General features: G+C 39.5%; 3 protein-coding genes across 3 annotated transcripts; all 3 read left to right on the top strand.

Moving 5' to 3' along the window:
* The first annotated feature begins 15076 nt into the window (after nucleotides 1-15076).
* On the top strand, nucleotides 15077-50261 carry LOC139733626 (leucine-rich repeat-containing protein 58-like). The gene is made up of 3 exons (XM_071644437.1): nucleotides 15077-15539; nucleotides 17429-17835; nucleotides 49973-50261. The coding sequence occupies exons 1-3, from the start codon at nucleotides 15127-15129 to the stop codon at nucleotides 50185-50187; spliced, it is 1035 nt and encodes a 344-aa protein (XP_071500538.1). The 5' UTR covers nucleotides 15077-15126; the 3' UTR covers nucleotides 50188-50261.
* On the top strand, nucleotides 31465-35174 carry LOC139733645 (uncharacterized). The gene is made up of 2 exons (XM_071644459.1): nucleotides 31465-33076; nucleotides 35050-35174. The coding sequence occupies exon 1, from the start codon at nucleotides 31710-31712 to the stop codon at nucleotides 33057-33059; it is 1350 nt and encodes a 449-aa protein (XP_071500560.1). The 5' UTR covers nucleotides 31465-31709; the 3' UTR covers nucleotides 33060-33076; nucleotides 35050-35174.
* Nucleotides 33088-36428, top strand: LOC139733646 (uncharacterized). The gene has a single exon (XM_071644460.1). It carries the CDS (start codon nucleotides 35041-35043, stop codon nucleotides 36022-36024), a length of 984 nt encoding a protein of 327 aa, XP_071500561.1. The 5' UTR covers nucleotides 33088-35040; the 3' UTR covers nucleotides 36025-36428.
* Nucleotides 50262-72089: the final 21828 nt, after the last annotated feature.

Genomic DNA, 72089 nt, shown 5'->3' with positions numbered 1-72089 from the left:
GTGTCGGTCTTGTGGGATGACCCCGTGTGAAGATGTTATAGCACTGCTTTCAGAATGAGGCAGCACTGTACATATCTCAGAGTCTCCGTTGACATCATATTATACGCAAACACATTCACTCCGAAAAAAAAACTGGTGGTAAAATTCATCTACCATACATAATTCATATGGGTTAACATGAAAAACTTTGGGCCATTGTTTTCACTTCAGAGATTTGACGACAGGAAGTGAGGTGGTCCCTTTTTTCCAATTTCCCCTGCCTCATGTTCTTTCTCGGATGAGGGGACTGAAAAGTTTGTATAATATCGCTTTTATAGAAAAGAACAGGACAGTTAATTGGGAATTTCATTTGTGTCATCATCTAGGATTTAGCCTTTTCATTAAGTAAAGTAGAGTGAATATTATGATGTTGAACATCTCAAGGCAAGTAAGTGTCAAATGTTCATATCTAATAATTCCTGATAAACGATCTTGACGTTGGCATCAATTCAAGTTTTGGTGGATTTTTCCAAATTCCTCGGGGAAAATTGAGATTGAGGGAGTAAATTTGGGTGTTTGCATCAAAAAACAAAACAGCTTTTGTTAGGAACAACCTTCTGATTTATAATCAGCACACAAATTGATAAACAGTGTACCTGAGTGACAGAAAAAAAAGAAGAAAATTTGTTCATTTCCATGCACACTTTGCCGTCCATAATTGTGATGGGGTATATGAGTGGCACCCATTTTGAAGTTTTGTATTAAGAACGATAATAATAAGCCTAAAAACAATAAATTTTCTGTTTGTTTGCTTGTTTGTTTGCTTGTTTTGCTAGTGGCACTCATCAGATTTGCATTGCACATGCAAAACTTGATAAAAGCGTAGGTATGTGACTGAAAATTCGTCTTCTATTTCTATGCACGTGTTTTGCCATTCATATAGTACATGAGTATAGGAGTGGCGGCCATTTTGAATTGAAAATAAGCTTAAAATACTAAATGCACCTCTTCAAAAGAAAAATTTCTTGCATGTGTATGTAGAATTACTCAAGGAACAAAAATTTAAACAACTTTGATGGAATGATTGGTCATAAAATTGACATAACTGGGATTAAGATGGCCAAATTAGCATATCTGGCGGCCATTTTGGATTTTTGCATTTTGCCGAAAATGCTCAAGGTTACGCGAGTGGCATCAATCGGATTTGGAATCAGCACCCTCGAATTGACAAGAAACCATCAAAAAACATTGTATATATAAAAAAACAAGGTTAGGTGCACTTTCTATGGAGCCTAGCCTGGACTACATGGGTAGAGCAACTCATACTCTACATGACAGTACATTTGAATTTTCACAAGGTCACCCATGGAGGGCGCTATTTACAAAAATATAAAGAAATACATAGGAAATATGCTAAAAACATGATTTTTCGGTATTTCTTTATCCCCTTTATATATGTCTTGTTATAGACCAATCATATTCATATTTGCCACAAATGATAAGCAAGTAGAATTTTATTATTTGTTATGTTTGAAATTTCTCAAGGTCACCATATGGGGGCGCTATTTATATCAACATATTGATACATTATGAGACCTGAGATGAAATGTTTGGGATGGGTACATGTATAGATATGACATTTCATATTTGCATAATAGTGGAATTTTGAGATTGCAAATTGATAATATGATAAACTAATGATATTAGGGGCATAACTTGGGTGAAGGAATCAAAATAACTCAAAATATAAGGGCAATCTGTCGAAAATATTATTGTTTTCAATTATCTCTATTATATCTATTGTTTTATGCCTTTGTCACATAAAAACAAAGGAAATAATAAGAAAAACTTTCCAGGACCATAATTACTTCAAATTTTGCTTATTCAACAAATTTCAGCCAAGAAACACCCATTTCATACACTGTAATGCTGTTAAATGAAATGGGAACAGAAAAAAGATGCAAAATCTGACTGACATGGTTGTCAGTTTATGGTTGCCATGGCAACCAGCAACATCAAATATAGCTAAATTATATATCAAAATGTTCGCAATAAGATTTTAGGAAAAGTCACCAAATTTGGTTGAAATCGGATTAAGGACGAAGGAGTGGCAAAGGAAAATCTGGTAGGGGGGGGGGGCACAATGTGCCCCACCTTGGGCTTTATAGGGTTAAACAAGCGGGACTGTTTCACGTCGATAAAACGCGCAGAAACATGCATCAAACTGCACCATTTGCAATATAAAAATGCAAAAAGTTCTTATCGTGGGAGGGGGGGGGGGGAGACACCCCCCTCCCACACCCTCCCCTCCCCCCTTAGCTCGCTCCGCTCGCTCGGGTTCAGTCGCGTTAATGATATTCAGTGAAAAGAATTAATACAAGAAATGTGTTTAAATTATACCATTTTATAGGCAAATTGTTCAATAATAATCTACATCAAAATAAACTGCTACCATAAACAAGTGGGACTGTTTCACGTCGATAAAACGCTCAAAAACATGCATCAAATTGCACCATTTACAACATCAAAATGCAAAAAGTTCTTACCGTGGGAGGGGGGACACCCCCCTCCCACACCCTCCCCCCCCCCCCCCTCGCTCGCTCCGCTCACTCGGGTTCAGTCGCGTTCATGATATTCAGTGAAAAGAATTAATACAAGAAGTGTATCTAAATTATACCCTTTTATAGGCAAATTGTTCAATAATAATCTACATCAAAATAAACTGCTACCATAAACAAGTGGGACTGTTTCACGTCGATAAAACGCGCAAAAACATGCATCAAATTGCACCATTTACAACATCAAAATGCAAAAAGTTCTTACCGTGGGAGGGGGGACATCCCCCTCCCACACCCTCCCCCCCCCTCGCTCGCTCCGCTCGCTTGGGCTCGGTCGCTTCGCTCCCTCGCAGACTAACCGCCCCCCCTAAGATGAAATCCTGGCTACGCCGTTGCATGGTTATGAGAATTTGGTTGATACAGAATAAAAGTTGCGTCATAACTCTGGGATAGATTAGACGAGCATAATTATACACACACAAACACAAACTCACACACAAATATAATGTTTTTTCAATCATGCAAGGGTCCGGGAAAGCGTTTGCTTGTTTGTTTGTTTGTTTGTTTACTTATTTGTTTGTTTGGTGATTTATTTGTTTGTTTGTTTTAAGGGGGAAAGGGAGTACAATAGGCCTATAGCTCAGGTCCCTTTATGACCATTGATCAGTGATTAATTTAGGACTGTAGAGAGATAAGGATCAATGCCGCCCCCTTTCGACGGAAAAAGTCTCCGAACCTGTCCTATATTACGTTAGCTAAGCTCCGAGCTGAACTTTTGGAGAATCATAGGTTTTATGATGATTTTCAAGTACATTTTTTTGTGCACTGTTTGTTTGATAACTTGTCTTCAAGAACCAGAAGTGTGTGTGTGTGTGTGTGTGTGTGTGTGTATGGTTATGCGTGTATAGAAGTTTGTGTGTATAATGTGTGTATGTGTGTGTGTGTGTGTTTGTTTGTTTGTTTGTTGTTTTTTTTTGAACGAACGCCTTTTTTCCCACTATACCAAACCGGCCCAATTATCGCCCCAATCTAAGGCAAGGATATAATAGCGGATAACAGATCAGCCTGCACCGCACCAGCGTCGTTCAGAACTTACATAAAATACCGTTCTGACCTCTTCTTTTCTGACATAACTCTCAGTGTCCGACTCGCTCTGTGTCAACACTGATGCCTATACTTTGCTGTACAAATTATAGGTCTGTACAGTGATTTGTAGAAACCTATAACTTTAATTTAAATTTGCATGCGATCCTTATGAACCTGCTAATAAAAGGGGGATCCATCTTGTATATAAGAATCTCTTTTTGTATTACTTTGATTTTTAGATATGCATTTCAAAACCGATTTTCATCAAATAAACTTTGAATTCCTCCTAGAATGGTAGGCCTATTATTTTATGCTCTGCAACATTCTTTATAAGTGCAGCGTTCTCGTTATCTTGGTGACTGTATGACTGAAAAAAGTTAAAAGCTCGAGTACAGCATTACACAAACGTGTGGCCTACTCTGAGGTGCAGAGGGACATCACCTATAAAAAGGAAAACATAGTGACCACATTTGTACATAAATTGGTTGAAGAATAAAAAGAAGAAGAAAAATATAGAAATAATTTATCACGATATACCAGATGAGCAATTATTCAATGAATATACTACCGAAACAAGATGCGAAAATTATATGACTTCAGAAGCTTTTTAAATGTTTCAATAGTTTCTGCTGATCGGATCCTCAGTGGAAAAGCATTCCAGAGAGATGGGGATGCAGAAACACTTGAGGATTTTTCTCCTAGAGTCGAGATTGTTCTTTTAAATGTTGTAATTATTTACTATTACATGAACGGAGATTTCTACCAGGGACGTATATATTCTGAAACAAAGTTTTGCAAATATTGGGGAGCAGGAATGTACTGCTTTTCATGTATGGTGAAGAAACTATCTTCTTGGATACTGGTAGCTATAGTGAAGATTAGAACTGGGGTATTAATGCTGGAGAAGTGAGATGTTCCACTGAGGACCCGAGCAGCATCCAGCTCATGAATGCACATCAATGGGCCTGAGGCTTATAATCCCTCCTATAAAGCCGCACTAAATTTCGTGGATTTTTCGGGGGCTTTTTATTGAAACTAACCTTATATGGGACCCTACATCAGGATTTTTGGGGAAAGATGTGAAAACCATACCTGATTAAAGATATTTCGGAAAATATATGTAAACTAGAGAAGCACTCTGAGAACGCAGACCTCCGCCAAGCAAGTACTTTCTACCGATGATCTTGCTCTTCCATAATTATAATAGAATCTTCCGATTACTGAAGGAGGCAGACTAACCAGTTACCTGAAGAATAGATCAGTGATTTCCACCCATACGTATCGTATGCATGCTGAAAAATCGCCCGATTTCCCAATATCGAAGTCTTTTTTACGTCATAAACCCTCAGATGCGCGGCGCGCCTCGCCCAAGCAGAAACTAGAGCAGGCACAATAGCCGGGTTCACACGTACACCAATTAGCGGGATACAAATCTCGAGATTTGCATCGCGATCGTCATCCCGAGTTTTTTGCACGTGTGGACAGAAAAAACCCGAAAATTAGCGGGATAAGCATCGCGATGCTAATCCCAAGAAATCTTGCGCTGGTTCGTCAATTAGCGGGATAATTGGCCGCGCGCTGGTACGTGTGAACGGTCGGGATTACAATCTCGAGTTTTTACATCCCATCATGCAATGCGCACATCACAACGGCGAGGCCTCTGCGAAGAGGTCCTTCACCTCTTTGGAGCACAACAACAACAGCGCGCGAACCACACCACTGACGCGTAAAAGACAATAGACAAAGGTAAGTGCGCGCAAGCAGTGATAGAGAAGGGCGCTGTGTGACCCAGTTTGCAGGCTTTGTTGTTGTCTCTATCGGCAATTAGCGGGATAATTCGGTACGTGTGGACGCTCGCCAAATTAGCGGGATACCGATCGCGATCGCCATCCCGCTAATTTGGTACGTGTGGACGCTCGCCAAAAAACTCGGGATGAGCATCGCGATCGTCATCCCGCTAATTTGTACGTGTGAACTCGGCTATTGAGATTTTCCCCAGTAAGGGGAGGAGAAAGGGAAAATCTCTTTGAGCAGGCACGTAATAATGCGCGTATGACAACCTCAAAAATGCGCAGCTTGAACTCTCAAGTTCATTGACCTTATAGCGCTAGCAGTATACGGTAAAACATGATATATTCGCGGCATGAATTTTTCGCGAATTGGAGCCGACGGCCTTTTTTGCGGCACGAAATTTTCGCGAACTGCCACTGGCATTCAATGCATAGGCCTATAGTGTAGACAAGAACTTTCGCGTGCATCTTAATTTCGCGAATCTTGGCGCTCGCGAAATTCGCGAAATTAAAATGCACGCGAAAATTTCTCGTTTTACAGTACCTGCCAAAATATCAAAAATCCTTCATAAATTTCCCCAAAATTCTCGGATCACTACCAAAAATGTAATCATCTGTTACTTGTGTCATATACTCAACCTTTCCTGTAATAATAGTAGGGCAGATAATGTAGCAAAAATTGGTCGAGATGCTCTCATCCGGCGGAAAGTACGAACTTTTGCATAATGAGGGGTATTTTGGGGTGCTGATTTCAAAAATTGCCGGATCCAAGATATCTGACCACGGGGTCGGCCGCCATTTTGAATTCCAATATGGCCGCCATCACAAAACAAATTTAAATGTCCCTATCTTCAGTTCTGAATGACCTGTGGCACCAAAATTTGGTACACAAGAACGTTTTGACATATTGAATTTGATGACAGATTAATTTGAAGTGTCTGACAAACATCAAATGGCCGCCATTTTGAATTCCAATATGGCCGCCTCGACGAAATGTTCAAAATCCCTATCTCGAGTTCTAAGTGGTGAGTGACGCTGAAATTAGGTGCAAACAAGTATTTTAACATGCTGAGTTAAAAAATTGACTAATGTGATGTGTCTGACAAACGCAATGCCCGCTATTTTGAATTCCAATATGGCTGCGAAGACAAACATCACGGTTAACATTCACGGGCATGCCAAAAAGTGTAGCAAAAATGAAGCATAATGCACCTTTCACTGACGTCACAATGTGAATACAGCAGTGCGCACTCAATCAGTTACAAACGCGCGCTTAATCAGGTAGCCTTATTTACAAACCTGAGATAGAGATTTTCAACACTCCAACACGGCAGCTATGTAGGAAAATTCAAATTGGCTGCCGTGCAGCTTGTCAGACATATCAATAAGTCTGTTATTGAAGTCATCAGATCACCATGCTTTTATGTATCAAATTTCAATGGCTTATGTCATTCAGAACTGAAGATAGGGATCTTTGACGTCGGTCATATTGGAATTCAAAATGGCGGCCGACCCTGTGGCCAGATTTCTTGGATCCGGCAATTTTTTAAATCAGCGCCCCAAAATACCCCTATATGCAAAATTTCATACTTTCCGCCGGATGTGAGCATCTTTTTCACATATCTGCCCCACTATAAGTTTCATCCAAATCCGTTAACCACTTTTTTAGTTATTTTGCACACGGACAAACCAACGATAACGAAAACATAACCTTCCCCTTGGCGGAGGTAATTAAAGGGGATGGCTAGTAACTGATCAGTGGGAATAAATGGGAATGCTGGGGGAGAATGGTCTCATATTCAAGTAATGTGCAGTTTAATGCCCCGTCACTGTACAGGCATGCTAATCTGGAAACATGCACATTACTTGAATATGAGACCATTCTGAAGCAAATAATTTTCACACAACAATAGATATGTAATGTACTCTTAAATGAATCCCACAAAGATTGGAACAATCATCCCACAGCATTCCCACCGATTCCCACAGATCAGTTACTAGCCATCCTCTTTAAGACCCCTATTTCATCGTTGTTCGGGATCTTTTCCCGGGCCGAATCCGCTTGAATTGTTTCCCGAAAATCGGGAACGCGCATGTGTTACAGATGACCGGGATCGCAACGTCGCCACCGATCCCCCCCCCCCCCACCCCTCCTACATTAGCACGCGCACGGAGTGAAAAACTGATGCATGGTTATTTTAGCCAATAGGCGTCTCGTACTGAGTGCGCGAACACGCACAAGTGCGCGTACTCCTGCTGATAAGGATAAATAATATTTAACAACTTAGGTCTAACTGCAATTTGGAACAGCCAAGCATCACATCTCACTTTAGCTGGCTTCAAAAGTTTATTTAGTACCAGATTAAATGATATTTATAAACAAGAGTGGCATAGTATAGACAAAAATTCTCAATGTTTAAATTATTGAATTTTTAAGCAGGATCTTCATTTTGAGAAGTATTTTCGACACCTTAATGATTCACAGGCCAAAATTTTATGTAAATTCCGTTGTTCTAATCATAAACTGCCAATTATTTCTGGAAGATACAATCAGATTCCAAGAAACGAAAGATTTTGTATTTCACCGTTGTTCGGGATCTTTTCCCGGGCCGAATCCGCTTGAATTGTTTCCCGAAAATCGGGAACGCGCATGTGTTACAGATGACCGGGATCGCAACGTCGCCACCGATCCCCCCCCCCCCCCCCACCCCTCCCTACATTAGCACGCGCACGGAGTGAAAAAACTGATGCATGGTTATTTTAGCCAATAGGCGTCTCGTACTGAGTGCGCGAACACGCACAAGTGCGCGTAATCCTGCTGATTAGGATAAATAATATTTAACAACTTAGGTCTAACTGCAATTTGGAACAGCCAAGCATCACATCTCACTTTAGCTGGCTTCAAAAGTTTATTTAGTACCAGATTAAATGATATTTATAAACAAGAGTGTCATAGTATAGACAAAAATTCTCAATGTTTAAATTATTGAATTTTTACGCAGGATCTTCATTTTGAGAAGTATTTTCGACACCTTAATGATTCACAGGCCAAAATTTTATGTAAATTCCGTTGTTCTAATCATAAACTGCCAATTATTTCTGGAAGATACAATCAGATTCCAAGAAACGAAAGATTTTGTACCCATTGTAATGAAGAGAAAATTGGTGATGAATTTCATTACCTTTTTCAGTGTATAGACTCTGTAATGAACAACGAAAGAAATACTTACAAAATATTACTGGAAATACCCAAACACTATGAAGATGAATCAATTATTTAATTGTCAAAAGAAAACAGTTCTTTCCAATTGAACCAAGTTTTGTAATTACATAATGACACGTGTTTAGATTATTAGTATTTTTATCTTTTTTTTTTTTGCAAATACTACAAGCCTTTTATACAGGCTGTGCCTTCTTTACAATTGATATAATAACTTATTTGTTTTTTCACTCTCTCCTCCTTTTTTCTTCCATCACTCTACTTCTTCTTCTTCTCGTTCCCGTCTCCATGTTTCCTTCATTCTTGTTCACTTAGCGTATGAATTCACTTCCGTATGTCTTTGCGTTTTTCTTTTAGCTCTTTCTATTTTTTTCTTTTTTTTTCCTGCACCAAAAGTCACTCGTATATCTTTTGTTAATTCACCGGTCTTGCGTCCTTCTCACTCTCCCTCTTCACCTCCATATCCCTTCTCTCTCTCTCTCCTCTCTCTCTCTCGTCTTATTTCCCTTTCTTTGTTTTGTTTTGTTTTGTTTTTTTCACCATAGTATCGTGTATATATTGTATATTTCTGTACATTTTTTTCTTTTCATCAATCGCATTTCATTCTTATTTTTTTGTTATAGTTGTTTTGTACACTTTTCAGAGTTATTTGCAATCATTATTATGATAATTGATATCATAATGTGCTATATGTTTTTCATTGGACTCCGATTCCCAGAGTTTGGGTTGTGAGTAAATAAACTTTCAAACTTTCAAACTTTGCTACAAGTGCGAGGTAAACATGTTGCCCGGAGGCAGTGGCGTATCTAGGGGGGGGGGGGGCAAGGGGGGCACGTGTCCCGGGCGCCACTCCTTGGGGGCGCAAAAAACGAAAAAAAAAAGAAGAAAAAGAAAAAAAAACGAAAAAGAAGAAAAAAGAAAAGAAGAAGAAGAAGAAAAAAAAAACAACTCGCCCGGAAAGGGGGGGGGGGGAGGGAGAATGGTGGGGGGAGGCAGAAAACCAAATCAAACAAGATAAAAACAAAACATGATGATGACTCGGACAAAATGACAATGTTTATTGTGTTCACACAAGAATTCCATGTTCTGTCAGCTGAAATACAAAAATTTTCTGCTCGCTCGCTGCGTTCGCTCGCCAAAATTCATATAAATAAAGAAGGTAAGAACAAAACGTGATGATGACGAGGACAAAATGACCATGTCTATTGTGTTCACACATGTCATTTTATATTTAGCAAGCAAAATGTTTCACGGAGCAGCGGCTGCAATTTCTTTCGTTCTGAAGCGATTGCCGATTGGATCAAAAGAATGCGCCAACGGTTTCGAACATACGGGGGGGGGGGGGAAGGGGGCGCAAAAAAAATCAAGCAAGATTAGAACAAAACGTAATGATGACGAGGAAATATGCAAATTTCGGCTCACTCGCTCGTACAATTTAGAGTATCTTTTTCAAGTCCACAGTTTGTTGGTATAAATGTTTATCTATAAGGCCGTCACTATTATCTTGATTAGGATTGTAAGATTAAATAAGCAAAAGAATGACAAGAATTCCATGTTTTGTAAGCTGAAATACCAAAATTTTCGGCTCGCTCGCTGCGCTCGCTCGCCAAAATTTATCAAAAAAAAAAAGAAAAGAAAAGAGGAAGATAAGAACAAAATGTGACGATGACGCGCACAAAATGACAATATCTATTGTGTTCACACATGTCATTTCATATTAAGCAGGAAAATGTTACACGGAGCAGCGGCTGCAATTTCATTCGTTCTGAAGCGATCGCCAATTGGATCAAGAGAGGACGCCAACGGTTTCGAACATAAATAAGGGGGGGGGGGGGGCAAAAAAAAAAACAAATCAAAAAAGATAAGAACAAAACGTAATGATGACGCGGAAATATGCAAATTTCGGCTCACTCGCTCGTACTAATTTAGAGTACTAGTATTATAAGTCCTCAGTTTGTTGGTATAAATCGTTATCTATAAGGTCGTCACTATATCTTGATTAGAATTGTAGGATTTAATAAGCAAAAAATGACAAGAATTCCATGTTTTGTAAGCTGAAATAGAAAAATTTTCGGCTCGCTCGCTGCGCTCCCCCGTCAAATTTTATCAAAAATGAAGAAGAAAAAAAGAGATAAGAACAAAACGTGATGATGACGTGGAAACATACAAATTTCAAATTTCGGCTTACTCGCGCGTACTAATTTAGAGTACTTTTGAAATTCCTCATGCAGTTTGTTGGTATAAATCGTTATCTATAAGGCCGTCACTATATCTTGATTGGAATTGTAAGATTTGATTAGCAAAAAAATGACAAGAATTCCATGTTTTGTAAGCTGAAATACCAAAATTTTTGGCTCGCTCGCTGCGCTCGCTCGCCAAAATGTATCAAAATTCATTACATTTAAATCACCCTCAAAAGACCCCTTTAAAGTGCTTGAAAAAGCATATCATGTGGACTTTGTTTAAAGTCCCTATACCGGGATGGGGTTGGGGTTGAACACTTTTTCAGAAATTAGGGGCGCAATTTTCGCGCTTGCCCCGGGCGCCGTTTTCCCTAGATACGCCACTGCCCGGGGGCGTGTTTTTTTTAGACGGCACAGATTGGGGACCCTAAAAATCTATTGGGGATCCTATCCCTAAACCGTACCCTAATCCTGATCCTAAAACCCTAACCATCAAACCCTAACCCTAACCCTAACCCCAACCCTAACCCTAACCCTATACATAAACCCTAACCCAACGTTTTTCCCATAGGTTTAATACGCGCCATGCCCCAATCTGTGCCGTCCGAAAAAACGCTGCCCGGGGGTGGGGGGTGGGGGGGGGGGGGGTACGCTGGGACACCGCAGTTAGAGCTAATGGCTGTGCACAGTTGCCCATACCACTGATTGTCTGCTGCCCTCAACGAACTCAAATCGGTCTATAGCCAGCCCCGAAAAGTTTTCTAATAGTTCCATTAGCAGTCATATTCGCTGGTTGTTGTTGTTTTTTTTTTTCGTATAATAATTCTTAAACGGGGCCTGATAATAATGATAATGATAATAATGATAATTATTATTATTATTATTATCATTATTTCATATAAATAGAAATGATTTAAGAGAAACATACAAATATTGATTGCTTTATATCATAAAGCAATCAATTCGTATGTTTTCTCTTAAATCATTTCTATTTTACTCATGCATGGCTTCCATGGTGTGGATAAAAAATAGGGCCTACATGTATCTTGACTAAGGAATATTAAGGGCTTTTTACACTTGTAAATTTTTGCTTAGTCCCGTACCAACGGTGGGGCTAAGGGTTAAATTAAGAAACACAAGTGTAAAAAGGGCTTTACAGTATACAAGCGACTCCCTCCGAGCATGGATGCTCCGAGTATCGATTTTGTCGCTAAGCACGCGTTGGTTCGTAACTATAGCTAGATGGTGTCATGGGTGTATGCAAGGGAGGGGGGGGGGGGGGGGGGTCGGGAGGGTCGTACGACCCCCCCCCCCCCAATTTTCAAAAGGTCCACTTTTTGTAAAAGACATTTTTGTTTTTCGAGGGCTTTTTACCCTATATACGACAGGGAAAAAAAGTGACCTGGGGAGCATTTCGTGAAGCATTTTGTCAGATATTTCGTCTGACAAACTGTTAAAAGCTTCGGAAATCCTTGCATCTGATTGGCTGAGAGCAAATTTGTCCGACAAAGTTGTCAGACAAATTTGCTCTCAGCCAATCAGATAATAGGATTTCAGTGGCTTGTAACAGTTAGTCAGAAAAATATCATTTCATTTTCATTTCATTTCATTTATTTCATTTCCAACAACATTTTCATACACAAAATAACACAACATCAATGCAATGTAGTAACAAAGAAAAATACATGAAGTTGACAATACTACGCATCACAAAAGCAAAGTAAACAATGAAAATTAAATTGAAACTAAAGTTGCAGGAAATGGAGGAGACATGCTAAAAAGCTAAGCTTGTATTTTGCAGTCTCCTCGTGGACAAAAAGACTAAATAACATCAAAAAGCAATTAGCTAGACATAATATATCGGTGTACAACACAACAGACCTATACATATAAACAAACAAACAAACAAACAGACGGACAAGCAAACACAAGCAACCTCTCTTGTAAAGAGAAAGATAGAGAGAAAAAAACAAAACACAGTAAAGGAAAAAGAGGAAAAGAGGAAATTATTTTGAAAGAAGAAACAGAAAGAGACAAGAGGACAGGGAAAGGCGAGAAAGGAGAAGAGATGAAGGGTCTATACTAGCACACGCGAGGCACATGATGCGGTGGATCACCGAGGTATATGTACATAATGTAGGAAAGGAATAGATAAAAGAAAAGAGTGAATATAACGAATATAAAAGAGAGCTCAGAATTAAGGCTAATTAAAATATAACTCATTCAACTATATAAGAATTTATGAACAACTTCTTCAGTTTAAATGTGAATGTGTTTAAACTTAGAACTTGCTTCATACTATTATCGAGAGTGTTCCAAAATTTGGGGCCAGTAAAAGAAAACATGGATTTAGCAAACATAGTCCTAGTTAATAGCAAATGAAATGAGTTGGATTGCCGGGTAGGATAAAAATGAACAGATCTATTTTTAGTGAACATGGACTCAAACACAAATGGGAGAGAATTATTGGTAAGTTTGTACATGAATTGTCCTAGGTGTAACAAATACAAGTCCTTAACTTTTAAGATTTTGTTTTCATGGAATAACACATCAGTATGACTTCTCCACGATTCATTGCAAATAATGCGAAGAGCTTTTTTCTGTAACAAAAGTAGTCTTTCCAAATGAGAAGAATGTGTGTTTCCCCAGGCGAGTATACCATAATTCAAATAAGGTAAAATCAGAGATGAATATAACATTAAAAGAACATTTTTGGGTAAACAAAATTTAACTTTGTTTATAACACCTATATTTCTTGAGATGATACGGCTTATGGAATCAATATGTAAATTCCAAGTAAGTTTACGGTCAATAATCAAACCTAGGAATTTGATTGAAGAAACTTCTTCAATAACTGTATCATTCAGATATACATTTCTAGGTACATTTTCTAAAGAGTTACTAAAAATCATACATTTAGTTTTTTTAATATTTATGGACAATTTCTTTGCTCTTATCCATTGAAGTAATTTATCCAATTCAACATTTAAAACATCAATTAACATATAAGGATCAGAATGTGACAAAAAAACATTAGAATCATCAGCAAATAATAGAAAGGAAAGAATACTTGATGAATTCGGCATGTCGTTAATGTAAAGGATGAATAAAAGAGGTCCAAGCAAACTTCCTTGAGGCACTCCACAATTAACATTTTGCATGACAGATGTATGCCCATTAACATAAACATAAACATATCCGACCAAAATGCTTCATAATGCCCCCAGGTGGTGTTCCAGTAAATTGGCAAAAACCTCGTAAATTTCGTAACTTAGTTTTAATATGCCATATACCTTCTAAGCCGCACTGGCATGCCGAAAAAGTCACTATTGTCTGCGCTAAATGGACCCGATTTTAAGATATAAAATTCAAAAACTCCCTATGGCCCTACCGTGAGAGGGGGGACACCCCCCTCCCACACCCTCCCCCCCCCCCCCCCCTTGGTCGCTCCGCTCCCTCACAAAGGTAAAGGTCCAAAAATTTTGATTACCACCCCCCCCCCCCCCCCCCCCCCCCCCCCCCCGAAAAAAATCCTGGATACACCCCCTGGGTGTATATCGAAGCCTTGTACGTCTCTAGACGCTACATTCAGAGTGATGGATACTGTCAAGACGAAGTAGGAGTAGACGTAGAAATCGATTACTGAACACAAAATACAGTACGGGGAGCGCGCACGGATTTTATATGGGGAATGATGTAAGCAGCTGTGAGGGAATGATGTAACCGTGGCGTTCGCGTGGGAACGCAGCTTCGGTACCATTCACTGATAATCGCGGTGCACGTACAAAGCCGAAACCGCATCCAACCGGCTTGAAATGCGCTGCGCGTGTGTATCGGCGACGCGGCTATGTACTACATGTATCGGGTTTTTTCAACTCGACTCATAAGCGGTGTACGTAGCGGGTATGATTTACATGACACAGCATTACAGCAGCTGCTGGCGCTGCATGATCCGAGGAAGACGAAGAAATACGTCCACTCACGGTCGGTACGCAACACGAACGGTATTCAAGGGGGACATGACCTACGCTACGTCGTGGACTTATTTTGCCTTTGAATAATTTCGGAATTGGCCAGAGTAATTTATGTAGAATCATGGAATTCCATCGAAGTGTCAGTCAACCAGGAGTCAGTGCGGAGTGAAAGGGAAGGACGAATTACTGGAAAATATTTATTGCAAGAGCGGTTGTCAGGTTGCGCGTGTGATTACGGAGCGCTCAGAGATTTCTTCCCCGAGGCTTGCCCGAGGAATGCCGAGAAGGTTCCGTGCACGTCTCAACGCAGATTGTAATAACGACCCACGAATAGCCATGTATTCCAGAAAAGGAATCGACGTTTTTCCAGTTGACGATCTGGTCGAACACAAAGAAAGACTTGAGATTATTGATGTTAGTCGAAACCAGATATCAACGATCCCCGCAGGGATCAACAATTTTGTCAGCATCATCGAGCTAGACATGAGTGCTAATCGCATCACCAGATTGCCAGATGAACTTCTGCAACTCCCGAACTTGAAAACGCTCACTTGCAAAAACAATCTATTAAACAGTGACTCCTTGCCAAAAGACCTATCGACGTTTCCAGCTTTACAGACCCTCAATTTGAGTGGAAATCTTTTCCTCAACTTTCCGGTCCAACTCACAGAAATATCGACTTTGAGAGTTCTCCATATGGGAGGAAATCGGATTCAAGATATCCCTTCTCAAATTGAGAGACTAACAAGGTGAGTTCTCCTCTTTGAAGCCTCTTTCATCAGTCCCTTCCATTTACCTTTTGGAGGAGTGATTAAAAAAGAAAATCAAGATATGTTATGTTATTTGATGCATATGCATACAAAGACCAAAGTTGTACTACAAAACATTCTACCATTTCATAAAATCTTTGCAATCAAAACCTGTGAAAATATTAAAGAGGGTAGGCCCTACCAGTATTTTCTCAATAAAACATACTTGGAAACTGTCTACACCTTGTAGGCCTACAGATGGTTTAAAACTCTGTAGATTAGAAACATATTTATTAACTATTGTTCACATTTTGTATATTTAACAATACTTTACAATTGTTAGCTTTACATCGATTTTTCTTATTCGAGTTTGTACAGTGGTAGTTTCTACATGTAGACCATGTCTACCCCTATTAAACTCATACACATGTATTCTAGAATTGTAAAGCATTAGGCTAGTCTATTAGTGCAGGGTTTTTTGTTTCATACAGTCTGCAAATGGTAAACTATGCTTTTAATATCCTTCTGGTTCAGTCTGCCTCCGGCTCCATCAATCTTGAAGGTTCTTGCAGACTTTGGATGTATGGATGTGTGTGTGTTTGTAGATTTGTGTGATGCAGACGCTGGACAGACGTCGTGCGTGGGTGTGTTTACTTTTGTTTTGTTTTGTTTTGATTGTTTTTTTCCATGAGACTTTTGGTGTTTGTATTCAAGTACAGTAGAACAGCCGAACAGTGTGTGTGCAGTGCAGAGGTTCATAGAAATTGCTTTATTAACATTGACTCATAATACAGAGTAAACACTACATGTAGTCACTATGAAAGATGAAAATGATGTATCATCGGTAGATGGAAAGTGAGTGTTGCAAAAACACACTCACACACACACACACACAAACACTCAAGATTCTCCAGGAGTCATGGCACATGCATCTGTACATTGTATGTGTACTGTTTCTCTCCGTATACGTGTATGCAATTCTTCAACCTTCTGTATGCCACATACATTGTACAATGTTACCTGCTCATCGCCATACACTTCTGTGTATGAAAGAGTACAACTTGTAGTGCTTATTTGTCTTGACTCATTAGCATACGAAAGGGTTACACTTCAATGGATACAATGTAGTTAAAGGGATGGTACAGTATTGGTGGAGATGAGAATTGGGCTTTTAACTTTTTGCGAGATACCAAGAAAACACTTATGATATCGTACAGAGCATACCATTTTAAGAGAAATTCAAAGTTTATTTGATGAAAATTGGGTTTGGAATGACTGAAACATCCAAAAACAAAGTAAAACAAAGCGATCGCAAGAAAGTGTGGGTCCCACACTTTATTAGAATCGCTGTTTTTGGATATCTCAGCTATTTCAAAACCAATTTTCATCAAATAAACATTGAATTCCTCATAGAATTACAGGGCTGCCAACTCTCACGCATTGAGCGTGAGACTCACTCATTTTGGTCCTTTCTCACTCTAAAACTTCATTTCATGTGCATGCATTTCTATTAATCTCACTCATTTTGACTCCTAAATTATAGCATTGGCCTATGGGAGTCTCACTCTCAACTAGTTTCCAATGTTGGCAGCCCTGGAATTACATGCTCTTTCATATTTCATATGAGGTTTCTCATTATCTCACCAAAAAATGTTAGAAACCTGAAATTAGGTCTCAACCAAAACTATACTATCCCTTTAAGTTTTGGTAGAGATGGGAACTCATTTTTGAACTTACAATTTGTATTATGAGATACTTAAAAATTCAAAGTTTATTTTATAACCAAAATTGTTTTAAAAAATCAACAATTGTACATTGTAGCTTGTGTAGTATCCCATGTACATATGAAGTTGAATGTGAATCAGTCTCCTGCTTTGTTCAAATTTCAGGTTGGAACATTTTTATTTGGGAGGCAATCGTCTGGTCACACTGCCATCCACTGTGGGCAACCTGCAATCTCTTCTGTCGTTGGTACTGTGCGACAATCGTCTAACCTCACTGCCATCTGAACTCGTACAGCTGAAACAGCTGCGCTCCCTGAGCCTCCACAACAACCACTTAACCACCCTTCCCCCGGAGATTATTTCTCTGACCGAACTTTGCGAATTGAGTTTGCGGGGTAACCCGCTGGTGGTGCGCTTCGTCCGGGATTTGACGTGGAACCCGCCCACGCTACTGGAGTTGGCGGCTAGATCCGTGAAGAACAATCAGGTGCAATATACAAAGGAAGATCTACCAGGAGAGCTCCTGAGATATCTAGACTCGGCAGGGCATTGTCTGAATCCTCGATGCAATGGTGAGAGAGTTTTGTTTCTTTTTGATCGAATATTGCATGACAAAAATCAGATGACAATGACAAAATTTGTGACAAAATTCAGATGGTCTGTACATGTAATGTCAAGCAGTGTGATACAAGTACTAGTAGAGCAGATAAGCCCTCAAAATCACGTGAATTGTGCAAAATTTGACTAAAGCATGAAACTTTCACCAGTGTTAGTACATACCATAAGATTTATTTTAAGATAGGGAGGTAAGTCTGATTTGACCTCTGATGACCTCCAGAGGTCAATGTACTTTAGATATCAGAAAATCGATGTTTTTAGACATTTGCGAATGATATATGTGGTTATGTTGCACTAAACATGCATTTATACCACAGAGAAATCATTTCCAGATTCAACAGAGCACTGACAGGTTTTTACCTTTGACCTCTGATGATGTCCAGAGGTCAATGAACTTTAAATATCAAAATATCGATGTTTTTAGACATTTGTGAATGATATATGTGGTTATGATTCACTAAACATGCATCTATACTTCAGGGAAACCATTTTCTGATTCCACAGAGCATTGACAGGTTTTAAACTTTGACCTCTGATGACCTTTGGAGGTCAATGACCTCAAAATATTATATTGATCTGTGATGTCATTGGTTAATGGTAACCATTGTTAAGATGTACAAAACAAGCATATCTGTCTTACAATGAAATTGTCTTCATATTCTAAAGAGCAGACAGGTTTCTACCTTTGACCTCTGATGACCTTGAGAGGTCAATGACCTCAGAATATCAGAATATTTAAGTATGACATCATTGGTGAAAGGTCAAACATGGTAAAGATGTACAAAACAAGCATATCTGTGTACAATGACATCGTCTTCATATTCCAAGGCACACAGACGAGTTTCTGCCTTTGACCTCTGATGATCTCGAGAGGTCAATGACCTCAAAGTACCAGAATAGTTTGGCATCATCAATGGTAAACATGACGATGTTCTAGAGAGCACTCGTAGGCCCTGTTTATTAACGAGCCATTACCGTTCACCTATGAAAATCACACAAGGTCAAATACCTCGAATGAAATGTGAGGATGTTAATATTGATATTGCGATAGTTAATAGTTAATAATTGTTTATAATGTAGGGCTTACAAACCATGCATTTCTGTTACCAAAATTATGGATCACCAAGGTGTACCAAGTCTATATGGATGGGAACCCAGCAAGCGCAGCGTTGGCGAGGGTAGGGTATTCCACTCCCATTCGAGAGAGCTCTTGTATTTTGAGAAATGAGATTCAACGACCTGGCACACAGGCACTTTTGAAGGAATACCTCGAAATTTGTATCAAAAAGGTGTAGTAAGTCAGCCATCTATGGAGGGAGACCAATCGACAGAAGGATGTGGGTGGAGGTATCCCCCTCCCACATTATGGAGCTTTTGCATTCTTTTGTTTGCAATCCAATGATCTCGTGCCACTCTTGGTTGAACTACCATTTTGAAAAAAAAAAAGTCCATACCCAAATGTGTAGCCATAATCAATGCATGGAGGAGAGGTTGATACAGCGAGAGGAGGGTATGAAAGGGGCTGTCCTCCAATCCTTCCCATGCGAGGGAGCCTTTGCAGTAAGAATAGAAATGTTAAAAAAAAAATCTAGTATACACATTTATGATGGAATATTTGGGAAATTATCAGTAAAAGGAGTGTACCAAATCTAAGGGTAGAAACCGAGGAGGGATTGTTCATTGAAAGATGCACCATCCCCTCAAACAAGAGGGATTTTCTTTAATATGTCGGAAGTGAAATTAAAGATCTAGTACATACTTTGTAATGATATAGACCAAAAATGGGACAAAAGCACTGAGCGTATATGGAAGGGGACATAACGAAAGATAGTGTGGGGGAGGGGGTATGCAAAGGAGATTCTGCCTTTTAATCTGGTGCATACTATAACTGAAATGTTCAGTGACAATTCATTTTCTGTCAAAAAAGTGAAGAAAAAAAAAATCTCCATCTCAGGAAATACTTGGAGGCAAAGTTTTATGTCCCCACCATTCCCCCTCCCATATTTTCTCGGGAGGCGGGGCAAATGCCTCTTGCCCTCCAAAATGAACAATCGTGCATATATAGGAAAGCCTTTTCATCTTTGGAATTCAAATAAAAATGTCTCTTAAAAACATTTTTCATAGAATAAGGGAAATTATCATTCCGCAAAGTATGTTATATCTGTGGAAGGAACCAAGCAGGGGGAAGGAGTCTATCAAAAGGAGATATCCCCTCTCACAGAAGGGAGATTTTGCATTTCAGAATTAAATTTTAACAATCCGATGCACACTTAAAGTGAAAAACTTGGGCAGTTTTCTGTCTAAAAAGCAAAAAGCAAAAAACAACAACAAAAACTAACAACAACAAAACATAGTCCACATCTCAGAATTTAATGGGGTGGGGGTCAACTATCCCTGCCACCACCCCACCCCTCCTCCAAACTGATGCCCCGGTATGTGCATGTGTTTTATTCCACTTGTTGAAAAGAAGAGAGAGTTTTAAGAAACAATATTGTTCAGTGGTCGCTATCCCAGTCATGTAAATTGTTTATCAATAAGGTGATTTCCTTCACCTGTATACCTTAAGATGATGTAGGCCTGGTATTTGCCTTGCACGTTATTACATCTATTCCTTTTTTAGTATTCTCGTTTATATCTTGATGTTAAAGTTGTTTACTTTGCCACGATTTTATTTGTACATGGAAAAAATAATCCAAGACTGAAAATGAAACTGATACAACATTTAATGATTGACATGATGCACATATTGTGTATTTCTATAGCCATAAAAGTGAGCAATTCAAAAGGCGTGTACTCATTTCACATGAACATTAGCGATGATCCTCTGACCTCTGGAGGATATTGAAAGATATGCATCAAAATGTGAGAATATTGATGTCTGGTCTCATTGGTTTGTAATGGCCAGCTGCTTATGAAATACTAATTATATATAAAAAAAATGCATTGTGTGTGTGTGTGTGTGTGTGTCCAAAATTGTATGCAGAGAATTCCACACACAGTTCAATTTTGACTTCCATCTAGGACAATGAGCGGTTACTTTTTTCTCAACTACACTGTAATATCAAAATCTATTGAAAAAACACGGTGGCGGCTGGGTCTAACACATTATCATTCCTTTTCGTTGGAGATCCATGCGGGATGGTCAAAACAAACATAAAAAACAGATATCTCAGACCTAATTGTTATAACAAAGCATCATATCCTCATATACCCAACCCAACCCTCTATGCCCAAACAATGTAAACCACCCCATGGACTTACTTGGAGCTTTAGAATATCCTTTGTCAACAGAGAGAGACATCCAAACCTTTGCAGTGCCGACTAAAATCTGCTATGGAACTGATTGGTATTGGCTCTGCATCATTGACAGCAGATCTCATTTCCTATTCTCCTTCTTCTTCTTCTTCTTCTTCTTCTTCTTCTTCTTCTTCTTCTTCATTATACTTTGTAATCTTGTAATATTCTGCCATGGAGCCTTTTCTTAATTGGTTAAAGAAGGTATCCAAAGAGCTATATGAAGCAAAAAACAACAAACAAATGCAAAAACAAAAAGAGAGACATATGTATCTTTAATAACAGAGCTGAATATTGAGCATCTCTCTCCTGAAGTGTTTCAAAGAGATACGAGAGATAGTGGCCGAGAGTAGCCGCCACCTTTTTTGGGAGTAGGCCTACTTTGTGTTCTTGCAAATGATGCCTGACATTTTTGGTCATTTGCCCTTTTTGAAGAATGTAGCAATAGAGCCACAACTTCCTGCGGAGTGGATATTGTGGGGTTCTTGATGCAGAACATCATCGCTGAATTTGCCTGTGCTGTACTATCTTACAGGGATTGCCATTGTAGTTTTGTTTTGTTTTGCTTTGTTTTGTTTTTCAAGTGTGGCTGTAACACTGCTTGTTTTGCATATGATGGTCATTGCAGCTAAAGAGTGCATATCTTCTCTGGATCATTCCAAACTTCATGATGTTTCACCTGGGTGAATGGATCCCAGATGATGCATGCATATTCCAGGACAGTCCTGAGCGGCATGGAGTAGCAAAACACCTGAACTTTATGATACTCGTATCTTCGTCTGGAGAGAGTCTTTGGTTGAAGTATAACCTTTTTAAGCTGCTGTGGCGATTTGATTCCAGCTGAGCCTCCTATTGGAACTCCAAAATATTTTACACAATCCGCTTTCTCCATGGTTTGCCATGAATGCTTATCTATTCCCTGGGTAGGTCTCGGATGGCAATAGCTAGTTGCAATACACAGGATTGCTTCATGTGGAATGCATGTTGGGCCTCACAATATGTCGAAGTTTTCAAGATGGTCCATGATGTCGCAGCTGTGGACTGTATACTCCAGGACCATGAGTCATTCATCGCAGTCATACTGTAACAACCCACCAGCTGGAAACTATGCAAACATTGCCCATGAGCTTGACACTTAGGCAAACCAGTCCCATAATGAGTCCGACAAATGGGGGAAAATCTATGAGACTTACACTGAATAGATTAAACACTCTGTATATCAGTCTCGTGGGCCTTGTTTTCCTCGAGTGTCGAGATAATGGCCATATTTGCCTATATTTGCTAGTCTACATAACTAACCCAAACATAACAGTTATATTTGAGGTCACTGCCATCACTCAAGAAACTTAAGCTTTATTTCTGCAGTAATTGACCTCTCACATTTCAGAGACCTGTTACTATAAACCAATGCGCTGTGGAATATGCATACATACTTTGATCAAAACGTCAATGCGTGATTTGTACATGATTAAGCATTTACGATTACACCAGTGAAGCCAAACATCAATACAGGTAAGCCTGCACATGTGACCTCAGTGACCCCTCATTGTCCTGAGAGGTCAAAGTTCTCTTGCTCTGTGGTATAGGAAAACAATTCAATTGTAATACAAATGAAAATAACATCTAAATCATGTTTGTCATCAACCAATTGCACCAAATATCAATGTTCTGACATTTTGAGGTCATTGGCCTCATCATAGGTCATCTGAGGTCATCAGAGGTCAAAGGTAGAAATCTGACTCGAAAGGCTCAGTGGAACATTGAGGCAATTCCTCTTACAAAAATTAGTTTTTAGTACATAATTATCGTGTTTCAGTTATGAGTGACGCATTAAAATATCAATTTTCTGACATTTTGAGGTTATTGACCTCTGGAGGTCATCAGAGGTCAAAGATAGAAACCTGTCAGGGCTCTGTGGAATATAACGACAATTTCACTGTGACAAAAATTAAGTTTTAGTACATCATTACTGTGTTTTATCATTAACCAATGATGCAAAATATCAATTTTCTGACATTTTGAGGTCATTGACCTCTGGAGGTCATCAGAGGTCAAAGGTAGAAACCTGTCAGGGCTCTGTGGAACATAAAGACAATTTCACTGTGACAAAAATTAAGTTTTAGTACATCATTACTGTGTTTATCATTAACCAATGACGCAAAATATCAATTTTCTGATATCTAAAGTACATTGACCTCTGGAGGTCATCAGAGGTCAATTCAGACTTACCTCCCGATCTTAAAATTAATCTTATAGCATGTACTAACAATGGTGAAAGTTTCATGCTTTAGTCAAATTTTGCACAATTCTTCGGCTTATCTGCTCTACTATACAATGTACAATGAATGTACATTGTACAACGTGATATCACATGCAATGTACACAAGCTTACACAAACATGGCTCGAGGTTTCAATAGCACATCCTAGGGAAAAACAGCATATTTTCTGTAAAGTGAGTATTTACACATAAGTATGTAAATTGGCACTAGTAAATCCTTTTGCACACAGACTTCATGATATCTCAAGTGATATTTGTGTGGATACTTTAAGTGCTTTTAAAGCTTGCTCATTATACACATGTGTATATTTGACATATTTACAACTTCTATAGTTATTTTTCCTCCCCACACTTCTCATCTGACTACAAAATTTGCAAGTCAGCGTACAAGTAACCCTGAGCACTGAATAGAAGGGTAGAATGATTTGTTCTCAACTGCTCAAGTTAATGGATTTGCGATTATTTACACTGACACAAATTAGTGGGGTACAAAGTTCAAGCTTTGCATCGCAGTCCAAATCTTTAAATTTGCCCGTGTCCTTGTAGACATGTTGATCCAATACCCAAGAAGTCTTCTGATTGTTTTGGCATTGCAGCCTTAATTTGAGAATTTATGCAGTGGCCATTTGTATTAGTGGATTTTCACAGACTTTGAAAGCATGTTAATGCTGGAGAAAATAATCTCGAGATGTTTTATCCTACATTGTACATAAGTACTAGATACGTTGTATCATGCACGAATACAACACACATCACGGCAGCTCCTCAAGATCACCAACACAAGAACAAAGGGCCACATTGTACATGTACATCTACACTGTTAGCACTTGCCCGATGGCGCGGTTCAAGGAAAAATCAAATTTTGGCAAATGTTTTTGAACAATGAGAACAAACACTTTCCTAAATTTTGCAAGGAAAAAAAAAAAAACATGAAGCTACATCATACTTTTTTTTTCACTTTATTCCTTCCAACAAACCCACAAAGGCAAACCATACAGAAGCCCAAATATGATGGCTGTGTAGTAATGCAACACTTTGTATTTCATATTTATCAGCAACTTTCCAACACTTTTGTGAAGAAGCCTTTATTAGTGCAGTGCAACTGGTGATGCCTAATCGGACCGAGTTTGTTCCTCCAAATGCCCTTGACTTCCACACATGATTTTCTATATATATCATTTTCTTGTATTTTGGACTTTTTTATGGGCAAGGAAAATTAATGTTTAGGCAAGTGTTTGCAGCAATTTTGACAGTCTGCTTGCCCGACTGGGCAAGTTGTTAATGGGGAAAAAAAAGTTATGTAGCAACCTGCAAGGTTCACAATTTCAGTAGAGTTTGGACATGCACAATCTGGTTGACAAATTATAAATTGAGTCGGCAGCTTTGTAGCTGAGAATATTTATCTCCGTTTGATAAAATAGCCACAAAAAATCTTGGTACCTTTGTATAGGTTGTGATCTACATACCAAGGAGCTTCAAACATTTATAAACTGAAGCTACTTGGATCTACATTGTATCGTATGGTACATTGTACATCCCACTATTTTGTCTTGTGTGAATGACACATTTAGGGCAAAGCTGTTATTGTACTCAGGTGTATCCTGTTGAAAGCCAGTTGACTTCCCTAGGAGAGATAGCCATTTCTTGTCTGTATGTAGAGATAAGGAACAAGACCCACTTTGCCATGTCACTGTTTGCACAGCAAACAGGCAGCCATGACTCTATCCAGGGGTCAACCATGTCCAGTTCGCTGTATCTTGAATGTGTGCACCTCGACTCAACCAGGGTAGGATCAAGGTGACCTTCACCTTCAGTATGTCATGTTTCCCTGTCGTGACTGGACCATCAAAGCTCACTCTCTGTACACAGTGGGCAATTCCACGGTAACAAGGACACAGGTGCCAAAAATTCAAAATGATATTTGTTTCAAACACCATACATTTTCAGACAGTACTTGAGTTGAAGTTTTAAGAATCATTATGTTTTTCAATAAAAGCGGCCATTTTGATTTTCAAAATGGCTGCCAAAATATACCTATAACTCAATGGTGAAAAGAGTGTATTGTCGCATAACTTACAATGTACCTTGTACTCTCTGTATATCCACTTTATTAGTACTCTAAACAACAATCTTTCATATGTATGCAGTTACCAGAGAAGTCTTTTACCACACGATAGAAAAAAAAGCTGGTAGCTTTAAAGAATTTGATAAAAACTGTTAATTATTTTGATAATGATGGATGTATCGTCAGTTACCAAAAACAAGGAATTTTTAAGTTTATTCATCAAAGGAAGTGAGCTGTATGATGTAACTTGGGATTTCTAATGTATGCCCATATGCCTTTATTTTAATACCAGAAATAAGGATACTTGGCATACTGGAGAGTCAAAATGAACACTACAAAATGTGTAACGTCAGTTACCGAAACGTCATTTGGTAATGTCAGTTACCATGACAGTAATTATAACTGAGGCAAATTTTTTGACTTTTGGCCATTTCAATACATCTGGGAAGTCAACTTACAACAAAGAGCAGCAATCCCTTTCATAGCAAATGATGTCATTACCATGGTATGTCCATGGATATTTTTTTTTTAAATTTTATTTCTAAATTCATTTATTCATTCATTTACCATGATTATCTCTTTTTTTTTTTTGGGGGGGGGGGCTTGAGCTTTCGATTTTTGATTCAGCACAAGTTTAGGGTTAAATCATCTGGAAGTTTAGTTTGCCACATGCAGTATATGCACTCAAATTAGTACATTCCCAGTCCTACGGGATGATAAAGCTACCAAAGTTTGTAGGCCTAATTAGTGACATGATTGCATGTTAACCACATTTTCTAAAAAAACAAACAAACAAACAAACAAACTTCTGCACAGCTGTATACCAACAGTTTAACAATCTTCACCAATGTCTACTTTTGCTGGCATTTTTCTTTTTTTTTCAGGAAGCTTAGTCAAGTTTCTACCTCAAGGCAAATGCACAAACAGATATTTCTTCTCTTGCACTTAAATGTGTGGTGTAGTTAACATGGCTCATCTTGTATTATGGTACGTAAGGCGCACCTGGTAAAGTAGGGACTGCGAGCGACGGAGAGCGACACTCAGCGACGGGGACATATTGCGAGAACAATGAAGTGCGTCGCAGTATGTTTTCACTCCGTCGCTAAGCGTCGGTCAAAGCAGTACGCGCCATCATTTTGATGATACCGCGACGCTTGCCGACGCTTGCTGACACTTGCCGACACCCTCGAAAGAAGCTGTTGATTTTTTCTATGTTGCGTGACCTCCGCTCACGCAAGTGTTCGTTTTAATAGCGCCGACGTTTCGGGACATGGCGCTTGAGATGTAGCGAGATTTCTGAATGGTCACGGCCAGTGCTCAAATTGAATAGCGAGCGACGTGTCCAGACGCGCCTCTCCAGATTACAAATGATGTTCGTGATAGCCCGACGATGAGCGACGTGTCCCGACGCTTTCCTTTGTCTCAACATTGGTTATGAGTTGATTTGCGTTTCGTTTGGCTACTGTAAAAGTGGTTTCTTTCGCGTACAGAAACTTTCGCGGTTTCCATCGGTGCCGACTTTTTCGCGTGTGTTTAAATTTGCGGTCGGTAATGACGGCGTTGTAACAACCCACGAGTTCAAAACGTAATTATGGGGTGTGATCTCACTGAACGGGGAACACTTTGAAAGTAGCGATCGAAGAGGGTTTATGAAAACACATGTAGGTCTACACTTAAACGCGAATGTATGCCTTAATTAGGCAGCTCCATACATGTAAAATTTTGCATGCATGAGGTGAGATCTTTTTTTATCTGTCAAGTGACTCAAGAACTAAATACAGTGTATTACGAAGTCGTCCTATTTCTCCCGTAGGAAAAAGTCAGAATGTTTGCCTTTACTTTTGGAAATGAACAGTGGCAACAATCGGCTCCGCAAGATGCTAAAATTAATGTCAGGTGTTTCATTTTAATTTTGGAAATGAAAAATGGTAATTTCGTATGATACTAAAATAAATGTCGGATGTTTGTTTATACTTTTGGAAATGAATAACGGTAAGATTCAGCTCCATACGGTGCTAAAATTGATGTCAGATATTTGATTTTGCGATCGGAAATGCATAAGGATAACATTTTGCTCCGGAAGATGCTGAAATAAATGTCGAATGTTTGCTTTGACTTTCGGAAATGATTAACAATAATATTCAACTCCGTACGATGATAATAAATAAACGCCGCATGTTTGCTTTTACTTTCGAAAGTAAATAGCAACATTTGGCTCCAGAAGATGCTAAAATGACTATCAAATGATTGCTTTTACGTTCGGAAGCGAATAGCAGTAATATTCTGCTCCATACGATGCTAAAATAATTGTCGGATGTCTGCTTTTTAAATTTCGAAATGAATAACAGTAACATTGATTCATTAAAATTGATGTTTGATGTTTGCTTTGACGTTCGGAAATGAATAACAATTATATTCAACTCCGTATACGATGATAAAATAACTGTCTGATGTTTACTTTTATGTTTGAAAGTAAATAGCAATAACATTCAGCTCCGGAAGATGCTATAAATGCTGGATGTTTAATTTAACGTTCGAAAGTAAATTAGCGATAACATTCAGCTCTGGAAGATGCTAAAGTAAATGTTGAATGATCCCTTTGACGTTTGGAAATGAATACCAATAATATTCAACGCCGTGTGATGGTGAAATAAATGCCGGATGTTTGCTTTAATGTTCGAAAACAAATATCAATAACATTCAGCTCCGGAAGATGCTAAAATAAATGTCGAATGATCCCTTTGACGTTCGGAAATGAATAACAATAATATTCAATTCCGTACTATGATCAAATGAATGTCGGATGTTTGCTTATACTTTCGAAAGTAAATAGCAATGACATTCGGCTCCGGAAGATGCTGAAATAAATGTCAGATGATTGCTTTTACGTTCGGAAGTGAATAGAAGTAACATTCTGCTCCATACGATGCTAAAATAAATGTTGGATATTTGCTTTTACATCTCGAAATGAATAACAGTAACATTCAGCTGCGTTTGATGGGAAAGTAAATGTCTGATATCTGCCTTGACGTTAAAAATGAACAACAGTAGGCCCTACTTTTCGGCTCCGTACGATGCTAAAATAATATTGTCAGATGATTCATTTCACTTTCGGAAGTGGACAGCAGCATATAACATTCGGCTCCGTATGATAAATAAATGTCAGATGTTTGCTTTTAAATTTGGAAATGAATATCAGTAATATTCTGCTCCGTACGATGCTAAAACAGTAAGAGATTGTTGCTTTTACATTAATTTTGGAAATGACTAACTGTATCAATCGGCTCAGTTAGATGCTGAAATAGATAGCGGATGTTTGCTTTCACGTTCGGAAATGAATAAGGATAACATTCAGCTCCCTAAGATGCTAAAATGAATGTCGGTAGTTTGCTTTTACATTTGAAAATGATTAACGGTAACATTCGGCTCCGTAAGGTGCTAAAATACTAGTAAATGTTGCATGATTGCTCTTACAATCGGAAATGAATAACGATAACTTTCGGCTCTTTATTGTGCTAAAACGTTAATGTCGGATGTTTTTAAAATGTCTGCAAATGCTCCCACTTTCTCATTTCAAACGTAAGATTTGACCACCTAAATAGGCATCAACTTTTAAGTAACTAACAGTGTGTGGGATTATTCCGAAGGTGCCTTAGTCTGAACACTCTTAATCCGGCACGAAATTTTATTTATTTATTTATTATGTATTTATTTATTTATCTATCTATTTGTTTATTTACTCATTTATCTTTTGAGTTTAACAACGATTTAATATCGACCCCCGTTTCGTTTTCGAGTCGACGATTCTTCAAAAAACGATTCCCCCCCCCCCCCCCTTGTTCGTCAATTTGGGATTTACGAGCCTTCGGAATGACTGTAACTACGTTTATTTTTTTTTTTTCAGTCGATTAGGGGATGGGGGGGGGGGGTGATTCAGAAAATAAATATAGAAGGGAGTGAAAATCTTGAGGCAAGAAATACAAGTAAGTGAAATTCTCAGTTTGATATCGTTCATTTTTTTTTTGCGTGATGTGTGTATTCTGGAAAGGGGGAAGGGTAATTCAGAAAAGAAATATATAGACGGCATCAGGGAAAATTTTGAGGCAAGAAATCAGTTTCTCAGTTTGACATTGTTAATTTCTTTGCGTGGTGGTTATTATTCCCAAAAGAGTCAGGTATGATGATACCGGATAGGTGTATATACTTATATTCCGATGGTTCGTTCTTCCGTATCCGAAAAACGCAAATTCCATGTTTGTTACTATAGTAATCTGAAAGTGTAGTAGGGTTTGTTAATCCGAACATTTTGTGACATTCCGAAGGTTCGTTAATCTGAAAATGGGAAATACGGTTCGTTAATCTGAAAACGAATAATGTGGTCAAAAATTTGTTTTGTTTTCGGATTAACAGCATTTAGAAAACCAAACCTTCCTTCGTTTTTGAATTGACGAATCTTCAAAACAGCAACACAGTTTTGTTGTTGCTTTTATTTTTTTTTCGAATAACGAGACTTCGGAAATTGCAAACTTTCAAAGTAACGAACAGTTACGATTTTTTATTAATCATTAAAGCGAGTAGTGGAGGATAATTCAGAAAAGAAATATAGACGGGAGGAATAATCTTTGATTGATGATGATGTTGGTCATGTTTCTGAATGTTTATAGAAAAAGGCTGAGTGATCTGAGTGATGGTGATGATAAGTTATACTAATGCGAGTGTAAGACAGCTTGCAGAACATACTTCTTTCCCTTCCGGCCCATGAATGGTGCAAAAAAAAAAAAAAAAAATACATACACCTCACAACAAAAAGAACCACGTGCTAGCAACCTTCGTAAAGTTAAATCTAGAAGTTCATTACCAGCAAAGGGGAAAAACACAACAGTAACTGAAGCAAAGAGATTGTGTAGGCACTCTCTGGCATTTACGAGAAACTTGACACCCCACCCCTCTCCCCTCCTTGTGGAAAATTTCCACAAAACCAGGTGCCAGACCCAAGGTGCCAGACGAAAGAATGCGCGCACTGGAATAAACCGCGTGTAAATAGCCTGGAAATATCGATCGAAGAACTAGCTCATGAGTTGTCATCGCAAAGATCATGATTCTAATTATAGCCTTTCTTTTGACCGTTAGCAGAAATATCGAACAGTTTATTATTGTGTACTTAATTGAGTATTTTAAATGTTTACTGAACTACAAATTGTACAGGAAGGGATTGGCTACTCACAGAAATATACGAAAGGCCTCGTATGCCCACACAAATTCACTACGAGTATGTGATGCAGCCACTACCGGGTTAGACAGCAAAATCCTGACAATTTCACGCTCAAAACTACGTATTACTTTGGAAAATTTGAAGGAACTTCACCTACGAACTGTGAAGTTATTTGGCTATCAACATTCGTTCGTTTTTGTTTTTTGTTTTGTTTTTGTTTTTTCCTCGTTTAAAAGACATAATTTCTTCGTATGGAACGTAAACTGTTTAGCGAACATCGTTATGGCAGACTTTGTGATATCAGTCAGGGGGAAAGAAACTGGAATAGTTAAGATGTATAGAATCCAATAAATAACATGAAAAAGCCTGTAAATAACACATGACTATGTTTTATAGTAAACAATAACTGGATATACCCAAAACATTTTGCATTGAACGAAAGATATTATTCAGAGGGGTGAAGGTTCAGATGCGAGTTTCTTCACTTTGCCTCCCTCTACAAATTAAATTTGTTAAGATCGCAACTGCTGATCTGTAAATCAAGAAACATGTACATCTGAACTTACTCGTTGCCCTATTGTGATGTGGAGCGAGTTTTACCTTGCATTTTAAAAGGCGAGTTTTCTTTCTGTTAAATCATCCTCAGTAACTGATCTCTGCAATATTAATGTACGAGTAGGCCCTTTAGCTTCTTACTTAGTCTAAACACGATTTCAGTCGATTTTGCTATTTTATTTCGTGAGTTTACGCAAGAACTCACAGTGAGAGCCCGCTCAACGCGCGCGCAGTCATATCGCTTCTTCGCACGTTTTGCACGAGGGGCTAAGTTCCCTCATCGCAGTCTAAATCCAGTTTTATTCGTCCTTTTAACTGTGCATCGTCGCAATATCTTATCATATTGTGGATTGTTATTATTTATAGCTCAGTTAGAGCTGACTTTGCTTCGGAAGTGGATTTTTATTCACGAGATATCGCGGGATGGAAATTCCGCTTTCCGCTCCCCCACAGCATACAGCTAAGCCTGTCGTGGGTGGCACCACTAGTACGAGCGCCCTACATACAGCTAAGTCTGTCGTGGCGATGGTGACTACAGCCGTGCATCATGAACCCAAGTGTTCGCCGGCTAGTATTAAGGCTCCAACAAAGAAAGAAGGGAATGGGAAAACCCTTAAAAAACCCACCAAACCAGGCCTAAGTAAGAAGGCAGCTCCCCCTAAAGAGAAGACGGACGCGGAGGTGCTTTCCCGCCTTTCTAAACTCGAATCCATGTTTGAAAAGGTCATGGAAATACTGCCGTCTCAGCCTACTCGTATCCAACAACAGCAACTACGTGCCGGCCATGTTGGCACGGCTTGTACCGCAGAAAACCACGGCGGTGTGCCGTTTGGGGGCATGGATGTGTGTGCTACAGACGATAGTACGCAAGCACGCGGTACGCTGCACGACGACCACGGCGGCAGCAGCTACAGTGGGGATGAATGCGATTTCCCTGCGGCGGCAGCGGGTTACGCACCCGCAGAGCTCACGGGGCGGCCAGTACAAGTGCCATCCTTTGCTGCAAAATTTGCGGTCTCCGCCTGTGTGGGCGACCCTATCAATGACGAATTGGCAAATTCTACAAATTATCTCATCTCCCATTGTCTGGAGGAAAAATCTATGGAAGAGTCAGCGGCAAACTACCCAGCACCGAGCAATTGCCCCAACTTACTAGTCCCTAAAGTCAATCCAGTGATTTGGGATAATGTGACACAGACTACGCGCAGCAGAGACGTTAAGCTGCAGAGAGTACAGAAATCTCTTACCCGCGGGCTGTGTGCGTTCCTACAAACTCTTCCTACTGACTTGAACGAGGCGCAACAGGACGCACTCGCTTTACTCTGTAATGCCAATTACGAGATGAATTGCCTGAGAAAGGAGCTGATCAAGCCCGATATGAACGCTGCTTACGCACATCTGTGCAAGCCTACTACGCCCGTGACCGCGTTTCTATTCGGTGATGACTTGGGACAACGTGTAAAAGATCTCAAGGAGGAGAATAGGGCTGCCTTTAGTGTGGTTAAAGGCCAGGCTAAGAGATCTACTCATCAGCCGTACCACCCATACAAGCGCGCGGCCAGCGGTGGATTCAGCCGGAAGCAATATCGGAACGCAGGCTGGCTCGCAGCTGGCGATACATCCAGGCCTTTTTTAGGCCAGCAGCAGCGGGGATTCAGACATTCAGCCCCGCACACGCAGACTCGCCCACCTCCAGCTCATGCGCACAACCGGGGGCAGAGCTACTCGACAGCAACCCCAGCCAAGCCAAACACTGTGTCACGGAGAAAGTAACTGCACTACCCAAGGAGGTAAGTTGCAGGCCTAGCTTTTGTTGTGGAAATACACAATCTACTCACACTGTACAGTCAGTTTTTGACATTGAACATGTAGATGTTCCATTAGACCTGCCCGTTGGGGGTCGATTGAGGCATTTTAGCAAACAGTGGAATCATATTACCACTGATCCTTTCATACTTGATGCAATTAGCGGTTACAAACTTGAATTTCAAGAGGCGTGTAGCCCACCTCATAGAGGTAAACCGCCTTACCACTACAGGGTGGGTAATGCTGAGGAGAGCAAGATTGACATTGAAATTCGAAAACTGGCCGAGAAAGGCGTAATCGAAGAATGCCAGCATGTGGCTGGAGAATTTGTGTCCAATATCTTTACACGCCCAAAGAAAAATGGGGACATACGCCTAATTTTAGATTTATCGGACCTCAATGACAGTCTGAATGTACAGCATTTCAAAATGGATAACATCCATACGGCTACAACCCTAATTTCCCCTGGGTGTTACCTTGCCTCAATCGACCTTCGAGATGCCTACTACTCTGTCCCTGTTCACCCCTCATATCGCAAGTATTTGAGATTTGTCTGGCACGAGAAATGTTGGCAATTTAAGGTACTCCCCAATGGCCTTAGTACAGCGCCTAGGCTCTTCACAAAGCTTATGAAGCCGGTGTTCGCAAAGCTGCGACAGGCAGGCCACCTGGTTGTGGGGTATTTAGATGACACTCTCATAATCGGTGAAACTGAATCACAAGCACTAGAAGCGGTGCAAGCAACCACAAAACTGCTCTCTGACCTTGGTTTTGTCATTCATTCAGAGAAATCTATCCTAGAGCCTCAGCAACGGCTCCAATTTTTGGGGTTTATCTTGGATTCGGAAAGCATGACTATAACGCTCCCGCATGAGAAATGTCAAAATATCAGGGCAGTATGTGCGGAATTGCTAGGGAAACAAAACCCTACTATCAGGCAGGTGGCGCAGGTCATTGGGAAACTGATTGCTACTTTCCCTGCTATTCAATATGGCCCCCTCTTCTATCGTAACCTAGAAAGAGACAAAATTCTTGCACTAAAATCAAGCAAAGGGCATTTTGATAGACCTATGAATTTGTCTGAAGCTTCTAAACAGGAGTTAATGTGGTGGTTCAATAACATTCACTGCCAGTCGGCACCAATTAGTCGAGATCGGCCAGCTTTAGAGCTACGTACTGACGCCAGTGGGCAAGGATGGGGTGCCACTGATTTAAGCAGTGAAACTGGCGGTAGATGGGATGATCAGGAGATAGTGCATGCTCAAAACAATGAAATCAACTATCTTGAAATCTTAGCTGCAGGGCTTGGTTTGCAGTCATTTTGCGGCCACCTGCATGATACACATGTGCTCATTAGAACTGACAACACAACAGCTGTAGCCTACCTGAACAATATGGGAGGCATTAAATCTCGAGCCTGCGACAGGGCAGCACGAGACATTTGGGTTTGGTGTAAGGAAAGGAATATCTGGATCACAGCAGCCTATTTACCAGGTCGTGACAATACAGAAGCAGACAGGAGATCTCGTCATTTTAATGACAGAACAGAATGGATGCTGAATAAGAAAGTTTTTACTGATATCACTAAGAAATGTGGTACTCCCCAAATTGATCTTTTCGCGTCCAGACTCAATAAGCAGCTGCCTGCGTACGTTACGTGGCTGCCTGACCCAGATGCGGTTTCTGTGGATGCATTCACTCTGAATTGGGGTGATCTGTATTTCTACGCATTCCCTCCTTTCTGCCTCATCCCCAAATGTCTCCAAAAAATAGAAAACGACAAGGCACATGGTCTCTTGATTGTCCCAAACTGGCCTACGCAAGCGTGGTTTCCTCGCATGAGGAGAATGCTTAAAGATGAACCACTCTTAATTCCTAGACACAGGAATTTGATTACGCAACCAGTATCTGGGGAACCGCACCCTTTACACGCTTGCCTTGATCTGTTATGTTGCAGGTTTTGAAGCTGCCGTTCGAGAACTCTGGCATGAGCAGCAGAACGGTGGACATCTTGGCAGCATCTTGGAGGGCATCAACCCAAAGACAATATTGTACATATATAAGGAAATGGAGAAAGTTTTGTACACTTAAGAAGGAAAGTCACCTTCATGCCAAGATTAATTTTGTTTTGGAGTTTTTTACACACATGTTTTATGAAGAGAACTTGAGCTATTCAGCTATTAACTCAGCACGGAGTGCACTTGCTACCTTTCTAGTGTTAGAGGATGAACAATTTACTGTCAGCACTCATCCGCTTCTCTCTCGTTTTATGAGAGGTGTGTTCCAGCTCAGGCCCCCAAGGCCGCGGTATTCGGAAATTTGGGACGTGAATATTGTTTTTAGATATTTGAGAAATCTAGCTCCCGCTAACTCGCTTAGCTTGAAGCAATTAACGATGAAGCTGTGCATGTTACTGGCCTTGATATCCACCCAGAGGGTACAGACTTTGCATTGCCTGAATCTAGACAGCATGATTCTCAAACAATCTATGGTGTCATTCAAAGTTAATGAACATCTTAAGCAGTCTAGACCTGGGAATTTTGGATTGGACGTACTTTTGAAAGCGTACCCCCCAGACAGACGTTTGTGTGTAGTTACATACATTAAGGCCTACCTTCGGAGAACCAAAGAGATCCGAGGAGAGGAAAGTCATCTCTTCATTAGTTTTCGCAAGCCTTTCAAGAGAGTAACGGCACAGACAATTTCTCGATGGATCAAAGAAATCATGACTGGCGCTGGCATTGACACCACAATGTTCAGTGCACATTCAACCCGAGCAGCATCTAGCTCAGCAGCAAACAGGGCGGATGCACCTATTCCTCTCATCCTCGCAAAAGCAGGCTGGTCAAAAGAACGAACATTCCGTAAATTCTACGACAAACCTCTACAAGAAGAGGGACAGTGCCTGTCACAGCTCATTGTGAGGGAATAATGGCCTCAGACCAAGGTAATTTGAGCTTACATTTTGCTTGCCATTGTGCATGCTTGAGTTTGTTCAGTTGGAACAAATGTGACTTCTGTGCTACAAAATCTCACTGTGAGTTCTTGCGTAAACTCACGAAATAAAATAGAAAGATTAAACGAGAACTTACCTGTTTGAAGTTTGATCTTTATTTTATGAGGGAGTTGGAGAAAGAATTCACAGTCCCTCCTCTCCCTTCCCATGGCATGAATACTATTACAAAATGTATAGATCAACTTCAAGTAAGTTCTCAATCTTTCCACTCTGACAGAAGTCACATCTTGTTGCTACGAAGTATGACTGCGCGCGCGTTGAGCGGGCTCTCACTGTGAATTCTTTCTCCAACTCCCTCATAAAATAAAGATCAAACTTCAAACAGGTAAGTTCTCGTTTAATCTTTCTATTAACAGTTCAAGTTTTTGCGTTTGTAAACGGCATTCACTGGTGCTTGCTTGTTTGCTTGCTTGGTACATTTCTGTCATGCGGCTGGCAGTTCGTGACTTATATTTTCCACCTCTCTTTTACGGTCAGCAACGATTTGATAAACAAATTCATAGGGTTCATCAACAAGATGGTGCACATAACGTGATACAATGCGTATTCAGCACATTGGCGTGGTGGCGTAGAAAATTAATGAACAAGCACTAATCTGTCTTTTTTTTACGCATCGCACTGTGTCTTGCAAGGAAGGTGTCTCAGTGACCCCCTACACCACAGACTTTCAAGTACAGTGTACAGAGTAACTTTGATCAGAGACAATTACGGCTTGCCGATTTCAAAACAGAATGTCCACGCCACGCCTCGTGCGAACAAAAGACGGATTAGGAGGCAACTCATTCACTAACTACCCAGCCCTTGTCGCTGCATAGAATTGCACTGCGTCTGGTCAGGCTTACTAGCAATTCCCTCAGAAGAAGGTGACGGGCACTCTCCGCAGAACTCTAAAGAAGTTCTGTGGCACTCTCTCGTTTCGGGACAATTATTTTGTGATTGAAAAAAAAGAAGATTTTTGGGAATGAACTGGATGATAACACATTTGCTCCTGCGATAATTGTTCTTGCATGTATTTTGTGCATGTGAAAAAGCGTTCGAACTTTGTTTCCAGTGTCCCGTGGAAACTCGATTAGGCATAGGAGATCCTGATGTAACAAAATAATACCCGATATAACAAACTAATTTCTCCGGTCCCAACGAATTCATTTTCTGTTTTGTATTGTTTATTGTGTACTGATAAAGATTACAAAGAACAAAATATGTCTGTCTCAAGATCTTGTCATAGCGAGTTGCCACGTGTTGACTTTGTATAATTTTCGCGTGGTGTTCGCTGCTGCAAACTTCGGCGAGGGCCTTTACTCATTGTTTTATTTCCTCTGTTTCTCATACCTCGTTTGGTACGATTTCTTTTGTTTAATGTCACTTTATTCGTTCCCTTTGTTTCGAAGTACCGGTATGTAAAAATTCTTTCAGGTGTCTCTCTGGTTACAGCTCGTTATTCCGAAGGTTCGTTATTCCGAAGGCTCTTTATTCCTAAGATTTGTTATTCCGAAGGTTCATTGTTCCGAATTTCAGATTCGGATTAACCAATCTTCGGAGTAACGAACCTTCGGAATAACGCCACAAACTTTCGGATTAACGAACCTTTTTCATTTTCGGATTAACGAACCTCTAGGTATAGGGAATTTGCGTGTCTGCGTCTGATTAACGACCCTTCGGAATAACGAACCTTCGGAATAGCGAACCTTCGGAATAACGAACAGCACCCGTCTCGGTTACTGCACATGTATTTTCGTAACGGCGATTTCTCCAATTTGCTGTAGTACTGCATATTTCGAAGGAAGTTCGATCCCAGCCTCTTCGGTGTGCTGTGTGATATTTTGTAGTGTTTGTGTTGTTGTCTGAGAGGTTGTTGGTACTTTGTGATTAGTTTGCTTAAGTGTTATCTCGAGTGATGATGGTGGTCGTGTTCCTAATTTTGATACGAAAAGGGCCAAGCGATGGTAATGATATTACTGATGCTGGTGTAAAAGACAGCTTGTTGAGCTACGTGTCCTCCGTCTGATTTCATTTCTCCCTCTTTCACTCTTCTTCTCTTCCAATGAATGATGGGAAAAATACATACGCCTCACCTTCGTTAAGTTAAAACTAAATGTTCATTACCAGCAAAGGAAAAAAAAATAAGGGGAAAAACACGAACGGATTGTATGCGGTCGAACCTTATTTAATTTTCGAATGAACGAACCTTCGAAATAACGAAACTTCGAAATAACGCCACAAAATGTTCCGATTAACAGACCCTTTTTCATTTTCGGATTAACGAACCTCTAGGCATAGGGAATTTGTGTTTCGGCATGTTACGACACCGAGATAACAGTCCATGTGAGCACCTCTCCAAGTTTACAGCCAAGGGACTTTGAAAGCTGTCGTGCGTGTCTGTGGGTGTTAAGGTAAGTTAGTAATCGACGCTGAAAATTATCGAAGAGTCCGTCGACGTTCAATCGACGAGGGAATTGCAAACCCAACGGCTGCTTATAAGGTACCACCAAGATAGGAAAGAATGAATTTTATGAAAACCAAAACAAACGAATGAACACGAGTGTGAGCGCTGGTACCAAGGTATGTTGTGATACACATCGATAATAACATTTTATTGGTGATGCAGTTATGTTCCCTATCTATATACATTACTTTTTTGTCTTAATACTAGATGAATGATGATACTGTTGATTCGTGAATGGACAGAGAAAAATAAATCGTGATGAATGAACAGTCACTGATGCCAACATGTGAATGTCCAGACCCCCTTCTTTGATGAACATTTTAAACCTTTTCGTATTTAATCAGTGTGTATATAAAGACGAAATTTAGACGAAAAGTTTAATGACATAGGTTTAATACAGAATTTAAAACTGCTGTCATGAATGTGACAGCTTTGTAGAGCAGATCTATATCAGCAAGATGATGTTCTCTCTTTGAAAACAATGGTTTTATCAAGAATTACAAACAACGCACCAACGCGCGCTGGAAGATTAAATACTACGTTAGTATGCTTCATGATGATGACTACAATCGGCCTCGTATCTATACTTGCCACTAAATACAACTGTACTTAGTGGGTGCTGTTCGTTATTCATTATAAAGTAAAGAATGGCATTATAAAGTACAAGTGTATAAAGAAATTCGGCATTTTATATCCTTAACTTTTCCACAGCTGCGTGCAGTCACCAGCTGTCCGAAATACTTCCACAATCCCCTTTTCCGTTTCTCTGTCCAGCGTGCAGGCACTCTCTTTATTTCTTTCTTTCCCTTCTTCCCTTAAATGTGTGTGTGTGTGTGTGTGTGTGTGTGTGTGTTTTTTTTTGCTAAGGGTATTCCTTTCAATCGTATCCCCCTCAGTTTAGTCATGCCATGTTGTTGTGTCTCTGTTCTTTGTTTCATTTTGTCTTATTTCTGTATTATGTACATGTACTTGTACTTACAACAAGTATTTTTGAAGATATTTTAGAGTGGTCCACAATCTACAAGCAATGCTTTTTAGTGGACCCCTCAGTTCTCATTTTTTTATCCTTCAAACATAACTTTGTAATTCCAGTATGTGTGCATATCTTTGCAAGTTTGTTGATTACCATTGATTGTTATACTTTGTAATGTATATAATTATGCTTATGATTGAATTTGAGATTTACTTTGTGTTATGTTTTGTGGAATGAAAGAAAAAAATGAAAATGAGAATGAAATGAATCAAATCAAATCAATTCAAAATTCAGAAGGTTCGCTATTCTGAAGGTTCGTTATTCCGAAGGTTCGTTGATCCGAAATACGCAAATTCCCTATATCTAGACGTTCGTTAATCCGAACATTTGTGGCGTTATTCCGGAGATTCGTTAATCCGAAAATGAAATTCGGGAATAACGAACCTTCGGAATAACGAGCTATAACCTACTTAGTAGCACGTAAGGGACTATCACAATTTGCTGAAGGTCTCAAAGAACGCATTTAAGAGAAGAAAACGAATCACGTTTTACTTCCAAATCCGTAGTATTTAGAGTAACTTTACGCTTCATTAAGACATTGTAAGATAATGATTAATCTTCTCTTCTTTGTTTGCCAGTACAGTTTAGCGCTTTCTATTCATTAAAAAACAGCAGTCGCCATATCAGAGAGGGACTCCTCGGGACGCATGATGACGCAGTTAAGCAGAAAGCAAAATAAAATGTGATGTGTGTATGCTGTGGCGACGGACATCCAGTCGCTGGTAATCCAGAATGCGTCCGGCATGCAGGCATTCTCTACTTCATTCCCGGTCCACGCATTCTGCCTGCACTGAGAATGCCCTATTGTTACTCCCCTCAGCCTTGTGAATAGAGGCATTCCGTCGTATTCCGAGAATGGGGATTATAAAATCCTCTATTCAAGGCGTCCGGAATGCGTCCGAGAATGCAGACGCGTTATACTGAAACCATTCATTCACGAAGAATGATAGCGGCCTCGTGCACCTCTACTATTGTCTTTGACCTTCAAAAGAACTACACGCCGCCCTGTTGCGTTGTGAGAAAGAAAAGTCGCGCCATTATACACGTTGTGTTTCAGTGTGAAAAAAAAAATGAGTGAAAGTGTCTCTGGAAACTGATTTCTAACACAGAGATTTTGTTTTTATTCGATTTTCTGTATTGGTATGTTGGTTAATTTGTTTTTTTACGATATAATACTCGTCGCCTAAAATTGCGTTTCGTACCGCAGTTCGATACATTCGTATTTTTTCTTGCCAGATTGAGACGCCAACCCTGTTGCTAGGAGGTACCTACCAGGTATACCGTCAGGTCTCGATACTAGCGGTGGCCCGGGGCCATCAAAAAACGCACGTCGGGCACCAGAATTTCATATACAAACTGTATGAAGATTTTGGTGGACCGATCGGGCCACCAAGAAAAGTCGGATGTTTGCCTTTATACTTTTGGAAATGAACAGCGCTAACAATCGACTCCATAAGATGCTAAAATAAATGTCGGATATTTTGTTTTTATTTTCGAGAAATGAATAACGGTAATATTCGACTTTATGATACTAAAATTAATATCGGGTGTTTGCTTATACTTCTGGAAATGACTACAGTAAGATTTAGCTTCCTAAGGTGCTAAAATTTATGTCAGATATCTGATTTTGCGTTCGGAAATGAATAAAGATAACATTCGGCTCTGGTAGATGCTGAAATAAATGTCGCATGTTTGCTTTTACGTTCGAAAGTAAATAGCAATAACAGTCAGCTCCGGAAGATGCTAAAATAAATGTCGAATGATCCCTTTGACGTTCGGAAATGAATAACAATAAAATTCAACTCCGTACGACGATGAAATAAATATCTGATGTTTGCTTTTATGTTCGAATCTGTAGCAATAACATTTACCGCCGAAAGATGCTAAAATAGATGTCGGATATTTGTTTTTAATTTTGGGATATAAATAACGGTAATATTTGACTTTGAATGATACTAAAATAAATGTCGGATGTTTTCTTATACTTTTTGGAAATGAATCACAGTAAGATTCAGCTCCGTACGGTGCTAAAATTAATGTCGAGTATTTGGTTTTGCGTTGGGAAATGAATAAGGGTATCATTCGGCTGTGGAAGATGCTGAAATAAATATCGCACGTTTGCTTTGACGTTGGGAAATGAATAATAATGATATTCCACTCCGGACGATGGTAAAATAAATGCCGGATGTTTGCTTTTATGTTCGAAAGTAAATAGCAATAACATTCGGCCCCGGAAGATGCTAAAATAAATGTGGAATATTTCCTTTAACTTTCGGAAATTAATAACGATAATATTCAACTCCGTACGACGATAAAATAAATGTCACATGTTTGCTTTTACGTTCGAAAGTAAATAGCAATAACATGCAGCTCCGGAACATGCTAGAATACATGTCGAATAATTGTCCTATCTGTAATTTGCCCGTTTGCTTCATGGTTGTGAGGGTAGCTCGTTAGCCACGCTGGTCTGTAATTTCATAACAGCCCTGTCGCTTTAAAAACGCTTTGTAATACATTATAGGTCCTGCAGTATAAGATCAGTAACTTGTAATCATTCGTAGTGACGTAGAATGCGTTTGTATTGTAGCATCAGCACTGATTTTCATATTATTATTCATATCAGTTCAATTCTGTTTGATCCAAATCCGGTTAATTTCACATGATCGGCATTTGAGGACAATTTATGGAACTGTGCAAAAGTATAGGAGACAACATGCTCAGCAGACGATTCCTCCTTTTGATTCCCCTCTCCCTGTCTCATTCCCTCTCAGCTCACTTTGATCTTTCCTCTCCCCAGCCCACCCGACAAAGAAGAAGTTCGGTACAATACAAAAACAAAAACTAAACTAAACTAAAACTAAAACAAACAAACAAAGGAACATGTGCTAGCTGAATAAATGGGAATGATACCTATGCCCCAGCCAGGCAAAGCTTGTGGAAATTTCCATGAAAGCAGAGTGGATCAATCAATAAGTTAGTGTTGCCTGCCAGCAAAGGAATGCGCGTATGCATTCCTTCACACCCCACCCTTGTTGTAAACCACGTGTAGATATCAATTAGACAGTCTGGCCTGGGAGTGGGAGTGAGCCAGGGACATGTCTCTAGCACTAGTCTTGAGTAAAAGCCCCTTTTGAGTTCCTGTAAACGTCATATGATACTGTTTTGTCTTTCTTTTCGCCTAGAAAAAAAGCATATAGCGAACAGACCTCACCTCCCTGATATCATAAATGTTCACGTAGCCATGCAAAAGGATTGATTTATTCCTTCTCGGCGAAAACTGAATTAAATGTCCTTTGATAGAAAATTCGAAATCTAGCATGCCTGTATAAAGACTACCTTGGTTCCTTCGCAATACCAGGCCAGCTAGAGATCCAGCCACATGTTCGATCGTTGAGAGCTAGCGAAGGAAGCAAAACGGTGAGCTAGTAGCGTCATGTACGTATACAAAATGCACCTCATTGGTGAAAGCGTGGGGCTGATGGAATGCATGCTAGAAGACAAAGGTTGTGAACCCTGATAAATTAATCCTGTTGGTAGTGTTACCGTTAGGTTTTAACAGACAATAGAGAGATTAGACAAAATCACCCTTATTGTTGATGCATTCTCAGTTTCATTCCGGAATGCCCGGCTTATTTCTAGGCCCTGTTAAGCTGAGCATTCCCAGGCGACGGCCGGAATGGGTATAGAATGGGCGCATTCTCGAGTGCATGCCACTGAGATAAAAGGTACAAAGTGTATTCCGAACGCATTCTGGAATACCAACGAGTGGATGTCCGTCGTGCCTTGACAGTAACAAAAGTTGTTGGGACCAGGGCTCGCTGGCCCTGTGAGAGATTTGACTTGCAACTGCAAATAAGTAATACAGTTTTGCCTGAAACTGTGCGTTGAATTAGAAACAAACGCAAATTGGCATTGGATTAGTCAAGGTTGCGTTCGATATTTTCCCTACGAAATCGAGCGTCCGCTTAGCAATGAACTTGCTTGTCGCTCTCGGGCGGGAACTTGCATGTGTTGATGCTTTACCTCTCACAACTAATGAAATTTCCCAAGCTCAGTGCTTAGATTATGTGCACTATACCACACGCTATATTATAACACAATACTTAATGCGTATCGGGGATTTTCGGAACGATATCGGGAGTTGTAGCGAACGAGTAGCGCGAAACAGTAAATTCGCGATTTTTGTAAGCATCGGGCAGCAATTCTACCTTCATACTTAATGCCGAATTTGGTTCGAAACTGCACTGCTGAGGAGCTGAATCATGTCAGAATTCATTTCTGTAACCTAGAAAATCAGTAAGTGTAATTTTCAGGTCAAAACAGTGCGTAGCCCCAAACCCTGTTCTATTGCTGATGGCTTCTCCACTTCGTCTGCTAGTAATATGTAGCACTTTCTATTCCATTTGATTAGCGAAGGTTGCGTTCGATATTTGCCTATACGGAATCACGCTTCCTTTTAGCAATGAACTTCCTTGCGTTTAAATGAAAATTTACGTACGGTGCGGGGACTTGCATTTGATGTTTTAGCTCTCACAAGTCACAGCTGTGCTTCATAAAATTTCATCTCAAGCCCAGGGCGCAGATTGTATGCCCAAGTATACTCGGACGCTGCACTACGTACACGCACGCGTATCGGAGATTCGTATGAGTAGCGAGCGAGTAGCGCGAATTAAACGGTAAACTCGCGATTTTTTAAAGCATCAAGCAATAGTATATTTATGGCATTTCCTCCTTAATACTAATTGCCGAATTTGGTTCGCAGTTGCATTGCTGAGGAGTTGAATCATGTCACAATTCATTTCTGTAACCTAAAATACATTAATTATTTTGCACATGTATCAGTAAGTGTAATTTTCATGTCAAAACAGTGCGTGGCCCCAAATCCTGGATTGCCGATGGCTTCTCCGCTTAGCACTAGTAGTAGCACTTTAGTTTTCTATTCATTACGAAACAATAGTCGCCATTCAACGAGGGACGCCTCGAGACGCATCGGGACGCATCGGTAGGGTAGAGGGAAGGAGCTTATTTCGCGGACGCAGCGAGACGGCCACCAGGTAAGCTCCTTTTCGTACATGCAACGGTCCACTTGTGAGGGCTCGTCTTTTACAAGTATACTTGGGAGTTAGCCGACGCTTTGCGACGCTCGGCGGCGCCCGCCGACACGCAGTCTAAACTAGTGACTGTACGCCGTCGCTAACCGTCGCTGGGTGTCCTTTGACGTCGGAAATTGAAAGAAATTTGCAGAAGCGTCGCACCGCGTCGCTCGCCGTCCCTAGTTTACCAGGTGCGCCTAAGGCATGTACTCATTATTGTTTGAAACTTAACACTGATGTTGCTCAAAGTGAGAGAGGATTATAGGGTTTGAAAAAAAAATTGTTCATACAGTGTGTATTTGTTGATTACTTTATTCTATTCATGCAGGGACATTTTGTAATACAACACATGATAATTATGAACAGGAAGAGTTTTTTATATTGATTTTAGTATTCTTTCGTTGCAAAGTCCGATTTCTTGGTATCTTGAATGTATTTGCAAGCCGTGATATATCAGTGAAAAGGAAAAGAAAAACAGTTAAATTACTTCAAGCTAGGAATAAAACAATAATGCTCTTTTGACCAAAAAAAGCATTTATTTTTCTTCTTCACAGAGAAACATTAAAAGTGCGACACTTTTCATTTAAATCAATTGATGGAGATCATCAGGAGTAAAATAAAGAAAAGAAGGAGAAATATATCACAATTGATTTCATACATATTTATGCATATTTATGAGTTGATACATGTTTTTTCCTCATGACCTAGAAGATATTTTGATATTTTTTTCAAGCACAAAAGTATCCATGTGTTGTGTAGTACTACAAGGTATTATGGGTGGAGCACTCTATGTAGATAAAAACTTTCCTGTTCATTTAAAAACAAACAAACAAACAAACAAACAAACAAACAAACAAAAAAGCCCTTAGTCATGTCAATATATTTATACTTGGAACTGCTTAATCTATTAATGGCTCTGTGTAATCATAAATGTTGAATAAAAATTAAATCTTCAGACAAATGTCAAGAAATATCCTCTTGTGCATTTACATTATTTTTACCCAACTGTGCTATGGCATGGGAGGGGGGGTGCCCCCTAAGGGCCCACCCAATATTATTTGTGTCTTTAGATTTTGATTTAATTTGTTGCTGTAGTTGCCTGGGATTGTCACTGGCACATTGCAGCAGTATAATAACCTGTTAAATAAATTAGTTCTCTGTAAACCCCACGGCAAAGTATGTGTAACGTCAGTTACTGACATGTTTACCTTTAAGTTTTCATAGAACACAAAGAAAATGGACTACTGTTTCATTTCATTGTGTATTTATGACTGATGAACCAAGGTATGACTCCATATCAACCAAATCATTCTGAGTGGTCAGAATTATGAAATATCACATAGCTATTCCCAATCATGATTTTGCATGTGTAAACCCTATGGCAAATGTAAGCGTAACGTCAGTTACGTAACGTCAGTTACCGTCATGCCTTCACTGAAATTGGCATGGTGGTAAAAGGAGACAACTAAAGTGCACATTATTTTGCACACCTGTTCCTAAGAACCTAGGTGTATTGCCATATTAAACACATAAAGGCTAAAAGTCTGGGACATGAGATATTTCCATTTACATCTACACCATAATTTCCCATGTCCTTTTTCCGTAACGTCAGTTACCGACACATTTTCACTTGCTATGTGATAAGAAATGCAGTTTGAGAGAAAAACTTTCCACTTATTTCTTCATTCTCATGAACTTATTCATCAATGCTAATTGCAAGCCCAAGGTGCTTTCATTCACAAAACTACAAGGTAAACAATTTCATGAAAATCCTTACGTGTAACGTCAGTTACCGTGGAATTGCCCAGTGCTCTGCATTTAATATCCATTTCCATGGATTCTCTTTTTCTCTTCCCACCTCCCTGGTTCTGTAACGTAAGGGGTTTAATGTTTTCAGGAATTAAATGGTAGCAGCACAAACACAAATATCCGAGGAAGAAAGACAAAGGAGGGAAGCAGTGTTCAATAGAAATTCAGTGTGCAAACTGGGGTGAAAGAAGTAAATTGAGACTAGAAGGTCATAAAGTAGTACAGTAGTTGATAGCAGACCTGGAGTAGCAGGCCTAGAACTACACAGGTACGTTGTACCATCAATCCTTCTCAGCTACAAGTGTAGATTGCTACATGTATTGTTGAGTAGAGCTTAAATTGCAGGCATGTGAGAGAAATTCAGTAAAATGTTAAAGAGGTCAGTCTTTTTTTTTTCTTACTCAAAACTTTGCTGCATTGTTTATGGACTAAAAAACTATTAAAATGGATTACATACAATGTGTATTGTGCCTACTGCACATGGACAGTAGAGCTGATCTCGTGTAAGCCGCTTGTTTTGCCTCAGAACGCAAGTCCTTTTATACCGGGCTGACATGGAGATACTGGAGACAAACAATGGGCCGTGCTTTTTATTGCAGCGCGCTGTTGAGGGTCAATATTATAGGTCAGGTGTTTCAACTTTTCCGTAGATGCTTCTCCTGAAAGCTCAATGGGTGATGATTTTGTGCCCCCCCCCCCCCCCCCCCCCCCCCCATGTGGGTAATAAGAGCTGGGGGCAGGTAGCGTATAGCGAGGATTACATGGTCGAGTGTCAAAAGGCATGACAAGGCAGTTTTTTGTCAGACCAGGGAGGTGAGACAAAATGAGACCAATCAATACAACCGTATGTGCAGCGTACCTGCTTTGTGTGGCTAAAGCCTTGCTTTATGTCGGATACTGAGTGTGAGTACTAGTACTGGATGCTCTTGCGCAATATCCTGTATTGATGTGAAAAACCATGCATTCCTTCTACAGTACATTTGCATGTAGTCCACCTTGAAATGTGTAATAATCCTGACAAAATGCATTTCAAAGTGAAGTGCATTAACCTTCCAGAATCTGTGTTATCTTACTCCAGTGGCAAATTTTGCACACAGGTGTTGCGATAAAAAGTATGTTGCGATAGGGTGCTTTCAGATAAGTATCGGATGCTAGAAAATGGGAATTGAATAGTATCACCAGTGTCACTGTCAATTTGATACATGAGTGTGGGGCCTACATTGCAAGATGACAGCTGTGTGAACAGATATGTTGGATAGAATGTGTAGGTGTTGTCAATCAACCTATTTGTAACCACCCTGCCCTCCCATCATCCTGTTTGTAATTGCCCCTCTCTTCTCCCCCCCCCCCCTCCCTCCCACCCCCACCCAGCACTGCAGATATTATGAACATAACTAATTTGAGCCCCCACCGCCACCCCTGGGGCAGCAAGTGGCCAAGATACCCTGGGGTGAATTTGTTACAGAGTTACATACAAATGTAGCACCCCGTGACAGAGGTACATGTACAGTACTCCTGTGGTGGGAGTCTCAAATTCATAGATCTATAACATGTATGTTCAGAGATGCCAATTTCAAAAAACTTTTATGAGTGAGATTTTTATGACTCGGCGTCTCGGCGCTCGCGCGCATTCGCACGCGAAAGAGGAGGGTGTCCCCCTCCCATGGTAGGGAGCTTTTTAGCTCACCTGAGCCAAAGGCTCAAGTGAGCTATTGCGATCGCCCTTCGTCCGGCGTCCGTCGTGCGTCGTGCGTCGTGCGTCGTGCGTCGTGCGTCGTGCGTCGTGCGTCGTCCGTCGTCCGTCGTGCGTCGTCCGTCGTCCGTCGTGCGTCGTGCGTAAACTTTTTACATTTTCATCTTCTTCTTGAAAACCCCATGACCGATTTTCATCAAACTTGGCAGGTAGCATCCCTAGGGGGTTAGGAACTCAATTTGTTAAAATGGGCACCATGCCCCACCCAGGGGGCCCCCAGGGGGGCCCAAACCCCCCAAAATTAAGGAATCTGTAAAAATCTTCTTCTCTAGAACCAGAAGTGATAGAGCTAAGTTAATACTATGAGTTAGTACATTGATGACTGTAGTTTCAAGTTTGTTCATGGCAGAATCAGGGGTGCCCCCCTTGGGACCCACGGGAGGGGGTGGGGAGGGGTTCTAATGGGGCCTAAATTGTACATTTTCATCTTCTTCTTAAGAACCCCATGACCCATTTTCACCAAACTTGGCAGGTAGCATCCCTAGGGGGTTAGGAACTCAATTTGTTAAAATGGGCACCATGCCCCACCCAGGGGGCCCCCAGGGGGCCCAAACCCCCCAAAATTAAGGAATCTGTAAAAATCTTCTTCTCTAGAACCAGAAGTGATAGAGCTAAGTTAATACTATGAGTTAGTACATTAATGACTGTAGTTTCAAGTTTGTTCATGGCAGAATCAGGGGTGCCCCCCTTGGGACCCAGGGGAGGGGAGTGAGGAGGGTCCTAATGGGGCCTAAATTGTACATTTTTATCTTCTTCTTGAGAACCCCATGACCCATTTTCACCAAACTTGGCAGGTAGCATCCCTGAGGGGTTAGGATCTCAATTTGTTAAAATGGGCGCCATGCCCCACCCAGGGGGCCCCCAGGGGGTCCCACACCCCCAAAATGAAGGAATCTTTAAAGATCTTCTCTAGAGTCAGAAGTTATAGAGCTAAGATAATACTATTAGTGAGTACATTAATGACTGTAGTTTCAAGTTTGTTCATAGGAGATCCAGGGGTGCCCCTCTTGGGAGCAGGGGTGGGGGGGGGGGGTGGTTGGGAAGGTCCAAATGGGGGCCTGAATTGTACATTTTCATCTTCTTCCTTAAAACCTCATGATGGATTTTCGTCAAACTTGGCAAGTAGCATCCCTAGGGGGTCAGGATCTCAATTTATCAAAATGGGCACCATGCCCCACCCAGAGGGCCCCAGGGGGCCCCAATCCCCCCAAATTAAGGAGTCTTTAAAAATTTGCCCTTATTGTACATTTTCATCTTCTACTTCAGAATGCCTGGTCAAATTTTGGTAGAGCTGTGAATAATTTAGATTAGTGACTGCGTGAAAGGTGAACTTGCGATACTCAGGTGAGCGCTAGACCCGCGGGTCTCTTGTTTTAATTATTAGCTCTTAATGATGCTATCTGGTGCATACTTAAGTGACTATTTTTTACTAATTTTGAAAGGCAAAAGGGAAATATACCTTCAATTGCAACTATCACTTTAATCCTTTTAGCTATGCTCCTTATTTTTGGCCCAAATTGCAGACTTCACCAGATGCGTGAGAAAAATGGGTGCCATGCGTGAGATCGTGAGACAGACCCTAAATGCTTGAGTCTCACGCAGAATGCGTGAGACTTGGTAGCTCTGTATGTTTTGATTAATGTTGTGGTTAAATCTGCTGACACTTCAAGACTAATATTACTACAGCTTGTATGTTTTGATCTTCCATTTATTTCCCCATCCACCCTTCCCAGGCGTCTACTTCAATGCACGCATCCAGCACATCAAATTTGTGGACTTTTGCGGCAAGTACCGTCTTCCGCTCATGCAGTACCTCTGCTCGCCATCCTGCTCCTCGGCCAGCCGGAGCAGCAGCAGCAGCAGCGCCAGCCAGCCCAGCAGCAGCGATGAGTCAGAGGATGAGGTCCCCATACCCAGGAACACACTCAAGAAAGTCCTCCTGGGCTAAACGTGTGCCAGTACGCTGGATTAGTCCACTCTGTAGGTAATCCAGATCATCACGAGCTAGTACACGTGTACAGTCAAACCAATACAAACAAGGGAAATGAAAGTGGACGCTATAGACAGGTGGCCGCTAGAGACAGGTTGTTTGACATACTCTTTCTATGGAAGGGAATTGAATTTAGTGGTCGCATATACGGCAGGTGGCTGCTGTAGACAGGTGGTCACTAAGACAGGTGTGACTGTAGTAATAAGTTCACTCAAAGGGACCATGAAAACAAATTCTTATGCTCTCCATGCTATCGTTGGAATACTTAGTGCATATTATGCTTTGCGAATTCAAGCAACAGTTGCATACAGTGAATATTGAATTTTTTGAATATCAAAATAATTTGAATGAAAATGAACCTCCTCTGATGATGTCAACAGAGATTCCAAGGTCAGAGAGCAGGTACTTAAGAGATTTTTAGGGAGAAAAGGGACCGAAACAGGATTTTTTTTCCCCTTTGTAGTGAGAAGCTTGGGCATTTTACAGTAAGCTTTATATCGTGCAATCTGGCCCATTCTATAGAAATAAATGTTCGGTTCATTCTGATATAAGAGAAAAACACAAAGCAGAAATTACCTCAAAATGTGAAACCATTACACTGTATATCTGTGAGTTGACAGTGTGGAATAAAGGTGTTACCATTTTCTACAAAACATTACTTTATAATAATTATGTTCTACATCATTTGTACTTACAAATAATAACTGAGAGTACAGTACAACCGTACATGGCATACTGGTCATTGTAGATACACGTACCTCAATTTAAGATCTCTTTGTGAGTTGAACCCAATTTGATATGCCATAGTGCATCATATACAGTTTTTCTCTAATCGGTACTTCCCAACAATTTCATGAAAGGTTACATACATGTACGCAATTGTGGAGTAGCATGGAATGGAGAAATGTATGCTTGCACGTCACATGCCTGTCCAGATCCGAGTTTAGAGTTTTTAAATTTGGGAATAACGCCCGACCCGTGAAATTTGCGAAAATACATCCCTAGCCATCCCCTTTAAAGAGAGATATTTGTGGGTCATGCTTGTTTAGAATTCTCCTTGGCTGATGTTTTATTGGCCTATCTTTAATACAGGATCAGAGTTTGTACTCGTATATTATCTCCTTAAAGGGATAGTACAGTATTGGTGGAGATGAGAATTGGGCTTTTAACTTTTTGGGAGATACCAAGAAAACACTTGTGATATAGTACAGAGCATACCATTTTAAGAGGAATTCAAAGTTTATTTGATGAAAATCGGGTGTGGAATGACTGAAACATCAAGAAACAAAGTAAAACAAAGCGATCGTAATAAAGTGCGGCTCCCACACTTTATTAGAATCGCTCTTTTTTTTGATATCTCAGCCATTTCAAAACCAATTTTCATCAAATAAATGTTGAATTCCTCATAGAATTACATGCTCTTTCATATTTCATAAGAGGTTTCTCATTATCTCACCAAAAAAAATGTTAGAAACCTGAAATTAGGTCTCAACCAAAACTGTATGATCCCTTTAAGGAGGTCACTTGCTGCCAACAATTGTATTTTAAAAAGTGTGTGAAAAGTTTGTGCCTCCACATAATGCAGTGGAAGCTTGTCTGAATATGAGATACAGTTTTCTTAATATCAGTCATTACAGCACAATGGGAATACTCTTTGGGGAAAGTCACTGAAAAGCTGCACACTCTAATATTCCATCATGGTATGTTGAAGGTGCTCTCTTCTATCCAAGCTCATACGTAGGTACGTGGGCTACTAGTGTATGACTCGATTACAATGCAATTTTATTATTATTATTATTATTATCATACAGCAAAGTTTTGTAAAATCTTCGTCCCTCTGTGATATAGCACACTGCAAAGTGACCGTATAGTGTACCAGGATATACAGTGTAGGCCTATCTATTAAAAAGTCTTCTACATGTAGTAGTTCTTCTTTTCGCGTTTCCACCATGTAGCATAAAAACAGAAGGACAGCGCGAACGAATCTGAATGTGGGGTGAAAAGAAACATAACTGTGAAATGGATTGGAATTTTAGAGTATGATGTCGAGAGCTCTGCATTTCAAGTGAGATTGCTTGAAATTCTCCACAGAAATCCAGAAAACGTAGAGATCCAGACTGGGGCAGTTTTCAAAGGAAGTAGACCTGGAAGAGATGCAGGTGCAGTGAATTCACGTGGCGTACTTGGGCGGAAGTCTTATTTATGTCGACTTCTTGTGAGAAGTACTGTATGAGCAGCCCAACAGGCTCTTGATTAACTTGATTAACAGAGTGCCATTGTGAAAGGGGATGTTCCCCCAAAATACACATGAGGATTGAGTGAATGCAGCAATATGAGTAGACCACATCAGGGAAGTTTGATTAAAAATTTGACAGTGTGTTCCAAAGTTATGGATTGTTCAAAGGACAAGTCCACCTTCACATTTACATAAAGATTGAGAAAATGCAGCAATATCAGTGGAACACATCAGGGAATGTTTGAGGAAAATTGGACAATCTGTTCAAAAGTTTTTATTTTGGAAGTTTCAGTGCCACCATCACTGGATGAGAAGGCTACAACCATTTGTGATATCACTGCAGAACAGCATCATAAAGACAATTTTATAATGATGTACTGTATTTTCATTTTGCTATTAAATTAGTGGGATCAAAGAGCAATTGACTGTACCTCATTCAGAAAGCAAGGAGAGTTTATGACATTACATGAAATGTCAATAACAAGTCAAAGGAATGTGTCCTTATTTGTAAAAGAAATGAAACACTTTTATTTTAGTCTTCTCATCTAGTGATGATAGATCGAGACTTAAAGAAATAATAACTTTTAGATAGCTTGTCCAATTTTCCTCAAATGATCACCAATGTATTCTACTAGTTTCGCTGTAGTCACTCAATCAACACATAACAAACAACGTACAATACGGTGTATGAGGGTAGACTGTTCTCATCAAACTGTCTATTAAATACAGTTGTACAAGCTTTCCTGGTGCAATAAGAATTTCTTGTTTGTAGCCCATCTTTTGCTTGAAGTAGAAAGAGTATGCTTCTCGCAAATCACATTGACACCTGCATGCCTACAATTGTATACATACATTTTTTTTAAAGAGTACAATGAATGCATCTGTAGCTTTTAGAGTAAATTGTTTCATGGAGAAACATGTAAGCTCAAGATACATTGTACATTGTATGGCCCAAACTCAGAGACTCCAACCCCAAGTGCCTTCTGATCTGGAGATTCTCCCGCCTGAAACCCCTAGCAAACGGGAGACTCAAAGTTGATGTGTGCGAAGCGCGAAATTCCCAGGGTTCTAGATGCTCTCTAGTGCTATCTAAGGCTTATTTTTTCAACATACGATAGAAATATGTAAGAAATCCTTTCCAACGGGAGACAAAGAGCCAGGGCGGGAGAAATTAAATCTCAAACGGGAGAACGGGAGATTTTACAAAAATGGGTTTTCAGCGGGAGATCTCCCGTCGAAAACGGGAGAGTTGGAGTCTCTGCAAACTCTGAAAGAAGTGAGCAACTTCCTACGAAGATGACATCTAGGAGAGCACGCATTGCTGGAATCACGGCATATTTGGAATATGAAACATTAGATATGAAAACTGCAATGTAATAGGAAAAGTATAGCTGAAATGATTTACTCTCAACTCATGAATATATATGTCAGCATAGCCTTTTAATTGGAGATCTATCTAGGCCTGTATAGTCTTTATTTTTCTTTCCATTTTCTATTTTGCTTTGTATAAATGCTCATCTGAAAACTTGAAATTGTGTAGATGTGTAGTTAGCTACAGATAAAGTAGAATAACATTTAAAGTATTTTATGATTAAATTACAGGTTGGTGCTTCCATATCATGTGTGGACAGAAAGAACAAAAATGTTAAATGCTTTTCTGAGTTGAATATGGATGTCATTGTGTACGTAAACATAAAGAATCATGGCCTGTTGTACAACTACCTCTGTAACATGACCAGTAGAATCTGTGTCAGTGGTCATTGATTGACGAGTTTTATCCATTGTACTAATGTAAGAGGTTACTTTCTTCCCATGTAGGAGGAAACGTGTGAAAGTTTGTAGAACCTTCTTGGTGAAGGTCATGTTCATTGTATAATTGATATTTCAGATTGTAACTGTGACCGCATTACTGACGAGTGGTTTGCCAGGAATGTGCCATATTTGGCAGCACTTAGAAGAAAAAAAAAATAGTAGCACTCACGTTCAGGAGAAGTGTCGAAATCGAAAAACTTTGCTTACAATGTATATCAAGATTAGTGATCCTTTCAGTAGAAATTTGTCATTTTCTCAGAAAATAGAATGAAATCGAACATTTCTGCACTATATCCTAAGTTAAAGCATTATATTTGGAATTGAGGAAATTAGTTTTGATTTAGAATAATTTTGTTGTCAAGCTGAGAGGCAAAACAGATCATGAACTACTCCCCACACCTCCAGGTCTTTAGACTCCATAAACTGTGATATGGTCTCCATTAATTACAATCTTTTGGCAGGTTTAACAGGCCATCATACAAAGTCTTATGAAGTTGGTTTTCAAGAATTTTGTATTTTATTCAAAAGAATGCTCCTTTTGTTTTTATTTCAAGTTGTCTTCCAATTTTTTAGGGAGATGAGAGAACTGGTATACACTGTATATGTTTCGGTAAATGCCCTCCACAAAACAGTAAACTACAGTCATATCAATGGTCATGTTCACACGCAGTTTCCAAACTTGAAGTTAAGGTCGAAAACTTAACTGTCGATTAGCTCCACTCGTGATTTTACGACGTGGGTTCACCCGTGCACCTAAACTTTATGTAAAGTTATAACTTGTGAGCGAATCCCACTCGATGATTACATGTACACCAGAAGTGCAGAGTCTTTGCTAGATGACCTTATGCCCATACAAAATAGTGCAGCTGGAGGTTGACGCGGATGCGAATGAGAAGCGAGGTTTAGGCTGATTCACAAGCTCATTGATTATTGTGTCCACATGGAGCATAACTACGGGTAGGGACCCCCTGTAGCTCGTGGAGAGAGTGTAAACCCGAAGATGTCTCGTGGTTCTAATCATCGACTTTCGAGTGCATCCACATGGTGCTAAACAAGCTAATCATCAAGAGTTAACTTTTCGACCTAAACTTAAAAATTTAGGAACAGGGTGTGAACAAAACTATTATCACATAAATTTAAAATGACCTTGAAGTTGTAGCGTTCCTCATAATGTACATGTAGATGACTACCAGTCTGTATTGCATGCATCATACAGTGTTGTTCTAATAGATCTTTTATCTTTAGAATGTGGCAGTATAGAGAAAGTAGATGTCAGTTTGCTACATACACTGTACAGTAGGTGCATAGAACATGTTGCCTTGTGTTACTTGTGGCATTTAGTCATATTGTAACTTTGCTCATAACTTCATATCAAACTACAATCCATGATGTACATGAGGTTTTGCAAGTCAGCATGCAGCTGAGGATGATAGAATGTGCCATGAATTTGATGGCAGCATTCTAAAAAGCAAGAATTTAAGGATATCCGTTCTAAGAGATACAATGTAGCTCTTTAATGCCTTCATTTAAAATCAAGCAGCTGTTTAGCCCTTCCTACAAAATTGTATGCCAGGGACGTCTGACAGTGTGTACAATGCTATGGGGTTTTCTGTGCCAATCAGCACTCAAAACATACAGAGGGTTCGGATCAAAATGATAATAGAGATATTAAAGTCAGGAAGTACTGTATGTGCATTGCAGTATTATACGACATGTTTTATCCTCCCATTCAGTATGGGCTTTGTTTCTTTCATGTTGTAGGGACATTAGATATTTAAAGAGTGAAGACATGCCACGGATTGCCACCCATGTACAGATACCAGGGGCCCGTTGCATAACAGTTACCATTAGGCTAACTTTGCCATCCAATGGTAACGTCCATGGAATTCTTGATTTTGATTGGCTGTTGAGTATTGTTGCCATAGTATGTAGTTACCATTGGATGGCACAGTTACCACAATAGTAACTTTTATGCAACAGGCCACTGACGTTACATTTGTACAGGGTCTACCCTTGATTGGTGGCAAGCTTATCAGATTCCAAATGGTGTAATTTATGGTGTTCTGTAGTATTGGTTTCTTCACAAGGCTGCCTGTCAAGGCAGTGTATCATAAATCTTTTTCACAGGGTTAGCCGTTTCCTCTTTAGTTCGTGGTGGTACTACTCTTTTACTCTTTTACTCTTACTAAATATTTATTGCAATATTGGACTAAAGAAAATGATTTTATAGTGACGACTATGACTGAGTTTCTAATACTCAAATGTGTAAAGGATCATTGTTTAAGAGTAAAATTGTCCTTACATAATTATACAGTGTATAATGTACACAGCCATTTATGAATACAAGTATTACCCAATTTGATTATGTTTTCCTGTGGATGAATTATTGAGAGGATTCCAGTAGAGTTTGCCCTGAATTGTACATTACAAAATACAGAGGCAAAGCCTTTTTTTTTTTTTTTTTTTTTGGCCAACAATCAATTTGCATGCACGTGAAGAGAATGTAAGGAATTCTTGTGATATTTTTCATTTTGATTTGTCATATATTTTGACTCTTTATGGAAAATAACTATGCAGGGTTGTATTGACAGGCGTGTGCAGCAAATATATTTGTGCCACTTTCTGAATTGTTTCTCCTTGATTTTGCTGTTTTGCTTTTCATTTTTGAGGTGTCATATGATATATTATGAATACTGTTTATCATCCATGCCACATCAATGTAAAATTAGATGGATGTAGTGCCCATTCATGTAATCCCCTTTGCTTTTGTAGACGTATGTGAAAGATTATTGTCAGTGCATTGTTACTTCATGAAATACTTATATGCCCATGACTCCAAAGCATACATATAAATTCATAATTGTACTTCAAATTCACTGATGTGTGTTGTGCATATATGTTATCAGCAGAAGGGAAAGCAGAAACAGTGACTGCACAAAATGTGATGGAAGCAATAATGCGTCACTTCAATGGGAATAAATTCTGCAGACCTAAATTTTGATAATCATAACTATACATGTATTTTGTGTACTTTGTTTTTGTTTTTGTTTTTTGTTTGTTTCACTCTTCTCAGAATGACATGCCCTTTTCAGTGTGGGTCGTTGTATTGAAAGGTGTATATTGGGGTATATATACAAGTAGGTTTTCTTCAATTTGTCTGCCCTCTGTCATTATTAGATTGCAATGGTTGATCTACATTTTAATAAACGTGTCAGAAAAAAAAAAGGAACCAGTGAGAATTGAACCTGTCATCTACTGCTTTCTGGGCAGCGACACTGCCACTAGGCTATCCCTGGTTGCCGGCAGTGACACGGACTTGGAACAAATACCCAAGCTTCAAAATTCCGACATTGTTCTTTCAAATACATTATAGTCTAAGGTGAACAAGGCATAATTGAAAGCAATAGATAAGGTGTACACATTTGTATATTTCCACCTAAGAAGCACTTAAGAGAATAATGTAACTAAAGCAACAGCAGCAACAAGAACAATTAACAAATCAATGTCGAATTTTAGTTGATGCAGAGCTCCTAAATATCGGTTTCTGAGCTACAATGGAGCTCTAGAAACAAAAAATGAAACTACAACTGTAGAGGAGTATTCAGGGATTTGCTGCATATTATTACATCACATCAGCAAAGTTTGAGGGAATTCGGACAATTCGTTAAAAAGTTATTTTTGGGGTTTTTTTTGAGGGAGAGCTTTGATGCAGCCGCCACTGGATGAGAAGACTACAACACTTTGTGATGTCATGCATTTACAACAGTATAAAGAGAATATAAAGAAATTCAACATTTTTTGTTCACTTTTCTAGCATAATGAAAGAGCACTTTACATACCCCATCACCTCTGTCAGAAAGCAGGGGGAATAATTGTCAGTAACAATTCAAGGGAATGTGTACTTTTCATAAAGAAAGTGAAATTTGTGGATTTTTGTGATATTGTGCCATAGGCGATGTCGCAAACTGTTCTGGTCTCATCCAGCGATAGCTGCAGCAAAAAATTCATGTAAAAAGCTATAACTTTTTGAAAGATAGTCTAATTTTCTCAAACTTTGCTCATGTGTAGTGGTATTGCTGCATTCACTCAGTCGAGTGCATGGAGCTGTGGCTTCATGGTAACTCTGTATATGGGGTTCATTCCCCTTTTAAAGAGAAGTGCATTGTGCCACTTGCACCAATGGAGTTATCAAACTGGTACACCTGTTCCGCAGCATGATTCACAGTTCAGATCAGATAAGCTCTGGAATAACAAGTACAGATTTGAAAGGTCGTTGTTTTCCACTTGACATATTATCATCTCTACTATATCGATATGACATACACACCCTCATAATTGCTGTTGATAAGCACTTAATAGTAACAATGCTCAGCCATAGTCATATTGCCTTTTAATATCGGTTAGTTATCAATGAATGGTCCAATAGGGAATGACGATCAAAGAATTTATGGTGTCGGATTGCTTTATCATGATGACTAGACACGTTTGGTGTTGCCCTTGTTCTCATGGACTCTTTTGTTAATGTTTCATTCACTGCAATGGCTGCCATTATGATGATCGGCAAACATAGGCTATGTGCTTTTGTCCAACATGCCTACATAAATGTCTGCATGTGTGTGCATGTGTGTGTGTGTGTTTATAGGGGGGGGGGGGGGCTGGAAAAGGGGTACAGTTCCCCTCTGACTATGGGCCTGCTGGCGGTGCGATGTTTGAGCTGCAAAGAATGCTTTATTTGCTGTAGGTCTATATACATGCACCTCCCTCTCATACTGACGTCATGGTGTGTACACACGTTTCACCTCACTGTACACTCATTGATGGATAAAAGGTAGTGCAAATATCAAGGGCAAACTATAACTCAACAGATATTGAAAGTATTAAATGCATATCCAGGAAATGAATCAGCATCTGCTTGTGATATGAGGTGAAGTTTTTTGAAATAAACATTTTAGATGAGTTTCTTATGTTGAATTGTGAATGAATAATGAAAAATGCAAATAAGAAAAAAAAAGTGCTAAGCAACTACTCCTGGGCTGAAGGTCGTGACATGCTATTGGCCTCAACCGCCTCCTGGGGTAAAAACAAAATTAATCTGTTCCAGTCTTTGATTTGTTCCAGTCTTTAATGGTTCTTGGTAAGAAGGAGATTTAGTTATAAGTTCTGCTGGGTAGGACTGGTATGACCGGGTATTGATACACGGTGTACCTGTACTTGAGAGTTCTTCTCTGACGTAGAGGGAGTGGTTTGAGCTGTTCCATAATTTGAGCTGCAACAAGCTTTTTGCCATGAAAAAAACATAGAAGCCAGTGTCGAGGAATTCATCGTCATTGACCGGAAACTGAATATTTATCATCAAGATGGCCTTTCTCTTCTCTTTGTTAGATGAATTTTCATGAAAATGCATATTTGTTAAAACTAAAATGCATGTACATACAAAGTGACTGGTAGATAGTAAGAACTGACTAAATACAATAATTATGGTTCCACCGTACCACCGTTTTACTAGTACAGTCTGTAGTTGAGGTGCGAATCTCGGCGGCCAGGAAATTTTACGAGTCTCTTCAATAACGCCCTCAGCGTCAATAGCAAGAACACCGTGCCACTCACTGAGAGGGTGAACCTCGATCTAATCAGCTGTCAATCCAAAATGTAGCAAAGGAACCAATGATACCACGACAAGTCATGTTCGTCGCACGTGTTTTTTCATGTGCTTGTCATGCTTGTGTGAATGTCATGATATTCAGAAGCACTATAGCAGCTGCTGGTTAGCGATGCATTACTTTCTCATTCTTTCTATCTTTCTGACTTTCAGCGCAAGACTTTTCGTGTCATTTACCGAACATTTGAAAACCAGCTACTGGTGGCCACATCGAATGAGTCAACTCGTGGCTTGTAGTTGCTTAGAGGACAAGTCCATCTTCTTAAACATGTGGATTGAGAGACTACAGTAATATTAGAACACATTGGTGACAGGGCCGGCGGAACGTTTTCAAAATTGTGGGGGCCCACATCCGGGTTTCATGAGCTAACAAACAAAAAGAAAAGAAGAAGAAGAAGAAAAAAAAAAAAGGTCCTCAGCTCATCTCTCCCCTTCCATTTCCGGGTTTCTTCAAGTGACATGCAAAAAAAAAAAAAAAAAAAAAAAGGTCTTTAGCGGAAAAACATAACCTTACCGCGCTCGAGATCACACTTCAAGATCTCTATCTATTTCTATTTAATGCCACTTACGTACTTCCGGGTTAAAAAAAAAAGTGTGGGGGCCCCCACGGCCCCCACGGCCCCCACGGCCCCCACGGTTCCGCCGGCCATTTTTGAGTGAAAGTTTGAGTAAAGTCGGACAATCCGTTCAAAAGTTATGCATTTTTGAAGTTTTAGTTCCGATATCGCCGGATGTGGAGACTACTACAGCCTGTGATGCCATCATTATTATGTGTGGAACGATATAAAGAAAATATAAAGAAAAATCAACATATTTCAACTTTTCTCTCATAATAAAAGAGCACATGACTTGCTTCTTTCAGGAGGCAGGGGGAGTAATATTACCCTAACTGTAATTATGTCAGTTAAAGGGTGAAGGAATGTATACTTTTTTTCATGAAATGAAATTTAGTGTAAATCTCTTTGTATTTTGCTTGTATTGCTCTACGCATCTGACATTTTGTGGGGGGGGGGGGATAGGAAAAAAAAATTACTTAAATTCACGTATTAAAATTGGTCACCTTCGATCGTACCAAAGCGCAGGTCTATGTCTTATCTGGCGAAAATAAATGCATGTTATCTATGACGTTTCTGCATCTACGCTCCGACTAGCTAAAATAATAATAATAATAACAAAAAGAAAAATGGAAACCACAACCACCGACCCAGTGTGTTCCGCTGTTGCGTCTTCTATTCTTTATTTATTTATTTATTTATTTATTTATTCAAATTTTTGTTTTGTTTTTGTTTTTGTTTTTGTTTTTGTTTTTGTTTTTGTTTTTGTTTTTGTTTTTGTTTTTTTTTGGGGGGGATGGTGATGAAATCCAGAATCACGTAGATATTGTAAGCAAGAAGAGTCGCGTATACCGTGGGCAAAAGCGTGACTGCTAATCTTGTAACACTCGGAGATAACACATGCCGGGAAAAATACTTGAAAAACAAAATACACAAATACAAAATAAGTGTGGACCTTACTCTCCATACAGCACTCATTCGAACAGAAGAACAATGTAAACAATACCAGATAGTGTGCCGTGGCATTAAGACATCAAAAACAATAGGTATCGCCATATCGTAACAATGATGTCATTACACTTCTTGAAAGAGCACTCGTTACGTGACATCCGCTGTTTCGTCTTGCGCGAATACGTGCCGAATTCATGGATTCTTACACGGGGTCATGTAGTTTCGTCATTTTCTCGATCTGTGCTAGACCATGTGCAGTAATGTTTGATTTCATTTTGAAGAGCCGTTAATATCTGTGTGTGCAAACAATGATAATTCCAGCTACAATAATTGCTTTGGTTTATTGAAGTTAATCGGGAAATGATTAGGTGTCAACCACGTTGCCAACCACGTTGACGATCACGTTGATCAACCAAACGCTGCTAGCTAATAGAGACTTTGTAGAAGATATTGTTTATCTTAGTATGCACTATAGAGATCAATATAATTAAAAGGGTAACCAAAGTGACATTCAAAGTATTCACCTTTAAGTATCAGTTATATGTCTCTCCCGGACACACACACACACACACACGCGCGCGCGCGCACACACACACACACACACACAAATGAGTCATTCGTTGAAGTAGGTCTATTTGTACAGCTGAAGAAGAAGAAGAAGAAGAAGAAGAAGAAGAAGAAGAAGAAGAAAAAGAAGAAGAAGAAGAAGAAGCAATAACAATAGCAACATTTACAATAACATATCATACCAACATTAAACAAAGCAACCCAACAAAACAAAACAAAATTGCGAAATACATGTATTATCCAAAAGGATTGGCCGGAAGACCACAATCTCGGAATTTAACGACTTCTATTCGGGAATCGATGTTTCAAAGAACATGATAATATCTTTATATGAGACCAGCGAGGTGTATACTTAGCTTTTAGTGCATAATTGCACAGAAGGGAGATTTTGCAACGCAGCACAGCGATACACTTGCAAACATAGGCAGAAAATCACGCATTTGTCCTGATTTGAGTTGTTTGTTTTAAAGAATATTCTTCATCGATGGAAATCAGTATTGTACAAAAATTTCGACATTCCGAAAATGCATCGTGGCAAAACCCCCATAAGTATAGCACCTCTGCACTGAAGGAAATCGCATACATCGATATTGTGCTTGTCAATGTTGAGACTAAATATAAAATACAATTACCCATGATGTATGTTCTTTAATCCTTCACTCCCTTGAGGTAGTAACGATTTTAAAACTCTTGTTATGACTGCTACAGTGGATTCCCGTTACAAAGAAGTCCTTTGGACCGACAGCTTCCTGTACCGTTATGTCGAAATTTCGTCACAACCGTTTTCGTTATAACGAGAGTACATTGTATAACAATCATGCATCAGGCACAAGGGGAACGTTTCGGTCCCTACTATCTCCCCTACCTCCCCCCTCCCTCCCCCCCCCCCCCCCCCCCCGCAAACACACACACAAACAAATGCTATGAAAATCGAATCTCAGTATGTGAACACTCTGTTGTAATATTCTTAATAGCTGTGTAGGAGTGTCCACACTGTGAACACACTGCTCTTATTAAGACCAGGCGTCCACTAGGGCGCGGACAAGACGCGGACAAGACCCGGAATGCAAATTTGGTATTCCGCACTCCTTCGGGAACCTGTCCGCACGTTCCTGAACGTGTCCGCTCACTGTCCTAAACATGTCCGGGCGTTTCCGCACCTTCGGGAGAGAGAAAAATTTCCGCGTCCAAATTTTGATCGAGACCAAAATTTGGACGCGGAAATGAACTTCCTGACACCTTCGGCGACTTGTCCTGACGATGTCCTGAGGATGTCCCGCTTGTCCGGAACCCTTCCGCTCCTTCCGCACACGCTCCGGAAAGAATCCCGCCGTGTGGGGAAGCTTGCCGAATGAAAGCGGAAGACACCAGGAATGTTTTAGGACAGCGCGGAGCCGATGCGGATCTATATATGCAAGTGTCCGGAACCGATGCGGAAATTGTGTGATCCATACACGAAAATGTCGACACTTTCCGCGAGGGTCATGCCAATGAAACGCAAAATGAGCAAGAAGAGAGGCGAGGCCCCCATGCAAATATCCCCACCACAGGCACACCTTCGTCTAGTGATGAAGAACAGGTAAATCTAAGGAATTTCCGGTCCCAGAAGGCAAAGAAGAAGGTAGTAGAGACTGTGCCAAAAGCAACCAGAAAGAAGTGAAATCAGCCCCCTAACTTCCTAGTAAGTTTGTTATGATTTGATCTTTTCAGAAAGTTATTTTTCATCTGAGTGACTTTCCTGGTTACTATTACTTACTATAGCATATTTTCCTTTATGTTGTTTTCGTATTTTATTTGCAAACAAACTAGGTTGTCCCATGTGACAGCCCAGCTGAAAAATCACAAAAGTAGGTGGAAGTACACTCAGAAAAAAAAGCACAGCATTTTTGGCTAAATGTTAATGTATTATATAAACATGAACAAGTTGTTATTCATACGTAAATGCTTTCTAATGATACAACATATTAGAACAAAAGACAAATTCATCACACTAAAAAGCATGAATTCAATTGCAAAGATATATTTGTGGTCTCATTACAATGTAATATCTTTGAAGCCCAAAATAACAATGAAAGCGAAAGATGATGGAGGAAAATGAAGAATTTTCTGTCACTTCAAAATTTAAGTGAAATGAGAGAAAAAAACAATGAATCATGAACTCGAAAAAGTGTTAAATTTCTGTCTTTCTTTTGTATTGTTTTTTTTTTGCTGAGTGTATCTATTTAAGTACACATTAAGCATCACAAATCATTTCAGAAATATTCTTTACCTGAATGATTTTCGTAGTTGTTATTACCTAATAACTTCTTCTTCTCTTTTTTTTTTAGTTGCAAATAAACTCGATTGTCCAATTTGACAGCCCAGCTAACCCCCCCCCCCAAAAAAAAAAAGGAAATTAAAGTAGGTTAAAAATATTTCCCCATTTTAACACTTCATTGACAATAGGCTTGTAAGCTCTAAGCATGAAAAAAAAATCTCGGACTTGAAAATGTTCAAAAGTGATCAAAATAAGAGAGGGTTAGAGATGCACAAGGGTTAAAATGAGAGAAAGAAAAAGAAATTTAATGATTAGGATCATTTTGGCATGCTCTACTGAAGTATCAGACAAAACATGTATATACTTCACGATGGATAAAGCACAGGTCTAAAAAAAGGGAATAAAGAATATATATGTATATATATATATATATATATATATATATATATGACTAACCTGTTTGGTGTCTTGTTTCTAAAACATGCGCTTTCCTCGCCAGGATAAAGCGTTTTAATGCCATTTTAGGTTTTAATCTCATATATATGTACATATTATGTAACAAAACTGCAACAAAGTTCATGCTGTATTCACCAACGGTTTATTTCTTGTGAAGAAATAAACCGTTGGTGAATACAGCATGAACTTTGTTGCAGTTTTGTTACTTATCTTTTTATCTTGCTCACACGTGGACTACCTTATCAACATGATTATGTATACATGTATATATATGTATCAATGACGGCTAGCAGTCAAATGAGGAAAAGTCAAAGTCAGCGCCAAATTTGTACCTTTCCATTTTCCTGGTATTGTCCGCAGTTTGTCCGCATGCCTAACTTGTGTTGTCCGGAAGGCATCCTGATTGTCCGCGTTCATTCCTGCTGTAATCCTAGATGTTTCCGCGCTGCCCGGCTACGATTAGCATATTCCGAGGTATTTCGTGCTCTTCCGGAGTGATTCCTAGGAATGTCCGCAGTCAGTCCGCGGACAGTCCGCGGACAGTCCGCGGACAGTCCTAGGAATGTCCTAGGACAAGCCGATTCACAAAGTTATTCCGCGTCTGTCGCGGACAGGATGCCGAAATAACAAAATTTGCTTCCGCAACCCTTCCGGGGCTTGTCCGCGCCCAAGTGGACGTCCGCCCTTAGACCAGGCGTCCACTAGGGCGCGGACAAGACGCGGACAAGCCCCGGAATGCAAATTTGGTATTCCGCACTCCTTCGGGAACCTGTCCGCACGTTCCTGAACGTGTCCGCTCACTGTCCTAAACATGTCCGGGCGTTTCCGCACCTTCGGGAGAGAGAAAAATTTCCGCGTCCAAATTTTGATCGAGACCAAAATTTGGACGCGGAAATGAACTTCCTGACACCTTCGGCGACTTGTCCTGACGTTGTCCTGAGGATGTCCCGTTTGTCCGGAACCCTTCCGCTCCTTCCGCACACGCTCCGGAAAGAATTCCGCGGTGTGGGGAAGCTTCCCGAATGAAAGCGGAAGACACCAGGAATGTTTTAGGACAGCGCGGAGCCGATGCGGATCTATTAATGCAAGTGTCCGGAACCGATGCGGAAATTTTGTGATCCTGACACGAAAATGTCGACACTTTTCGCGAGCGTCATGCCAATGAAACGCAAAATGAGCAAGAAGGGAGGCGAAGCCCCCATGCAAATATCCCCATCACAGGCACACCTTTCGTCTAGTGATGAAGAACAGGTAAATCTAAGGAATTTCCGGTCCCAGAAGGCAAAGAAGAAGGTAGTAGAGACTGTGCCAAAAGCAACCAGAAAGAAGTGAAATCAGCCCCCTAACTTCCTAGTAAGTTTGTTTTGATTTGATCTTTTCAGAACTTATTTTTCATCTGAGTGACTTTCCTGGTTCCTATTACTTACTATAGTACATTTTTCCTTTATGTTGTTTTCGTATTTTATTTGCAAACAAACTAGGTTGTCCCATGTGACAGCCCAGCTGAAAAATCACAAAAGTAGGTGGAAGTACACTCAGAAAAAAAAAACATAAAATTTTTGGCTAAATGTTAATGTATTATATAAACATGAACAAGTTGTTATTCATACGTAAATGCTTTCTACTGATACAACATATTAGAACAAAAGACAAATTCATCACACTACAAAGCATGAATTCAATTGCAAAGATATACCTGTGGTCTCATTACAATGTAATATCTTTGAAGCCCAAAATAACAATGAAAGGTAAAGATGATGGAGGAAAATGAAGAATTTTCTGTCACTTCAAAACTCAAGTGAAATGAGAGAAAAAGCAATAAATCATGAACTCGAAAAAGTGTTAAATTTTTGTCTTTCTTTTGCTTTGTTTTTTTTTTGCTGAGTGTATAAATTTAAGTACACATTAAGCATCACAAATCATTTCAGAAATATTCTTTACCTGAATGATTTTCGTAGTTGTTATTACCTAATATTTTTTCTTCTTTTTGTTTTAGTTGCAAACAAACCCGATGGTCCAATTTGACAGCCCAGCTGAACCCCCCCCCCAAAAAAAAAGTAAAATAAAGTAGGTTACAAATATTTCCCCATTTTTACACTTCATTGGCAATAGGCTAGTAAGCTCTAAGCATGAAAAAAAAAATTCTCGGACTTGAAAATGTTCAAAAGTGATGAAAATAAGAGAGGGTTAGAGATGCACAAGGGTAAAAATCAGAGAAAGAAAAACAAATTTAATGATTAGGATCATTTTGGCATGCTCTACAGAAGCATCAGACAAAACATGTATATACTTCACGATGGATAAAGCACATGTCTAAAAAAAGGGAATAAAGAATATATATATATATATATATATATATATATATATATATGTGTGTATATAGTAACATAAGTAACAGTTAGTAATATAAGTAACAAAACTGCAACAAAGTTTATGCTGTATTCACCAACGGTTTATTTCTTGTGAAGAAATAAATCGTTGGTGAATACAGCATGAACTTTGTTGCAGTTTTGTTACTTATCTTTTTATCTTGCCCACACGTGGACTACCTTATCAACATGATTATATATATATATATATATATATATATATATATATATATATGTATATACATTTACATTTTTATGCATGTTATATATATATATATATATATATATATATATATATATATATATATATGTGTGTGTGTGTGTGTGTGTGTGTGTGGTTCAAAAAGTTTGCGAATATCATCCATGTGACTGTAGGCAGAGAAAAAATTGTTCTCCCAGATGAGACAAATCAGAAATATTAAAAAAAAATGAGTCGTCAGCCGACATGCAGACAATCCTATTCTTCGACTTTTGGTGGTCACATTTATCAAATGATATTGACCAATCATATTAATATAATATCAGCCGCTACTGCGGAAGCAAAACAAGGAGCATCAATGACGGCTAGCAGTCAAATGATGAAAAGTTAAAGTCAGCGCCAAATTTATACCTTTCCATTTTCCTGGTATTGTCCGCAGTTTGTCCGCATGCCTAACTTTTGTTGTCCGGAAGGCATCCTGATTGTCCGCGTTCATTCCTGGTGTAATCCTAGATGTTTCCGCGCTGCCCGGCTACGATTAGCATATTCCGAGGTATTTCGCGCTCTTCCGGAGTGACTCCTAGGAATGTCCGCAGTCAGTCCGCGGACAGTCCGCGGACAGTCCGCGGACAGTCCTAGGAATGTCCTAGGACAAGCCGATTCACAAAGTTATTCCGCGTTTGTCGCGGACAGGATGCCGAAATAACAAATTTTGCTTCCGCAACCCTTCCGGGGCTTGTCCGCGCCCAAGTGGACGTCCGCCCTTATGGAACAATGTGTTCTTTCCAGCAGAGATATCTGACAGCCATAGACATTTGCATAGAGCAATCAAGTCAGCTGAGAACCACAAGGGCCCGCGTTCTAAGATTTGACCATACATTCCATAAATAAAAACGAAACGACCAATTTTCGTGAAATATAAAAGTTCATGTCATCAAAAGGGGGCTTAAGCATTGTTTCAAATACAGACTGTAATATCCCTCTTGTGGTGTTAGTTCTTAACATTTTACTGGAAAAAAAAAATCAAAATTTCCCATAATGCAGGGGAGAGCTAGCTCTACAACATGATACCGAAAACTCACTGCCCCCGAAAATTGCTGACTATGACATCTATTCCATTGCCAATTTTCTCTAAGACATATCCTCGTACACTTTCACATTCTCACCTCTCATTTCTACACAAAGGTAAAGATCATTACTTTGCCCATGCTCGTACACTAACGGTCATGCACACTTTCGCACACTCCATTAACAATAATCCAGTTCTTTTTTATGCGACTCATGATTTATGAAACAGTGTATAACGACATACAGTTTTAATATTGTATATTTGCTCATGGGATCAGCCTCGAAAGGCCAATGGCCTACTGTTGATTTCCTCCACCATTTATTTTAATTGTTATGTAAATGTTGAGCACACACTTTTTAACTTTTAACTGTGATTATGTACTTATCCAAAATAAGTTTTGGTTTGTATATGATTGTATGTGTTAGAACTGATTGATTGTATATTTATGTTTTTACCTGAACTTGTGGAAATAAACTAAACTGAAACTGAAACTGAATAACACATTTTCCTGACCTTTTCCCTTTTGTCCAGCCGTCTTCATTTTTTAGAGTATGTATTGTTTATTATTCATTATTTATAGAAATAATTTAGATGGGTTAAGAAAAGATTATTTTTTTTTGTTCCAATGATTTTCAAGTGAAATGCTTACTCATCTTTCATGTATTATGCAGTAGAAGAATTATCCATTTAAAAAAAGGGTGGAAAAAAAGAGCTTATAGCATACTGGATTTCAGGTGTAATTCAATAATGCTCTGCCATAATGATACTTTTTCAATGCGTTATAATGGGGAAAAAAAGAAAATAGTCCTTTGCAATACATTGTATATTCTAATCATTTTGTACTTACCCTCTCAAGGGCTTAGACATGAAGAGTTTGTTCGCAAAAACCGATAAGTCCATTTTTGAAGATTTTGAAGTACAGTCTCTGTCATAAAGTACAAAATAATACCTTTTAAATGACATATTGGTCACTACATATAAAGGTACATTTTTGAAGTTATGGTCAAAAGAAGCAAACATTTTCTTATTATTCTCTGTATTTTTCTTGACCTTTAATCGCAAAGATCTCCATTTGGCATATATGGACTTATCGGTTTTTGCGAACAAACTCTTCACATATAAGTTAGAGAGCACATTGTGTTATTGTTCTTGACCCTTTGTTTGTGGCAATGAGTTAGATTTCCACACATTTCACACATAAACCTATGGGCAGCTATTATGATATGGTACACAAAGAATTAAGGGGCTCTCATTGATGGATGAAATGGTTCCCGCCCGTACGGGAACTATGCAATGGAAAGTTACAAGATTCGTGGCAAACAGTGGTATGTATACAGAAGACGTCATATTTTGTATTGAAAGATAATGAGCTTGATATAAAGAAAAAGATGTGTTTGAATTATTTCGTGGAGAGTTGGTTGTCATTTTCAAGAGTTTGTTGTATGGTGTTAGTGTTAGTGTTAGTGTGTGTGTGTGTGTGTTTGCGTGTGTCTGCGTATACATATATTATACATACATATATATATATATAGTACACACACATGAGACAGAGAAAGAGTGAGAGAACAGTCAAGTGACCTTTTACTTATTTACCCCTACAGAAGATGCCGTCATTAAATTGTCACTTTCACAGAAAAGCCACGCCCGTAGGAAACAGATATGTTATTTATTAATTCATTTCGTTTCATTTTTCATTTCATTTTATTTCATTCTCCTTTATCCAACGGAACACAACACAGTATGAATTAGGTTATTATCACAATCGTATACACACAACTTGGAAATGATATCAAATGATACAATAATAAAGTTACATATATATGCATGTATACGCAAAATAATACAAGTCTATGTTTCAGTTGGAAAAAAAGGAGAACTGAGAGGTCCACTAAAAAGCAAGCTTGTAGATTGTGAACCACTCAAGAAACTCTAAGGAAATACTTATTTGTATATGCTTAACACAAGTATAATTTAAACAAAACGGAACAAAACAGGAGACACACAATAACATGACACGACTAGACAGAAAGGTGGAAAATGGAAGGAAGGAAGGAAGAAAGAGAATGCCTACACGCTGATCAAAGAAACGAAAGAGGGAATTGAAGAGGGAACTGAAGAGATGCTTTAAACAGCCGGTGGTTGCATACAGCCGTGTAAAGAATATGATGGCTATTTCATGAATTAATGAGTTCAGAGATTAATTGATTGATGGTTGGATGATGAACCCTGTGGTTGTTGGGACTTGGTTAATAAAAACGAACATCAGAGATAGTTTAACAGAAAGGATTTCAACTTATACGCTTAAATGAAAACAAAGAAGGAGAATTTTTTATTTCACAACTTAATGAATTCCAGAATCTAGGGCCTGTGTAGATAAATGTATTCTGAGCCAATAATGTCCTCAGAAGGGGTAGATGAAACTCAGTAGATTGTCTGGTGGGATAATTATGGAATTAGCCCATGATGTCCACTTATTGACATGCCATCAACTCGCTACGGATAAGACGAATTGTAAATGGAGCCCTGTAATGAGACTCATTGCTCCACCACTCAGCTGATAATGTACTGGCATGATAGCAATGTGGATTTGAAAAAAAAAGTTCGTTATAGAATCTGTCTGGAAAGGTAGTGAGGTCGTTTGGACTGTAAATAATGGAAGCCTTGCTGTTTCCGTGGTGACTAATTGATAATACGAGCCATTAATCATAAATGGACGCTTCGTGTCTTTTAAGTTATGTCCACCCTATAATGGAGCTGTGTGTTCTTGGTTGCCCAAACTTGTCTATGACAACGAGGGTGTCTCATATTAACGTAGCTTTTAGTCAAACGTAGATCGATATTGAATATTATCAAACAGGTCAGAGCAGATGAACCAAGCAGTTTGAAAAAAAAACACGAAAGTAGGATGTTCTCTGGTTGTTCGAAGTCTTTTTAGGACAATGTACTGGCTTGGAAAGAAAAAAAAAATCACTCGCGAGAAGTCGACTTCGTCTTTCACAAAGCGAATGCTTACTAACGTTACAGTATGCGACTATCTTCCGGTTCTTAGGTCCATATTGAGACACACGTCGAAAATATACTTGTAGCGGTTCAATTTTCGTAGAAGGTCAGAGCAAGCCGTTTTTTGGAATGACGTTCACTCTCCCCATTTCTTATTCAGCCAAAAGTTACCTGCGACTCCATGAGACCTGGGAACATTTTTTACAGTTGTAGGCCTATCCATGATCAGACGTTAAGAGGTTATGTTTTGAAGCAAAGTCTGAGTTAACCAAAAGGAAAATGGGATACTACCATCGGTACAATAATTACTATGGATCGCCAGAGAGTATTAACAATGATGATAATAATACTCAATCAAATTCAGACTACCTCACATCTTATTACGCCAACCCGTACGGGACAACGTCTGTGCCTCTCCGGCGAGCCATCGATGTCTTAACCATCGTTGCAATCGTTACGACGAGCGTTACTCTGTTTCTGATCGTCTGTAACAAAAACCTGAGAAAACAGCACAACATCTTCCCATTCAACATTGTGCTAGCCGACCTGGTGGCTGTGAGTAGCATTGGACTACGACTTGTTATCTCGTCAGGAGAGGTAAGTGCCATTCGCAGCCAACCATTAGGTTAGCTTCAAACTTTAGCTTTAAGTGTTCAAAATTACATGTTTGCCTCTGGAGATGTAACGAATATACGAAGATACTCTTTCTACCGCTTTGATTTTAGCAATAC

The sequence above is a fragment of the Diadema antillarum genome, unplaced genomic scaffold, assembly GCF_040938485.1.
Source record: "Diadema antillarum isolate AM-2024a unplaced genomic scaffold, OU_Dant_1.0 seq00000485_RagTag, whole genome shotgun sequence".
NCBI lineage: Eukaryota > Metazoa > Echinodermata > Echinoidea > Diadematoida > Diadematidae > Diadema > Diadema antillarum.
This window is presented reverse-complemented; position numbering and strand designations above follow the sequence as displayed.

Bases quoted from the DNA above. Each gene is read 5' to 3' on its own strand.
- LOC139733626 (XM_071644437.1), top strand. From the start codon at position 15,127: ATGTATTCCAGAAAAGGAATCGACGTTTTTCCAGTTGACGATCTGGTC. The intron at 15,540-17,428 runs GTGAGTTCTCCT...TTCAAATTTCAG, and splicing joins CAAATTGAGAGACTAACAAG to GTTGGAACATTTTTATTTGG. The intron at 17,836-49,972 runs GTGAGAGAGTTT...CACCCTTCCCAG, and splicing joins TCTGAATCCTCGATGCAATG to GCGTCTACTTCAATGCACGC.
- LOC139733645 (XM_071644459.1), top strand. From the start codon at position 31,710: ATGGAAATTCCGCTTTCCGCTCCCCCACAGCATACAGCTAAGCCTGTC.
- LOC139733646 (XM_071644460.1), top strand. From the start codon at position 35,041: ATGTTGCAGGTTTTGAAGCTGCCGTTCGAGAACTCTGGCATGAGCAGC.